At 39.2% G+C, this 72,089-nt stretch overlaps 1 pseudogene; it reads right to left on the bottom strand.

Moving 5' to 3' along the window:
- Positions 1-36,648: 36,648 nt before the first annotated feature.
- Positions 36,649-38,042, bottom strand: LOC121474571 (annotated as a pseudogene).
- Positions 38,043-72,089: the final 34,047 nt, after the last annotated feature.

Here is a 72,089-nt window from a genome sequence, read left to right as displayed (position 1 = left end):
GAGAGAGGGAACTACAGACCAATATCTCTGATGAAAGAGATGCAAAAATCTTCAACAAAATACTAGCAAACCAAATCAAACAATATATGACAAAAGCTCATTCACCACAATCAAGTGGGCTTTATTCCTGGGCTGGAACTATGGTTCAATATTCACAGTCAACATGATATAACACATTAATAAAAGAAAGGATAAGAACCATCTGATCATGCCAACAGATGCAGGAAAGGCATTTGACAAAGTACAACATTTATTTATGGCAAAAACCATCAGCAAAGTAGGTTTAGAGGGAGTATACCTTAACAATAATAAAGGTCATATATGAAAAATTCACAACTAACATAATCATACTCACTGGGGAAAAACCAAGAGCTTCCTTTCTAAGGTCAGAAACAAGACAAGGATGTCCATTTTCAACAATTTTATTCAACATAGTACTGGAAGTCCTAGTCATAGCAATCAGACAACAAAAAGAAATAAAAGGCATCCAAACTGGTAAGGAAGATGTCAAACTTTCACTATTTGCAGATGATATGATACCATATATAGAAAACCCAAAAGACTCCACCAAAAACTGCTATAACTGATTCAGTAAACTTGCAGATAGAAAATCAATGTATAGAAATCTGTTGCATTTCTATACATCAATAATGAAGCAGCAGAAAGAGAAGGAATGAAACTCATTTACAATTATACAAAAAATTAAAAGATACCTAGGAATAAACCCAACTATAGAGGTAAAAGACCTGTACTCCGAAAACTATAAAACACTGATGAAAGAAATTGAAGATGACACAAAGAAATAGAAGACATTCCATGCTCATGGACTAGAAGAACAAACTTTGTCAAAAATGTCTGTATTACTCAAACCAATTTACACATTTAATGCAATCCCTATCAAAATACCAACAGTATTTTTCACAGAAATAGGTCAAACAATCCTAAACTTTATATGGAATCACAAAAGACCCCGAATAGCCAAAGCAACCTTGAAAAAGAAAAACAAAGCTGGAGGCATCACAACTCTGGACTTCAAGCTCTATTACAAAGCTGTAGTCATCAAGACAGTATGGTACTGGCACAAAAACAGACACATAGACCAATAGAACAGAATAGAAAATCTGGAAATAAACCCACAATTATACGGTCAATTAATTTTCAACAAAGCAGGAAAGAATATCCACTGGAAAAAAGACAGTCTCTTCAACAAATGGTGCTGGGAAAACTGGACAGAAACATGCAAAAGAATGAAACTGGACCACTTTCTTATACCATACATAAAAATAAATTTGAAATGGATTAAAGACCTAAATGTGAGACCTGAAACCATTAAAATCCTAGGAGAGACAAGTAGTAATTTTTCTGACATCAACCATAGCAACTTCTTTTTAGATATGTCTCCTGAGGCAAGAGAAACAAAACAAAAAATAAACTATCGGGACTACATTAAATAAAAAGCTTCTGCACAGTGAAGGAAACAATCAACAAAACGTAAACATAAAAGCAACCTTCAGAATGGGAGATGATGTTTGCAAATGAAATATCAGATAATGGGTTACTATCCTAAATACATAAATAACTTATAAAATTCAACACCCAAAAAATAAATAATCCAATTTAAAAATGGGCAGAAGATATGAACAGACATTTCTCCTAAGAAGACATACAAATGGCAAACATACACATGAAAAGATGCTCATCATTACTCATCATCAAGGAAATGCAAATCAAAACTACAATGAGATATTACCTCACACCTGTCAGAATGGCTAAAATCAATAACATAAGAAACAACAGGTGTTGGCAAGGATGTGGATAAAAGGGAATCCTCATGCACTGTTGGTGGTAATGCTAACTGGAGCAACCACTGTGGAAAACAGTAAGAAGATTCCTCAAAAAGTTAAATATAGAGCAACTCTACGATCCAGCAATCACACTACTTGGTATTTATCCAAATACAAAAGCACAAATTCAAAGGAATATGTGCACCCAATGTTTATACTTTATAGCAGCATTATTCACAGCAGCCAAGATATAGAAGCAGCGCAAGTGTCCATCGATTTATGAATGAACAAAGAGGATGTCATATATGTATGCAAAATGAAATGTTACTCAAAACAAAAAATTTTAATGTTTTATTTTATAAAAAATAAAATGAAACATTATTCAACCATAAAAAAGAATGAAGTCTTGCCATTTGCAATGACATGGATGAACCTAGAGAATATAACGCTAAGTGAAATAAATCAGTGAAAGACAAACACTATATGATTTTACTCATTTGTGGAATTTAAGAAATAAAACAAACAAGCAAAGAGAAACAAGGAGAGAGAAAGACAAACCAGAAATAGACCCTGAATCATAGAGAATAAATTGATGGTTATCAGAGGGGAGTTGGTAGGGTATGGGTGAAATAGGTGAAAGGGATTAAGGAGCATACTTGCCATGATGAGCACCATGTGATTAAAATAAAAATTTTAAAAAGAGACTTCTTAAAAGAGTCAAGAAGAAAAGAACAATAAGTTATCTGAGTCCAGGAAAATATCCCAAGAAATACAGATATATGGCGTAGGGGAAAAAATTTAAATATTGAATTGGATAGTTTTAATTTTTGAACCAACTCAGCATGTAGCATCCAGCAGAATTAAGTGGCTTAGTCATATATGAGCTTTGGAGTCCAAAAGTTCTGAGTTCAAATTCTGATCTTTCCACTCTCAAGGCTGTGTGATCCACTGTATGATCCTGGACAAATTTCTCAGTCTCAGACACTTATTCCTCATCTGGAAAATGATGATAATAATACATACCTCTCATGGTTAATTCAAGTGAATTAAGTGAGAAAATATACCTATAGAGTTTAGGAATGTAAGAGGAGGAATATAATTAGACATCAGGAAGAGACTAGAACCAGTGTGTTACTTCAGGTCCTCTGAGAAGCAATTCCCAACATGAGATTAGCTGTACAAGAGTTTAATGGAGGAAACGGCCATAAGAGGAGTAGGGAAAGGAGCTAGATAAGACAGGAAGGGTCTTGGACCATAATGCATGCCTGGCACATGTAGAGAAGAGAAGGAAGGAAACACAATTGGGCAGGAAGAGGCTTGGACTACAGTGCAGTTCCAAGAATGTCTTGGGGAGGTCAAATCTTTGGACCAAAGTTTCCAGGCTGAGGAGTCTCAGATCTTGTAGGTCTGGGACTGTGTTTCAGTCCTGCTGTGCACAGTCATTGTCAGGGAGCAACCTGTGGGAGGGGGGCTTTGATGCTAACATAGTGGTATACCCAGAGGGGAAACAGTTGGAGCCATCAGCCAATTTTGCTCCCCACAGCAAGAGATCTGGGGAATGTATTTGCATGGCCACCAAAACCAGGAATCAAAGGCTTTGGAAAATCTGGGACCCCTCCTCTGAGTCCATTTCTGCTTTTTATAGGTTCTTTTTTCTCTCTCTTTCCAGAATCGCTGCTTCTGTTCTCTTGTGTGACACACAAGGCAAGAAACACCCTGAGTTCCCAGGCTCCCATCAACCAAGCCCAGCTAGCCAAAAATTAGCCACCTCTCCTTTTGTGTCTCAATTGCCAATTTCCTGGGAAGACAGGCCAATTGGCCACACTTGGGCCATTTCATCACTGGGCCAATCAGCTACATCTGGAGAGGGTAAGATCATATCATCATGGACATGGTGGAGCAGGTGGTAATTTCCAGAAACATGGGGATGAGGGTGGAGACCAGTACTAAACAGCTCAGTCATAAAATATTCAACAAAGGGTACCAGTATTCCTCATGGAGTCACTCTAAAATACTTTCCAGCATAAATAGAGCAACATTATAGAAGTGCTAACTAGCTTAAGCTCTGGCTCTGAGAGCAGTCAACTGCCTTAACATAGGACCTACATTCCCAACGTGGCCAACTAGCAGTATATCAGAAATGCCACACTCCAGAGGAGGCTACAGCCCATGCTTCAGCAGTCCAAATAGCAATCAATCCCCCATGTTTTGTTAATTAGCAAAGTGATGTCAGAAATAGGCTTTTATTATGAATACAGTGACTTAATTAGCATGATAAATGTTAGAAATGGGCTCTCATTGGCAAAAATTAAAAGTATTTAAAATATATGGATTGATAGGAAAACAAATTGAGGGTTGGTGAAGGGAAGGAGTTGGGAGGATGGGGTAACTGGGTAATGGACATTAATGAGGGCAGTGATGTGACGAGCACTGGGTATTATATAAGACTGATGAATCACTGAACTCTACCTCTGAAACTAATAATACACCATATGTTAATTAATTGATTTTAAATTTTTTAAAAAAATAAAATAAAATATATGGATGGCTGAACTGCTTTAGAGACATATCCTTCTATTGCTTGAATAGGTGCAAGAGTCTAGTTATGCTGTTGCCTGCATCCTTAGTGGTGCCTGGGTTGTGATCTCTAAATGTTCCTGTGTCCAGCCATAGATGCAGAGGTGCTATGGTCTGAATGTTTGTGTTTCAATAAAATTCATATGTTAAAATCCCAATGCCCAGTGTGATGGTATTAGGAGGTGGGGCTTTTGGGAAATGCTTAGCTCATGAGAATGGAGCCCTCAGGAATGGGATTAGTGTTCTTATAAAAGAGACCTCACAGAGTTCCCACACCCCTTCCACCACATGAAGACACAGCAAGAAGTCACCAGTCTGCAATCTGGAGGAGGACCTTACCAGACCCTGACCATTCTGGCACCCTGATCTTGGACTTTAGCCTCCAAAGCTCTAAGGTATGAATTTCTGTCATTTATAAGTCACCCAGTGTTTGGTATTTTGTTAGAGTAGCCTCAGTGGACTAAAACAAGGGGATTCTAGTTTTCTGAAAGATCCATGACTTTACTGACCTTACAGAACAGGAGGTTGACTGTTGTTTCATAAATAACTATACATGTGACAGCATTTGGTCTGTCTCACTTCCATCTTACAGGAAAGTCAGGTTGTGGGGAAATCATAGCCCTCACTCATCTCACACTTTTTTGGTGTCTGGCCTTACCACTCTGAAAAGAACCTTAGGATTGGAATGTGACTAGATTGACTTTGGTCAGGTTGCAAAAGTAATAAAAAAAAAAAGCTATTAAATTACTGATTCCTCTTTGAAGCTCCCAAAGCCCTGCTTCCCATCTGGAATTGAGTGTGGGTCCCCTGAGTGTAAGCACATTAGCTGTCATTCTCCTTGGGGATGTTAGGGTTGTTTGTTTTCTAAATACATGCTTATCATCCAAAGATTGTACTAGTTAAGAACAGGGGAACATATCTTAGCAGCTCACCCCTCATGCCCTGCTCATAATACATGTGCACCCAAAATTCCGGACTAAATGAGTGAATGGGTGAAAGGACAAGCAACATCATTCCACTCACCTGTGTGTAGTCTTGTCACCTCTACAGCACAGACTCTTTGCAGTTGTATATCCCTCTTGAGCTTAGAGTTGGTCTTGTTTTTCCCCTCCTTTGCTTTTCCAGAGACACCCCTTCTGACCTGTGGTTGAGCATCATACCCCCTTCATTAGCAGCAGAATCAACAGCTTTAGTTTGGGTGAACCAACTCTGGAGATCAGGGATCACCCTAGAGTGATTATACCTGCAGAGCTTAGAAATACTTGGACCCCTGGCATAAATTCTGAGCTAAATGATCTAGGGTGGGAACCCAGCACTGGTATTATTACAAAAGCTTCCTCAGCATAATATAGCTGGGACTGAGAACCCTTAGTCTAGCTCTCATGTCACCAGACTCCCACACCTAGTAATATTTGCATTCTTTGACCTCAGGCAGGGTCAAATACTTTTGAAAACCCAACTGATGGTGATTTGAGCAAGATCAGGGTCTTCTCCTAATAAGAACTCTAAAATTCTAGGATCCTATGACTCCAGCCCATGTGGCAGAGCTGAAAACATGCCTAGTGAGAACCTTCAGTTCTTGGTCTCATGAAGCTCATGCTCCGCCCTTTTAGCTGCATACTACCCCGCCCCCATGCCAGCTGTGGTGAAGACTTGCAGCAAGCGATGATGAGGTGCATCTGCTGTGATGTGCAGGGTGAGGTGGTACAGTGAGGAGAGATGCTAGAAACATTGCAGAAATACAGCAAGTCCATGCAGGCAGGGCAGGGGACTGATGAAATTCAGGCAAAACACATGGTTCAAGGCTGACTCCCAGCCTATTACAGTAGGTCACATAGGTATCTCATAAACAGTATGGGGATAAGCCAGTTCATGTCATCTCCTTCTGCTTTGGGCACGTGACCAGGTGGCATAGGCCAGATTAAGAAGGCAGGAAGTTATTGCCTTCTTTTAAAAAAAAAAAGATTAAAAAAAAAAAAGATTTTATTTTTTTATTCATGAGAGATACAGAGAGAAAAGAAGAGACACAAGCAGAGAGAGAAGCAGGCTCCCTATGGGGAGCCTGATACAGGACTCGATCCCAGGACCCCAGGATCACAGCCTAAGCCGAAGGCAGATGCTCAATCACTGAGCCACCCCAGGTGTCCCAAGTTTTTGCCTTCTTAGTCAACTCTGGGTAGTGCCACTTCCACAAATATATCTTCCTCCACCACACCCCACTCAGCCTTCAAGAAGTTATTATTTGTATTAATATTCAAGAACATTCTGAGAGGAAATAGTAAAGAATTTTTGCCATTTTCTTTAAACATACACACACAAAACCATCATTCTCCCTCTAGACAAGTCACTATGGAGAGGCCTCTATAAGCAGGTTATTGATTCTCCAAGGAAAACTTCTATACCTTTCTTCTGCCTCAACAGTATCTCAAACTGAAACAGGCCAGGATGAGCCTATGTGTGCTCAGTATCTCTCACATTCAACACACATGTGCATGCACATACATGCCTCAGAGATTTGGTATTTATCACTGTGAGGAATTGTTCTACAAAATGCAGAAGGTTTTTAATATTCCTGATCCACATCCCCTAAATGCCAGCAGTGGCCCCAGTTGCTGTAATAACCAAAAACACTCTATTTCCCAATGTCCCCCTGTAGGGCTGTACCACCCCAGAAAGAGAACCATAAGCTGGCTCTGTGTTAGGTATTTGCCTTGACTCTGTAGTCAGTGTTCTCAACCTTGGGAAGATTTCAAAATCCCTCATGGCTGGGTGCCACCTCCAGAGATTCTGATATAATTGGTTTAAACTGCCCCAGGTGATTCTAATGTTAGTGAGATCAGCCTTTCCAAGGCTGTATCTACAAGTCTGGGACTCTCTGTGATGGCGGTCTTGACCAGCATCTCCCCCTTGGGTATACAACCTGGCACAGCATGAGCCAGAGCACCTGCTGTGAGTCAGACTAACATTCCACTTCCTTCACCAGGTCCCCAGTACTGGATCTGACATCCACTTGGCTATTCTGCACCACGTCCCCTGTCTGCAGAGTGACAGGGTTAGTGAGGAGCTAACTGCTAAAGAAAGTAGCCCCTGGCTTGTTCTCTCCATGAGACACTGTACAAGGGGAAAGGAAAGATATGTATAAACTATTTGGCCCGGAGAAAGAGAGCAACAGAGATGTCTAGCTTGGGAGCAGGAGTCCTTCAGGCTACCCCAGGCCTTCTGGGAAGGATTGTCACTGATGATGTGCCGGTAAATATCTCTAGGTACACCTGCTTAATTATAGTGGCATTTAGCTATCCCCTACTGGGTTCTTTTAATGAATATCTCCTCCTTCATGGGTCCTGGGAGACTCCATTCCTCTGTTGTTCTCAATTATATGACTAGAGTTTCCTGAGAAGCTTGTTTTTAGTAAGGCAACAAAGATAAGTATCTTTCTCAGAAAAAAAAATTTGTTTTGTTTAAATATCACTACCTAAAGGTCTTTTTATTGTTGTTTTAAGAAGTAAAAAATCTTGGATTCTATAGAAGTGAGCCAATCTTTCAAGAAGACAGCTGAGAGAGCATACCTGTGGTTTGCTTCTGACTCAAAGTTCTCTGTTACTTGTAATATGTACCAGGGGAATGCCAGAAAATGGGAGCAGGGAGTGCTCTGCATTTTCAAAGTGCCATGATGTATACACTCCCATCATGGCTGACTTTAAGCTACCAACATTTTGGGAACTGGCTCTCATCTCCTTTCCTATCCTCTCAAACATATACATGATGGGAAACTCCTTACGATTAACCAATTTATATCTCGAAATCACATTACTTAAACATCAGAGATGTACCCTCTGAGTAGTGGTGGAGTATCTGACCACAGCTTAGGAAGAAAGACACTGAGCTTCTTTGAGAAGAGGTCCTGGGAAGACTGGAAATGGCATGCTAGTCAGCCATGGGCATAGATGTTAGGACAGGGATTCAGAGGGGGGCATGGAGAGGGAAATCAAGATGCCATCAACAGAGCAAGGCACCAAGCCCCAATAAGGTCCTCAGTTTAATTAGCCTTTTCTTCTGATTAGACATCTAGGAGGTGGCAAACAACATATTTCAAAATTATCCAGAGAAAGAAGCACAAAACTGTAGGTAGAAGGACTGGGGGTAGTACTCATTGAGTCACTGAGCAACATGGGATGACTATGGGGGGCATACCTGTTCAGCTTTATGGGTACAGGGACCATCTGCAAGGATTGGAGCAGCACAGGGAAGTTTGGCCTTCAGTACATAAAGATGAAGATGATGTTGTTAAATGCTGTTTCTAAAGGTTCACTGCATTGCTATTCACATAAGACTCTCTTTACAAAATGAGCCAGAGAGAAAAAAGAGATAAAACAAAGATTCATTCACTATTGCTTTAGGCAATCAGTGAAGGTTCTATAGTAGTATCAACAGGTGGATACATGCAAAATACCAAAAGGCCATATTTACTATGCACCAGACAGTGTTCTATGCATTTTCACATATCGACATTTAATCCTTAGACTGTTCTAAGAGGTAGGTGCCAATATTAATCCCATTTTACAAATAAGAAAAATGGAGCACAGGCTACCTAAGTAACCTGCCTGAGTTCACACACTAGTAAGTGGCAGAATGAGTTTGAAGCCTGATGGCAGTGTGGCTCAGAATATGGTCTCTACTACGGTCTCTCCTCTTAATATGATCTCTCCTCTTAATTACCTGACCTGGGGATTGGGCATTCTGGGCATGTGCATGTTATCTTGGTTTTCTTTTTGACTGTGAACTCCTCCAGGGTGTCTGCCGCATCAAAAGTGCCAGGAGAAGCCCATTCTGGACTCACTATAGGGTATTGCAGGGCAGAGGTACTACTAGATTGGGACTTCTGGACATTGACTTTGCTTTCTCCTCCCAGAGGAAGAAGGAATCTTGCCAACACCGTTTACATAAGAACCAGGAGAAGAAACATAGATCCATAGTCCAAATTCTTCACAATGAAACTAAAAGGGTAGAGAGGTGGCAAAAATAGAGGTTTCCAGATCAATCCAGACTTTGGCAGGCCATTTCCTTGCAGTCAGAGTGTTCCACTACAGCTTCAGAGGCCAAGGGGGTGCTCTGCTGAGAAATGCTGCTTCTGTTCCATTTGCATGACCCTCTCTCTTCTGGAGAAAATATAAAAGTATGACCTTAGCTAATTAATTAAGTTAGGGACTTTATCTAAACCTACATACCCACCAGAACATTGAAGTCTTAAGTATTTGTTGGTGAAGGAACAAATGGGTTCCCTCTGCTGCCTGGTACAACTGGGGAAAATCACTCCAGTCACTCACAGTGGAGAGAAGTTCTCCTCCTAGACCACAAATCCTCTTCCTCTAGAGCCCTAGGTCTCCTCGGCCTACTGCTGGGTACTGTTAAGACACTGGCTCCTTGAGACTTTATCCTGTGACTTTGTTCCCCTCTCTGTCCATGCTTCCATATGTAGGACAGAAATGCCACAGGGGTCTAGTGTTCAGCTGGGCCTCAAGGTTTCACATCTTTGAGGTTCTTCATTCAGAGTCCGGCAGTCACACACTCACCCCCAGCATGGGAGAGGAATGCAGCTCCTCCCCACCACTCATCCTGTCAGCACTTCATTTAGTAAGGTCAGATTCAACATAATTCAGACTCACAGCTGAGGATTCATTTTTTTTCATGTGTCACCTTTAAGCCCAAAACAATATTTGTTCCCTCATTTCTATAAAAGAGAAACTACTCTTTTTTTGTCCTGTTCTTGTTTTGATTTTCTGTCAAAAAAGAACTAACATGTAAATCTTTTATAATAATTCATGATCAAAAGGCTCAAAGAGCTCATGGACATTATTTTCTGAAGAAATAAGACACATTATTACATACGCAAAAGAATCCCTGACACACTATTACAGAAGAAGCCTTGGGATGTCCAAACATGAAATTATTACTGTAGTTTTTCTACTATTTGGCTGAACTATTTCCTGCCTCTATATCAAGGAATCCTATTAGCCTCTGGGTTCACTCCACTGTGGTTTCAAACTAATGCAATATTGCCCAGCTCAGAATTTGAAGCTGTTAGCATGCACAGATGGTCCTGAGCACAGCCCTGGCTGGAGGTGGTGTACAGAAAGAAAAGTTGTGTGCAACAGCTTACAAGATACCACAGAAACATTTTTTAAACCTGTCCAGTGACTAATGTTATAAGAAATGGCCCACAGAGCTATGCTCATTCTCAGGAAAACTTTTTAATTAAAGAAGAGATTTTCAATAGCTCCTATCTTGGGAAGGTCCACTGAGTTTAGGAATGGAAAGTTACTAGGCTAGCTCATAGAAGAGAGAAAAGATGCAAATGACTAAAAATTCAAAATGTGTCTTTATATAAAGGCAGGCCTTGGGATGTGATAGCAAGGGTCCTGACTCAGGATTTGGAGACCTAATGGTTCTCATTCTGCTTGTGTCTAACCGGTCAGCTGCTAGGTGTCTCTGAGGCTCAGTGTTCCCATCTAGTACATGGCATTAGACTAGCACAGTGCCTGGCACACCATAGATACTCAAGTAATGATTATGGAAGGAAGGAAGGAAGGAAGGAAGGAAGGAAGGAAGGAAGGAAGGAAGGAAGGAAGGAAAAGAGGGAGGGAGGAAGGAAGGAAGGGACTCACAAGCACTGGTGCAGACTCAAATTAAAATAAGAATAACCTCTCCTCACCATATTCACTTTTTAAAGCCCCATGATTTAATCTAAGTCCCCTCAAGAAGGGGTGAGGGCCCTGCCCTGGGAACAGTAGCTGCATGTGGCCTTTCAATAAGTTGGGGAGGAGGAAGTATCCCAGATCACAAACCATTTATGGGAAGAGTAAATTATAGGTGTAGAGTCCCTTTCTCCAGTTAGCATGACAGGGCTCAACACTTCTACCAAGCTCTGCTTTACTCCAGGCTATGCAGTATTGCCCACAGCCCCAAATTCAGGCTGCCCTGCTCCTGTCCGCTGCTCTCCCTCTTACTTGTGAATGAGATCAGAGCTATTTCTTGAAGAGCCCTTAGTTACCAGGAGAGCAATGACCTTGCTTTCTAATGCTCAAGGACGTCCCTATTTAGGAGGAATCACCAGACAGCCTCTCACATCCTGCCTCCAGAAGCATCCTTTCTCCAGGAACCAGCCCAGCAGAAAGAGGTAGTGGGTCTTAGCTTTTATGTCCTTGCCCTTCCGGTCTTGCATCCTTTTAGGCCCTGTGGTTCTTCTAAGATTGATTCATACATCTTCTTCCTCCTCTTAACATGAGGAGACAGGAACAAAAATTACAAATGTCTGAAGATTCACAGCATTTTCCTCCATTTCTCTTCTTTCCTTCAATTACAATAACGTCTGGTGTTGCCAGCCAGACATCCTCCTCTCTCTTCCTCTCATTGCCCGCTTTTTTGTACACACTGAGGTCCTGAGTAGGGGAGGAAGATGTGTAGAGGATTCACATTGCAAAGGGAAAGAGAAGAAAAGATTTAAATAGAAAAAGAAAAAAGAAAAATAGATCTAAAAGTGACTGGTAACATGGAAGGAAGAAAGAAGCGTCATGCAGGTTTAGGAAGTTTGGGCTTAAGAGTCAGGGAGTAGAAAAGGGAGTTTCAGGGGTTAGCCGTGTTGTTGTAGGATTACTTGAGAGTAGCTGAGAGAGAGAGAGAGAGAGAGGGAGAGAGGGGGAGCGCACTGCATTAACAATATACTTCCTCTGGAGAATGAGTAAAGGTTTGAATTACTGTCCATGACTTTATGACGGCTGCAGTGTATGTCTCTGAATATGATCCAGCACCAAGATGAGTCACGGACAGATCTGCTTATATTGAAGCCAATTACTTACTCCACAGTGGCCTTTTTCCTAGACTAGCTTCCTACACATTCCTTCCCTGCTCTTGACCTATACAAGTACTTGTTTATTGATTTATTTCTCCTTCCCCAAAATATGAACATAAGTCACCTATCCTTGACCCAGCCATACTAGAGTTTTGCAAAAGTCCTCATTACTTAGGAATATGGGTGTTCCTTTTTCCCACTTTTGGAAACCCCCTTTTCTCCCATCCAATCCCAAATTCCTACCCTAGTAACCATCCAGGGAAAGGGGTACTAGTAGTGGGGTGGGAGATGCTGAGGACCAGGGTGGGAAGGGAAGTAACTAAATTGTTTGGGGAGATTTTCTCATTGTCAACATCAATATCTATAAATGAATAGACTCAGAAGATTGTTTTGTCTTTAAAGTTGGGATAAGCAAGGGGAATGCCACTCTGTAAAAAAACTGGCCCAGAAGGCACAGGAAGAAAAGAGGCTTGGAAAACATGCAAGTATGTGTGTTCCACTTGCATGCTGCAAAGGCCTATTTTAGAGCATTCCCTATCTGTGAAGTTCTCAAACTCTCTTCCAATTCTTAGCCAGCAATGTCGATTAAGTGGATAACTTGAAGACAGGCAGTCCCACACAATTTCCATCAAAAGGCAATTTGCTGCTTTCATAACAGCAGGGATAGCTACTAGTAGTTAGAAAGGCAGAAGTGGCTCATCTATCTTTGGGGATAATTTATATAACTTGGATGACGTGTAATTTAACACCCAAAAGGATGGTGATTTAATACCCTAGATTTTTTTTTAATGCTGCTTCATTGCCATTAGGTGAGTTTCACTCCATACTTCTTTGTTTTCACTTGAAGGGAAATCTGTTTTTAAAAAACATCATTTTTTTCAATTCTGGACAGAGAATAAGAACTCCAAGGTCAAACATCTGATCTTGAACCCTAGAGTTAAGCCTTTGTGCTCTCAGTAAAAAGAAGAAAGACTTGTGAATGTGAAACAACAAAGGGGATTCACTATTCCTGGGAGATGAATGTGGGAAGCTGGATTTTCCTATGTTTGCCTACAATGTCCAGATATGGGATGCAAATAATTTCTTCCCTGCAACTCTGTGAGGAAAAAAACTGCCATGGCAGTCAGCTTCTCATGAAGATCATTACCCTTATAAAGCAGCCCATCAATTCCCATTTGTTCCAGGAAATGTTTGGTCACAGAAGACCCTCCACTCCAACACTAACCAATCCTTCCTCTTTTAAAATGTCCCCAAACTGCTTACTTGTCCCTTGCAGCCAACTAAGACTGTCAAATGTACCTAAAGACTAACTACAAAGTCTCTCCTGCTCTCAAAAATCCCACCTTAATGGAACACCTGCCAATCAGATGTTGCCTTGGTGTTTCCTCTTTTTACCCTATAAAACTTACTTTCCTGGGGTGCCTGAGTGGCTCAGATGGTTGAGGATTCAACTCTGGGTTTCAGCTCAGGTCATGATCTCATGGACTGCGGCGCTGAGCCCCACATCCGGGCTCTGTATTCAGGGAGTAGTCTGCTTGGGATTCTCTATCTCTCTCTCTACCCCCACTCCTCAAATAAATAAATCTTAAAAATAAAACTTATTTTCCTTCCTAACACCTTTGAACTCTTGCTGATGAAAGGACAGCAGATGGGTGCCCTTGCTGTAAGTTTATGAAAAAAATAGACTTGTTATTTTGTTGCCTGAGACTGTTTAGTGAGAAAATATTATTCCCAAGGACTGACAAGTAATAGAAAGTTCGCTGGGATTTTTTTGATTTGCCCAAAGTCACACAGGAAAGCTGTAATTTGGACCCTGGCCTGTTTGCCTCCAAGGTCATGCATTTTTCCTTAACCCTCCCTGCTCCCCACCTTGGTGGATACAACCTCTCCTTCTGCAAATAGGTTGCTCCAGAAAACTGAGAGAAGGGAGGTCCAGAAGGAGGTAGCTCTGGTGCCTGGGACCCAAACAAGCAAATGGCCCACCAAAACTCAATGAAAAACATGAGCTCACAGCATGTGTTCATCCTACTGGCAAACCATGGCCACCAGTGCCAAATACACAGGCCTGGTGTGCTTTCGCCGTGCATTAGACTGCAACATCGAGGCTGCACGTGATGCATTTTAACTTGATTTCACTTATGACACAATATTGAGGTAACAAGCAAGGGGTGATGGGACAGGGTTTGGTTTGTCCAGTGGAGTCTTGAAGGCCCTAGAGCTAAGCTAAGTTCTCACTCCTCCACAGATGATCCCCCAAACCATCTGTGCTTCTCATAGGAATCACCTAGGAATCTCGTAAAAATGCCATTTCTGGGTTTGAGATCCTGCAGGTCTGACAAAGTGTCCAAGTGAAGCCAATGTTGCTAGCCTGAAATATCAGGTCGCCCTTCTCAGTGCTAGCCACAGGGTCATGAGATAGGAGAGTCACCTGAGAGCTTTTAAACACTGAAGCCCAGGTCCCAGGCCCAAAGTTTCTGATTTAATTAGTTCTGAATTGGGACTTGGGCATAGCCAACAACATTCTAGAATCCCCTCAGCAGCCAGACATGAGAACTACTGAGCAAGAGCCTCAAGGTAATTAATTTATCAAGTCTCACTCGGTTATGAAACAATGCGATGGCTGCACCAAAAACAGTAAGCTACATTAGTGGCTACCTTTTTTCAGTTTAAGGCAGCCTTTCTTTTCAGAAACTCTATTCAGTTTAAATGTTAACATATTAGTGGCAATATTTTAAAATATGTTTCCTCATCATGAAGCTGGTTTCTCTCCACAGTCCCCACAGCCATTAAGAAGACTAAGGCATAGGTTTAATGTGCCAGGAGGATGGGGACAAGAACTGACCAAATTAGGGAAGTTGGTTGGCTGGGGAAAGTGAAGTATGGTGGCATGGGGCCGGGGGAGTGAGGAGAGACAGGAAGAGCAGGAGAGGCCCTCTGCCTGCAATAGAGAGCATTTCAGAGGAGAGTGAGCAAGAGATGGGGTAGGAATCCACCTGTGCCTGATCATGTCAACAGAAGAGACCAAGAGCTTAGGCCAGGGTGGACTTTCACAGCAGAACCAACAGGATGCCCACTAATTTAAGAGACAAAGGTCACCCCTACAGAGGTACAGAAACCCAGAGGACTACACAGAGACCCGTACCTGAGTCCAGCTTCTTCTATCTCTGAAAGCTTCCTTTTGTATCTAGACATCATCTGGGCTGAGAAAAGGCAGGAGAGAGAAATCCACAATTCTGATATAGATCATTTACTCACAGGAGATATTTTTGTGTCTCCTTCAAATGGCAAATTTAAGTTTCCTTGGCTGTTACCTCACCACCATCAGCAAGGAAAGGAGGAAAGGCAGGTTATTTTTTCCGTGGAACAATCATAGGAAATAAAAGATACTGTTCTTTTGAGCATGAGTCAGTTTTTCACAGTGAGTTGTTGACTTCATATATCTAAGTCATTCTAAATAAAGATAGCCCCTTGTTTGTTGCTGTTGTTGTTGTTGTTGTTGTTGTTTTCCTTAAAGTAGCCTAAGGGGAAGAGAACAGAGAGTGATCCATGTTTCCTCTGTGGGACTTAAAGGAAGCAGAAGAAAGATCTTTCTAGTGGGAAAAATACAGACAATAGTATTGCAGTATCTGCTGAGTACTGCACCCAAGTAAGGCTTACCCCATACCAAAATGCTCTTTTAAATCTAACTACTTAGAGAAAGTGGTTTCTCAACTATCTGTGAAATTGGTAAAAAGAGGATTATTATATCGCTTAATAACCAAATCAAGTGTCATAAAGTAGCTCTTTTCAGGCTTTTCATGGCTTCTCTAAGCCACTATTTGGTGTTTATCTCCTCTTGCCTCCCCTGTGTACTTGCCAACCACCCTTTAGGCCTCCAATCTACCCAAGATAGGATTCTTAAGGGGGATTTCTCAAAAGGACACAGGCTCTTTACTGTAGACATAAAGGCCATCAATCTAAGTAGTGGAAATATTCATTTAAAGTGTTTTTTTGTATTAAGCATGTCCTATTTTCTGTATGCTGATGCTTTGACATCTGGGGCCTTGCTGACCCTGGATAGACTGCCCCTCCCAGGGCTAGCCAATTCCTAAAAATAGGAAATAACTCACCTGTGAACATGCCTTCCATATGCAACCAACAAATCCAGAGCCCACATTTCCAACCACCTCCTCTGCTGGGTCCCCATGCCCAGGGCCACTATTCAATCCCTGCCCTGAACACCCCAGGGCCAAGTACCAGACAACTCCTATGCCCCAGAGCCCTCTGAAATTATTCAAACTACCCAATCTTAACCTCTTACTTGCCTTACCTGTTCCTTCCTGTAGAAACCTCCCTCTGCCTCCTAGTGACCCTCGTGCTTCCCCATGTGGCCCCAGGTGGTTTTCCATATCTCCTGTTTCCAGGGAACTGTGAATAAATTTCTTCCTTCATGACAATAATTTCTGTGTCTGTTTTACCACATCAAATTAGAACAAATCCTGGATACCCCTTACAACACTTGTCTTGTTAATGGTCCAGCCCCAGGCCAGACCAGGAAAGGCCACTTACTTCATTCCTTTTCCTTGAAGAATGAGAAGCCTCTTCACTTCCACCCCAACCCCAACCTCAACCCCATGGAGAATACAAAATGCAACCAGATAGCTGATGGCCCAGGAGAGAAAATAAGAAGAGTTAAGAAATTATGGGATTGAAGAGGGGAGACAAGAAATGCAGGCAAGAGAGGTAGTTGGCTGAGTGAATATAGAGAGGCAACTCAGAAAAGCAAGAATGTTTTTTACCCTATCCTTTTTCTTCCACATTCAGGTTTGATCCTGGAATAGGAAAAATCCCCCTGCCTCACCACCAGTCCCTGGACTACACACCATCAAAAGTACTTCCCTATCCTACCAAAGGTCAAAAGCAAAAGGGATTTGTCACTTTGCTATTATCACGATGTCTCTCCAAGTCCTATAATATTTCCTTACTAAATCCTCAGCTTGCTTACCACATGACTAAAGCTTAATCTGGTTACGTGGCATTTTCATGTGGCATTTTACTATTTATTTACAAAGCACTTTATTTCCATCACCCCACTGGATTCTCCCAACAATCCTGAAAGGTCAGCAGGAATTAATTTTCTGATAAAATCCCTCTCTATTCATCAATCCCTCAATTTAAAAGGCAACCTCAGCAAAATTTTATTATCAGAACACACCAAATACCAAATGGGATTCAAATCTTTTGAGCCATTTCCACCAATCCTCACAAGCTTTCCTCTAGATAGTCAAACAGGGCTCCCTTTAATAGGGGCTGAATCCTGACATGTAGCTTGAGACAAGGGAAATTATTCTAATACCATTTATGTCTCCAATACTTAGATCAATACCAGTGTAAAAAAGGTCCATATTCTACACACTCAGGGAAAAACTCAGATGCAAGAGGTTCAGGAAATAGATGTGGAAAAAATGTATTCAGAATTTCACTACAGCTGAAGCCATAATTAGGAGCCTTGTACTTGCTAGCTATTAAGTGCTAATCTTTATAATAGTGCAGATATTCAGGAAAACTAATAAATTTCTATTAACTCTATGCTTCTCCTTATGGCACATGAAAACGTGACTTTAAAAAATTACAAATTGGATAACTTACAGATATACCTTACTTTGTACAATAGATTTCTCTCTTTAAATGTGTGAGCTGACTGCACTTCTGTGAGTCAGACTGCATTGATATGAAAGGATATGGGGAAGGGGGAAAGGGTGGGTTTAATATTTAAAAGAAACCCCTGGGGCAGCCTGGGTGGCTCAGCGGTTTAGCGCCACCTTCAGCCCAGGGCGTGATCCTGGAGGCCTGGGATCAAGTCCCTCATGGCATGGTGCCTGCTTCTCCCTTGGCCTGTATTTCTGCCTCTCTCTCTCTCTCTCTCTCTCTCTCTCTCTGTGTGTGTGTGTGTGTGTGTGTGTGTGTGTCTCATGAATAAATAAAATCTTTTTTAAAAAAAGGAAAAAAAAAATAAAAGAACCCCATAGACATCTGTTATAACTGAAAGAATAATTACCTTACAAAAGCAGTTATCTTCTAATTTAAATACTGTGTAAAAGTGTGATTTTACAGGTCATATTTGCTAAAAGTGGGATATAGATAGAGTTAGTTTGCAAAACACTTCATGTAAATTCCCTTAATGAGACTTTTTATGTATGAAAACATGGCTTCAGATATAACTTCTGGTGGCTGCACCTAGTGTGGGGTCTGAATGTCCTTTTCTACCTCCAGTTTTGATGCAAACTAGCTGAAGGACTATAAGCAAATTACTTATATCTGGTCATAACTTGATTTCTCTTTTTTTCTTTTGAAAGATTTATTTGAGAGATAGAGAGAAAGAGGGAGAAAATGAGCAGGAGGGGCAGAGAAAGAGAGAGAGAGTCTCAAGCAGACTCCATGCAGAGGATGGAGCCCCATGTGGGGGTCAATCCCAGGACCCTGAGATCATGACCTGAACCGAAACCAAGAGTCCAACACTTAATTAACTGCACTGCCCAGGTGCCCTTGATTTGGTTTTCTGTAAAATAAGAAGTTTGGAATAAGTCATTTTTTATTCACTGATTTTTCTATACTCACTCATTGGTTTAACTTTTGAATTTAACATATATCAAGATGTTAATATACGTCAAGATGAATTGTCTAAGAACAATTTTTATATTTTTTTCCCTGTGGCTTTAAAGCTATTAAATTCAAGCCTGCTTAATGCTTCCATTAGATTGTGATTTTGCAAGATGTTTTATGTATCCAGCCTTGTTTACTCCTGTGAAGCAAGGAATATTATTTGGGGAAAAAAAGACTATATACCACTATCCAATGGATAATCATTACATTTATTATCTTGAATTTCTATTGAATTTCTCTCTATGTGTTTATTATCCCATAGTCAGCAAATTACCATATGTTCTCCTCTAGATAGCTACTATTATATCAGACATATGCTTGTAAGATTTACTTTTTGTCATTATTTATTTTTTAATCATAGTTATGCTCTGCCATAAATGAGAGAAGACAGATGCATCATTTCCCCAGCCCTGGCAGACAAAAAGGGATATATTCAGAATCAAACAAACACTATAGCACATACCCACTTTTTTTCTTTAAAACATACAGCACTAGAATCAGGGCTGTTGTGTATGGTTGTGCAGGTTGTATACTGCACAACTCTGATACACCATTAACATCATGTGAATGGTACCCTTGGCATTGTATACAACCTGCTGAGCCATATGCTGAGACCCTTGCTGAAATATATGCATGACTTAGACTAGTCAACATATTTCCAGGGGAAAATGCAATTTTAATAGTATATAAATACTATGGGGTTATTGTAGATAAGCTATAACCAGAGATAAGAAAAATCAGAGTCAACCACACAGTGTTCATAGCTGATATATTTCTCTTTACTACTAAATTCCTTCCATCTAAGGATATACTTGCTTTCTCCATTTTATCATCACCTTCAAAACTCCCTGCAGTATAGTTTCTGTTAATCCAACTTCCTGATCCAACTTCCTGTGCTCTCCCAGGTTCCCAGTGACGTGATACTGACTTAATTTCTCAGTCTTCATTTTCTTTGGATTATCTCCAGCATTTAATTTTGCTAGCCATCATTCTTTTTATATGACCTTTCTTGCTGAAATGGTTTCTTCCTTTAGGTTCAAAGATGGATGGTGAAGATCTTACCAAAGGGGCATCCTGTATGGATGAAACCTATGTTTTGTTAGAAAAGTTGGAACTACAACCGAGGCAAGAAAAATAAATTATCTGCATACCCATAAAGGAGGGGTATGAAAAATGAGCTTCCATCTTGGGAGAGGTATGGGTCATGAGGAAAGAAAAAAGGGATGTAGTGTTAGCACTACACCCTGACCTGGGATTCTAGTTTCTGCCCTGGTCCTATCAGGTGGCTTTATGTGCAACTTAGAGACTCTTGTCCCCAAAAGGAGAGCATTCAGGGATCCAGCTTCCAGGACTTGAGTATCCTATGAGTGAGTATGATTCTAGAAACTCACTTCTCAAGGAACTGCTGAAAGAAGATTTACCCCAAGACCAGCCACAGAAGGAGAAGACCAGCCTCCACCAATGTGGTCTCTGAATCTAATGACAGGACATCTTTACCTGCATAGATAGGGTCCCTCCTTTGTGTAGCCAAGGACCCCACTCAACCCCTGAGCTTCAGCCATAGAAGAAACATAGAACTTATCCCCTCAGTGTCTCTAAACCAGATGGGATACTCATCCACTGTAGCTCAAACCTCCACAACTTCTGTCTCCCGAGACATCAGGAACTGAAGCACATTAACCCTGGAGCCACTGTGGGAGTTGGGGCCCCACCCACCTTCTTCTATATAGAGAAAACTGGACATCCTCAGAGTTGAGGCTCTGAAACTGAGGATGTCCAGTCTAACTCAGTCCTACCTCATTTTCTGACTATGATAAGTGGAAGCTTATCTTAGAGAGTTATTTAGCTTATTTTTCAAAGTACTTTAAGTACAGTAAACATGCTCAGCCCTTGATCTTTTTCCTTACTTCCTTGTAGAAGCACTAGCTTTTGCAGGCTCAGGCTTTGTGTCTGCTATCCACTACCTGGAATAGTCCTCCTTTCTGTTTCCCTGTCACCTGAACAACTCCTACTTGGTTTTCTGGTCTCAAGTAAGGCATCACTTTCCTCTGGGATTTTTCCTTGACTCCCCAAGACTAAGTCGGATAACCCTGGCTGTTGTTCTTCCATGTCTCTAACTATCAATATCCTGACACTATACAAACTGCTATATAGTTGGATACACCAATATGGCCCTTAGACTGTAAGATCCTTGAGGGCAGGAAATGCCCTTAAGACATCACCTTCTTTGATATTACCAATGCCTAGCACAGAGCTGGGCACAGAGAAGGAACAAAATAAGTCTTCTGTTAAAAAAATGTAATGTGGATCCAATATTACTTAAAATATACTGAAGTAAGCTACAGCTGGGTTGAAAGACTTCAGCAATTAAGAATTGAAATAAAATTGAAGAAAGTATTTGGAATCTCTGTAGAGAAACTATTCTAAATACTGAAAATATTGAAGTTGTCATCAGAGAAAAAGATGGATATCTTTATAAATATAAAAATGAAAACAAAATATGGCAAAAATCTATTTAAATAAATAAGAATGCAAGAGAACAGGGGAAATATGATAAACATAACTAAAGCTCAACATTCAACATATATAAATAATATGATACAAATATATATAAGACCATATTCTACAATTGGAAAAGGGAGATATATGCTAAAGCATACAAACTAAAAAATTCACTGCTCAGTAACAAGTCAAGAAATGGAGATTTTAAAAGTCTGCAGGTGACGTTATATATCTATTAAGATAAATACAAATAATAAACCCCAATATTTATAATCCTGTGTGATTTACAATTATTACTGTTGACATTATAAGTTGCTGCAGTCTGGAAAGCAACCTGGCAAGATGAGAAAAAGAACTAGAATATGTTTATATGCGAAACTTCACAATTTTACTTTGAGGGGTATATCTTAAGGAATTATTCTAAAAGTAAGCCAAAGATTAGCTATATAAAAAAGTTCATAGCTAGGCTATCTAGAGATTCTGAAAACTGGAAACAATCCAGGTGCCAATTGATGGAATTATGGTATATAACTGCAATGGGCATCACTCAGGGTAGCATTATATGGACTGTGTCCTGATATGGGAACCTGACACAAAGTAAGAAAAAGATAAAAAGGCAAAATCTAAAACATGTACCCAGTGGTTGCTGCCACATTACGGACAGAAGGGAATTCAGAGATATTATATCCTGTTTAGCTTTTAATCTTCCCCAGCTTCCTTTATTGGTAAAATTGCTTCTACCTACCCCCTCCCCCCACCTCAGGTATATAAGTGAGGAAAAAAAGAAGGATCTGAAAAAGAAAGATATGTCTGTATAGGCATTTTAATTGGTATGCAATGTACATAAATCTGATTGCTGGCTATTATGAGTACAATCATTATTATTTAATGTACCAAGGCTAGAATTGTTTTGTTAAGTAAAAGCCAACTAGTTGGGGAGGGGGGATGGGTATTTAGTGGTTGCAACAACACATCCTCCATCACACATCCTCTCCCAGCCATGTAGCACACACATTCCTTCTCCCCATCTCTCTTTACTCCCTGGCCAGTGCAGACCACACCCCTCCTCTCACTAGGAATTTCTGCTTCTGGTTTATAGTTGAACAAGATTAGCTCAAAATTTGTAGGGATTATTATGCTTTGACCTCCTTGGAGTAGTGATCTCTCCTTTGAGTCTAACAAGACAACACCAAGAACAATTTGAGGTTACAAGGAGAATGACAGAGACTCACTAAAGAGACAGAGAGGTATGAGGAAAGATTGCTGCACAAGAAGCCATGTTCCAGGCTTGAGAACCAACTCAGCACTACCAGTTCCTTACCTCAAACAAGTTCCTCAGTCTCTCTGACTTCAACTTCTTCAAGTTTCATTTGGTAGAGTTGAACTACATGATTTCTCAGACCCTTTTCCTCAATGTTATTCTTCTTAGGGAGGTGGGGAGTGTGGTCTGTTATGCAGTTGACCCATAGTCAAGGAAGCATAATTTCTCTAAACTTTATTTCTCCACTTTGCCTTTCTCTCAGTTCGTGAGGTGATTCTTTTATTCACTGTCTCAATTTCTTCCTAAAGCTGTTAATATGACATTTCTCTTTGACTATCATATTTTCACTTTTCTTAGAATCCTCTGAAGCATTTTTTAAAAATAAATCTTATTTTAAGAACAATTTTAGATTTATAGACTCTGAAGCACTTTGAGATATATAAAAACAGAAAAGAGGGTTTTTTTAAAACTCATAAAAGACACAAAATACTCATAATTTTTGTTAAAATAATTACTTTATAAATACTAAAATATTCTTATATTTTCTTTTGTTAGAAAAATAATGAGATAAAGCAGCTATTAATTAGGAATATATCATCTTGACTCCTAGCTAGTCTCTGGGCATAGTTAAGTAGCTAAACTGTTTCTTCTTCCTCTTCTTTTTTTTAATAGCATTTCTCCCTTTTATGAGACAGAAAAATGGCATAAAGCTAGCTATTTGGAATTTTCATCATTTATAAATTTACTGTCAAATATTTAAATAGCAATAAACATATTAAAATGTAAGTGATGAAATTAGTTTTTCAAAAATGTTAACTTTTGTGAAAGAGCCGATTATTCACTTATCATTTCTCTATTAGATGTCCCTATAGTATCTTATTGCAATATAGAAGTTTCTAGAGCTAGACACTTTGCATAGTTTACATTTCTTAGAACTATTAGAGAGTGATTTCTTAAAGAAATAGCTTAAGACTTACAGACTCACTTGAGACATCAAGGCAACCTTGAGAAGACTGATAAGGTGGAGATTTATCCATGAACCACAGAAAGATCAAATGGTATAAAGGTTTAAGTTCATCTGATTGTGGGTTGTGGACTTCAATGACAGATGGAATTGATCCCTTAGTTATCACAGTATTTGCTTCCCAGCAATAAGGTTAAATGCCTGAGAACTCCCTTAGCAAGAGAATTCACATTTGAAAAATTTGTAACAAAATAGAAATGGGGCAATAGGTTGGAAGTGACCCAGTGAGGTTTTTATGAATAGTCCTTCTATTCTTGAAATAAGGAATCAAAATAGGTAAAGCACAGAAGATTTTCAGAGCAGTAAGACTACGCCACATGAGTGAATATATGTCACTATATGTCTGTCCAAACCCACAGAATGTACAACACGAAGAAAGAACACTAATGTAAATTATAGACTTTGGGTGATAAACTATGGACAATGTAAGTTCATCAATTGTAAAAAAAAAAAAAAAAAAGTACCACTCTAGTGGTAGAAGGGAGGGTGATGTTGTATGAGGGAGGCTATGCATGTGTGGATGCAGAGGTCATATGGGAAATCTTTGTATCTTCCACTCAATTTTGCTGTGAACTTAAAATTAAAATAGAGTCTATTTTTTAAATCCACTGAAACCAAAAAATACGGATAATACTATAGAAACCTTAAATTAGTAATAGCAAGTACTGTATTATTAATTTCCATGTACTATTCCTCACTAAAAACTTTTCTGCTTACTTTTCTTGGAGCTTCAGTGGGATGCTTATAAATTCATTTTCTTTTGTTGTAGAAATTTGCACAATAATGGAAATTATGACTCAGATTTCCTATATCCTGCTTCTGGGAAATTGTCCCATTCCCAAAGGCCCAGAATAACCTGGCCATTTTATAAGATGTTTTGGAATAGCTATTTGTTAGATATCTCTCAATTCCCTCCTCAACAATATAGAATTAGCTCTACCCATAAGTAACCTGTTGTCAGAACAACTACTGACATTCTCCTCCCCCTTCTCTGACATGCCCTTCAGCTCCTCTCTCCTCTAATGTCCCCCTTTGCAGTTTTGAAGTCTACCTGCATCATCCTTGAGTTCTTCCAAGGCCTTATTAAACAAATATCTCCTTCTCCACCATCTACTGTTACAGCTTTCTATGACCATTCCCTAGTTTACTCATTTTCTAAGTATCCCTAACAAGAACATATTGGCTTCCTGCCTATCTTCCAACATTCTTGCTTTTCCTGGCTGTGTTCCTGACTTTCTAAATAATATAGTCCAAAGCCATTATGCAGGCCAAGCAATGCAGGCATCTGTGTTGAGGGTAAGGTGCTGTCAGGGCCAACATCAGGTGCTAGAGCCTCAATAGGATGGCAAGGGCTCCTACCCAGGTTGGTGGGTAATGATGTAGCCTGATGTGCAATACTGGAGCCTGAGTGGGAAAAGGAGAGAGCCTATGTGGTAGGAGGAGGGCTGTGGCAGCCCAAAGTTGGGTGGTAGAAACTGAGAAGTACAGCATCTGCTTGAGGCAAGAGTGGGAAAAGTGATGGTTATAGGAGATTGATTACATACAGGGAGAGTTAATGTAATTACTGAATATGTTAAAGATAATTGGAACCAAGTTTCCTTTTGGATAGGGAAATTACAAATATGGTGTTGAAATTGAAAGTATGAGCTCATTTATTAGTTCATGAGTATTGAACTCATAGGTCTCAGTATAGAGATTGATTGATAGATAAATAAATAAACAAATAAATAAATAAGCAAGCAAGCAAGCATTCATGTGTAACAATGAGCAAACCTAGTCATCAGATCTTGGTTTTTAAACACCATTGTCCTTAAAATGTATCAATGCTCCTTAGAGAAATGTTGGATTTCAGGGTTGAGGCAGGGCAAGTACAAGATTGGCCTAAAATATCATATTAGGCTGGAAAGTAAGGATAAGCTCAAAAAATAATGGGTACATGTCAGATGGAAACAGGATTCAGCTTTAGGGTCACTCACTAGCCAAATCTGGGACCATTTCAAAATAAATAATGATATTAGTAGATTATAATCCACTGAATACAACAGAAACCAGTGATATAAATAAATGGAGAGGAAAAAAGCTGTCCTCACAATATGCCAACTGATAAACATAGAAATAATGATAGAATTAGAAAATCCCCATATGACAATTATCAGAATAATAATGGAGCAAAGAAACATCAATGGATGCTTAAAATAGTGGATAACATTTTGAGAAATAGAATATTTCATAATCTCAAAGTACCCCCTCACAAAATTCTTACTAATTACAAAGAGGAAAAACAGTAACTTAATAGTGGGAGAAGCCTGGCAAACAACATCAAGTGATCAAAGATAACATCACTAGTAACGGGTCAAATCAAAATCATGTACCACCTGATGGGATGCAATGAGAACACAGCATCATTTCTGTGATATTCCTGCCCACACACAACATTCCCTACCAAATGGGTAATCTGAATCTGATCAGGAGGAAATACCAGACAAACCTAATTTGAGGGGCATTCTACGAAATAACTATTTCGTAATCTTCCAAAGTGTCAAGTCATGTTAGTGAAAGAAAGACTAGGAACTGAAGGAGGTTAAAGAGACATGACAGTAAATATAAGACAAGATCTCAGACTGAATTCTTAGGTATGAAGAATGTCATTGGGATAACTGGTAAAATCTGAAGAGGGTTTAATGATTACATACTAATGAATAAATGTTAATTTCCTGATTTTGATGGTTCTGCTATGTCTATGTGAGGGAATATTCTAATATATAGCAAATACAGGTTAGACTATTCCAGGATAATGGTACTAGGTCTGCACCTTACAAGTAATTCAGAGGGGAAAAAAATGTTCTTTGTACTATTCTTGCAAGATTTTTTTAAGTTCAAATAACTTCAAAATAAAAAGGCAAAATACGAAATAGAATGTGCTGGTTGGGAATCATTGGCTGAAAGCAAAGAAATTGATGGTAACCAACTTGAAAATTCAGAAATGTATTTACTGACAGGAGACTGGATAGCCATAAGGAGGACTTGAATGAAAAATGAGCCTCAGAGAGGACAAGCAGCAGGCAGCACCGAGAAGTCTCGTTCAACCCTATTATGAGGCTGGAGCCCTTTCAAGCCTCCTCTTAGAACCTCCACCTGAGAAGGCTTGAACTTCTACACCTGTGGGCCTCCTCAAGTTTAAGTTTGGCAGAATCAGTAGTTCCATTGTTCCACTTGCATCTCTAGGTTTCTGCTTTCTCTTGGTTTACCATTTTGTCAGCTCTTCATGCTTTCAAGATTTGTTTTCAGTGGGAAGGTTTGTCCAAACAATCTAGGTGACCATATTCCATAAAGATAAATCTTTGCTTTATTCTCTTCATAGCCCTTACCACTTCCTAAAAAGTCTGTGTATTTCTTTACTTTCTGTCTTTATGCACCAGCCTGAAAACTGAGATGACAGGGCCCATCTGCCTTGCTCATTACTACATCCTCTCCCAAGGAAAAAGCAAGCATGGCCACAAAGAACCTCTGCTACCAGAGGTCTGACAAATCTTCCAGAAGACTGACCTAGGCACATACTCCTCAAATTACCCTGAGACCCATAAACGCACATCCATTCCTCTACATATCACGCTTAAAACCATTTTTGATATCTGGCTCCCCTGGGTTCATTGTCCCCAGCTGCTCCCTTTCAGGTGTACCTTACCTCTTCCTTCTCCACTCAACACATGCTGGGAATGGCTCTTCTTTATTTGGAAAATTGCTGCTTATCTTTTAATAACCTGTTCAAATGTTACCTGCTCTATGAATCTTTCCCCTTATCTCTAGACAGGGCACCATAGCCTCTTTAACCAACTCTACTATAAAGACCCTTACCATATTATACTGAAATACTTTGGTAATTTCTCTGGTATTCTCACTGAAATGTTCATGTTCATCACTGTATCCCCAATACTTAGCACAGTGCCTGGAACATATTAGGAGACCTATAAATGTTGACAACATCCTAGGGCATCAGAGCAGATTAGTGCTCTCTGGTCAAACTTCTTTCAACTACTTGTAACTGAGTCTCAAGTTACCCAGGAACTAAATAAACATTCATATAAAATATTAATAATTAAAATATCCTCTTAGGCCTTAGGATATTTTAATTCATTCATTTTACATTGGCATCCAAAGATCTACCTTGTGAACAAACATCCCTGGGAAAATTCTAGGGCAAATTTTGAGAAACACTGTTCTGGACTATTTGTGACTTTCAGCTTATCCTCATTCACTTTGGTCTTGGCTGGTCCCCTCTCTAGTTAATCAGCCTCTATAAAACAAGGCAGACATCCCACACAGTTCTGCTTTGCTGCTTTGGCATTTTGATGCAGATTGTCACTTTCTTAGTTGGATTTCCACAGAGACTTGAGGACTCAATTGTTTTGTTGAACTCTAGTTTTATGTGATTTTATGTCCTGCAAAACTCATAGTTATTTTGACTTTTAGTTCTCATACTTCATGGTTTCTAATCTGAATTCCAAATCAGCTATCTGGGACTCCTAGCTCTATCCCCACCCACATAATTTTTCATTGAAAAAAAACCACTAGACCTCCTGGATCTTGAAGGCCACTCTCTGCCCAGAGCTCCTAAAGGCATCTACCTAAGTTTTCCTCACATCTACAGTTCCTCCTAAAAAGCTATGAAAGGAAGCAAGATGAATGCATGCTTTGAAGCAAAATGTCAGTTCTTTTGCAGTTATAAAATTGGTTTTTTTGTTTCACTTGATGCTGACTTAAGGGGCTGAAATATCTGAGTTCTCAAGCTTCATTAACCACTATCCCATTAAATGTCATGTCAAGTGAAGATCAATCTTGAGGCTCTTCTTCTATTTCCTGAGCTGTGGTACATTTTATCTTCATCCCCCTTGATGAACCCCATTAAATTTGTTTCCTTATCTGGTTCCCCCAGGAACATGAGTAAGATAGATCTGGCCTGTTTATCCAATATAAAGATGGTCCCAGCAGAATGACACTCCTAAGAGTTATTTTTAGGCCCCAGTGAATGCCAGTAAGTGATGTGATCTGATCTACATGATCATGTCCAAGCTGTATAACATTAAAGAAACCCTACTTATTATCATGTGTTGTTTTAAGAGTTTTCAACTTGCAAAAAAACTGTATTGTTCCCAGGACAATGTCCTGGAATGTCCACAGGAGCCAGGAGGATAATATAAATGTGTGAATCTAGAATATGTAAGAAAATAAAGTTTGGTGAGTATTGTGGGAAAATGAGAATAGATTTCACCAAAAGGTAATTGAACTGAGAAATAAAATTGCTAGAAGTCGGAGATCCCTGGGTGGCTCAGTGGTTTAGCACCTGACTTTGGCCCAGGGCCTGGTCCTGGAGTCCCGGGATCGAGTCCCACATTGGGCTCCCTGCATGGAGCCTGCTTCTCCTTCTGCCTGTGTCTCTGTCTCTCATGAACAAATAAATAAAATCTTTTAAAAAATTGCTAGAAGTCCCTAAAACATAAAATCTGTTAACCCACCACCCTGCCACATTCATCTATATTCTAGCTACTATATTTGATTTACCCATAGTTTTTAACTAGATACTTTAGTTAGGTTCTAGGTTAAGCTCTTGTAACAAAGAAACCTGAAAATTCAGTGGGTTAAATAACACAGAATTTTATTTCTCCAAGAGACCAATCAAACTAGATGGACAATCTGGGCCTATGGCAGCTCTGCTCCATGAGTACTCTCAGATATCCAAGATAATAAAGCAATTCAGCCATCCTATACACATGCTTCCATCTGTGTGTCAAAGTGTCTGTTCCAGATACCACCATTTCCCAAGAGGCAAGAGGGGAAGTAGATTCATTTTAAGAACATGTCCCAACATTGTCCATATCACTTCCACTCAATTACACTGTCTCTCCTGGGGCTCCCATGAGCACTGCTAAAACCCATGGAGGGAGTTATAATAAATAAGACAGAAGAGAATAAGAGATGCTGGGAGTCAGTAACAGTTTCTGTCATGCTAGGTTTTCAGATAAACCCAAGAAAGTTTCTATAAACCTAAATTTTTCTCCGATCTTTAAAAATTGTGTTTACTGGTAAATCAATTCTGTACAAATCAGGTTTTAATATTTGGCATTTAACTCTGCACCAACACTCTATATTACTAAAAAGAATTGCTCACAAATTCACATGAGTAGTACAGTTGTAGAAAAGCAAGAATAACATAGAGAAGTCTGGATAGTAATGAGCCTTAAGGGCATCATTTAATAGGTGTAATGTAAGCAATCAACTACAATTATTACTAGAACATGACATACTATGACAAAAACAGCAAAGGGGAAGAAAGGTAAAGACTAGTCCAATTCAGGGTAAATGCAAAGGGCAAAATGTCTTATTCTTTATTACTCAAGCATCTACTTATTGTTGCTATTATTAACCCATCTTATTCCAAAAAAGAAATGATGAAAATGCAATAAGGATACATAAACACAGAAGGTAACAAATTAGACCTAAGTAAGAAACTTTTAAAAACAAACAAAGGTATGGGTATAAAATGGGTCTAAAAAGGAGCTGGCACTGCTTTGATAGTGAGTTTTAGCAGGTGGCAGCTTAGGTTACCAAAAAGACTGATTGTCTGGCTGCAAAATTCACAGCATTCCTAAGGTTCTTTCCTTTCAGTTTCTGTTCCCTTGACTTAGTTCTCTGCATATGTCTTGCATTTTCATGGTACAACATGACTATGCTGTTGCCTCTGCCTGCATACCATCTCCTCCACCTTCTCTTTACCACCGTCTCCCCTGTCCCAGGCCAAACAATTGCTGCCTTTGGAGGTCTTCCCAGATTTTCCAACAGAGTTACTCATTCTCTTTCTTATTCCCATAGTCACTTACATTATAGCAGTCATAATCTAAACTTCTGCTGAATTCCAATTTATTTTGTGTTAATATCCCCTTCAACAAGGTGTATACTCGTTAAAGCCAACACCTATGGTTTCTTTACTCATCTTAATTTTTCCCTTTTCCTAGGAAAATGCCCTACAGACATAGTAGGTGCTCAATCAATGCTGCTGAATCTATAAGTAAAAGTTTGTGTTTCTAGCTGTCCACTCTATTGAAAACTGCTCTTCTTTGTCCATTCTTCCCTACCATCCTTGAGCTCCCCATATTGCACAAGGAGCCATGCATAAGGACATTTACTGCATCATATTATTTATAAATACGTAAACCTAACAATCACCTTATTTCTCTATCAGTGAGTATAGACATAAACTACTTAATTCATATACCAGAACCCTATATAGCAATTAAAATAAATAAATCAATGTACATTTATTGGTCAATAAGAATAAATCTCAAAAAAAGCATTAAATGAAAAAATCAAGTTCATAAACAATACATAAAGTGTGATAACATTGACATAAATTACATGGATTATTTTTCACTAAAAAGACAGGTAATTTTTTTCAAAGAAAAATAAATTTAAAAAAATAATGACTCTTCCCTCAACCCCAATTTCCCCCCAGCTTCTGTGCTTTTTTTTTCTTTTTGAAGATTTTCCTTTTAAGTAATCTCTACACCCAGTGTGGGGCTTGAAATTATAATCTCAAGATTGAGAGTCATGTGCTCTACCAACTGAGCCAGGCAGGTGTCCCTGTACTGTCTTTATATGGCTTATTCTGGTGCAAAGCTCAGGAACTGGGAACAAAATTCCATAATCAAGGAAGACAAGAGCCCAGAAAGCTCTGTCCTATACAGTTCTTAAGTTTCTATCACATGGGGAAGTTCAAACTCTGCATCTAGACATCCCTGAAAAATCTCTAAGTAATTATTTTACCACATATTAGTGATGAAACAAAGAAAAACTGAGAAGGATGCTGATAGGTTTTAGCTCCAAGAAACTACTAAGAGTACTCAGGGACAATGGAATTTTAATGTGTGGATTTAAAACCCTTGTTAGTTAACTATGGATTCATCCATTGGTGAGTGGAAAAGAATCCACATTGCAGAAAGGAAAACTAAGAAAATCTCTACTCCTAAGAGAGAGGACTCAATGCTTCCTCCCCGTTAGAGGAGAACATTACACTCAACCCACTTCACCCAATTTCCAGAGTCTAGAGGAAAATGAAGTTGAGAAGAATATAAGAATATTAAATGGGAAATCAGGAGATCTGGGCTTCTAATTATTCTCCATTTGCCTCCACTCCCAGATCCATTCTCTGCCCAGCTCCAATTTCTGAGAGGCTAGGTAGGCTATCTGGACTATTTCATTAAGGTGTCTACTTGGGTTTGCCCAGTGGGAGGCATTTACAGGGGATAAGAATAAGAGAAAAGAGAGAGGTTAAGGAGTTTCTCCCTCCTTCCTCCCAGCATTGGTGCCACAATTCTGGCGGTGGCTGTGTCCCTGCACAACTAAAGGTCAAGTAACATATTCCCCAGATTCATCAGATACTGGGATGCTGAAGGGGATCTCAGTTCGAGACTCAGCTCTGCCCCTAACAAGTTGAAAGAACATGAATAAATTACTTCTTCATGGGCCCCAGCACACCATTATGTGAGGGGAAAAACAGAGGACACTGAAAATCTCATCCCCCTGGAAGATTCTGCAATCCACTTGAGCCTGAAACAGGATGGAATCCTATCTCAAATGATTTTTTGCAGCATATGCTCCTTTTAAGGGAAAGCTACAGATGTTTACCTTCCCATTTTTTATCCCTTCTAAAGGAAATGCTTCTGTAGAATGAGCTTGCGCCAACAGCTGATTGGCCCAAATATTTTCCTTAATTTCACTTCCTTCCCCTGCTCTGAGCTTTTGCAGAGAGATGCAGGGTGCTCAGCCCTACTTAGACAATATTCACTGAGCTTCATCATCCAGGGAGAGGCCAGCATGGCTCTGACAGGGACAGTTCATAGCATCAGAGCCATCAACAAGCTTTTGGAGGTGCCAAACCAATTCCAAGTCCTTCTCCTTTCCGGACTCTCTTTGCACTCCAGTTCTATTTCCCTCTTTCCCAAACACCTCCTGCTTCCTCTTTCATCTATTTATTGCATCCTGTCCTTTGTGTGTCACTTCTCAAGACTATTAGAGAGACAAGAAATACAAAGTTCTTGGCCCTTATAGCTTCAATGGTTTATTCAAAGAGCCCATTGGCAAAAAGGCTGGTCAGCAACTTCTGAGCCTAATGCCAAGAAACCTCTGGCCTGCAAGCATTGGTACCTCTACTAAAATAAGATAACTCACAAAGCTGTCCACCTGGAACGGATGAGCAGCTGGCATAAAGGAGATCTGGGGTGCTTCCAGCTAGGCACAAGGTAGAGATTGCCTGCCAGTACCGCTGATATGATCCAAATGTTTGCTTAATTTCTATTTGAGCACTCATTCCAGGGCTGGCAGGAAACTTAATTTCAGTCTGTTTTGGCATCCTTCATCCCTGTGTCCAAAGAGAAGGCTGTTTCTGAGGCACCAAGGCACTAGGAGACCTTCTGGTCATCAAGTCATATTTCACAGCATGGCTTCTTCAGATCTGAGTGAGCCCCCTTGCTTCTTCTATAGGCTGTTCCTGAGACCTTGGATCTTTTTATAGGTCTCCCTGGATACGCACAGGCATCCCTTTCTCAGCACACCTCCAAGAAGACAAGGCCAGGTTCCTCCTTCAGGATCCATAGACTCCTCTACTCTCATTCACTGTAAACAGGAATGACAGTCTTCAAAGGGGAGGAAATCCTTCTCGCTCCATAGTCCTGATCAAGATACATTATCCATGCCCTGAATCTTCTCATCTCTTTGGGGCTTAGGCTTTTAAAAGCAAAAGCCAGGATTTCTGCTTTCTGCCCTGCCACCCACTTCCCTTGAGTTCAATGAACACAGGACTAGCTCCCTGCTTGAAAAGGGGGAGGGAAGAAGAAAGGGCAGAGAGAAAAATAAGAAAATAGATTACTCAAAGCTTCAGAGTAACACCTGATTTATGTTTTTACTTCAGAATAACAGCTTATCTGTACTTTCTTCAGTTCACATTTAAGCTAATCTCAACCTCCAACCTCACCTCTACCATTACATAGCTTTTTTTTTTTAATGAAATGATTTATTTTTTTTTAATTTTTATTTATTTATGATAGTCACAGAGAGATAGAGAGAGAGGCAGAGACACAGGCAGAGGGAGAAGCAGGCTCCATGCACCGGGAGCCCGACGTGGGATTCGATCCCGGGTCTCCAGGATCGCGCCCTGGGCCAAAGGCAGGCGCCAAACCGCTGCGCCACCCAGGGATCCCCCATTACATAGCTTTAACAATAGATATAAACACTTTCTTTATTTACATGGGTACCAACACAGGCCATACATTTATTGAACATTGTGGGCATTTTCACCTTGCACCCCATTCTAAACTGACAATCCACTGGGTCCTAGACACCATTGTGGGGCCTCTTCAAAGCCTCCTAGTCCTCTCCTATACTGGTGCTGAGGAAATAATCCAGATAGCCTGGGGGTGCCACTGGAGGGCAGACAGGGAAGGAGTCCTAAACAGAGCTCTAATCAAAAGCACAGGCTTTTCTGCACGCAAGTTTTGAGTGCAAACTCCCCCTTTGCCAACTATGAATAGTGTGGTTTTAGGCCTCAGTTCCCTCTAATGTAAAATGTATATAACAATAGTACCTACTTGAAAGGACTACTGCCATGAGACATGAGAATGTGCACAAAGCATCATCCTTAGCATTTGTGGGCCCAATAGGTGATCTTTGCCTTCATTATTATTAAGACTTTGTATTACATGTGCCCCAAACTCTTCTGGAGTTCTTCTGGCCCCTTCCTGCCCATGGGAATCTAAAAAAGACAGATTGATTATGAAAAAGACAAAGCAGGCAACATGGTGCCCATGATGCAATCCCAGGAACCAGGACCCTCACTCTTGGTCTCCCAATGTCACATGTTGGGGGACAGTTCACTAGGCATTGCACTGGATGCTACTGATGCATGGGCAGCTTCACTAGCATGGTAGAAGCACTCTTAATCCCAACATAGAGGGTTGCAGAAGGCTCTTGGAAAACGTGATGCCTAAGATCAATCTGGAAAAATGAGTTGAAAGTTGCTGGGTGCATTAGAGGGATGAGAATGAGGAAGATTCAGTGTTACATTAGATCATGTGAAGTAGAAAGTAAAAATGGAGAAGTTACCAGAAGTCAAGTCATAAAGAGCCTTATAGATCATACTGAGAACTTTGGACTTTATTCTGAAGCTACTAAGAAGTTACCAAAGTATGTTAAGAAGTAAAATAGATTTTTATTTTAAAAATGAATGCTGATGTTAGGGTGAGAAATGAGCAAGAAGCAGAAAGAAAGACTGGTAATAGGAAAACAGGTAGGAGGTAATTGTAATAATCGGAGTGAGAGATGATGATTCTCCAAACTAAGTCAGTGGGGATGGCAAAGAGAGGATACAAAATAATAATTTTAATTGATAATATTTGAGTGTTTCCTATGTGCCAGACACTGACTAAGACCTACATGGGTTAGGCCATTTTAAAGCTCACAAAAGCTCTTTGTGTCAGGTACATTTATTATCCCTAATCTTCAGATGAGGAAAATGAGGCAGGGTCCCACAGATAGCAAACCTACAGAAACAGGAGTCTAACTTGGGCAGTCTCACTCCAAAGTTCTACTCATTGACCTGTGCTCCCAGGAGATTTTTGGAACTACCAAATTGGTTGTGGGGCTTTGATAGGGGGAGAAGTCAGGGATTACCTCTAGACTTGGATAATGGAGAAAAAGGAATTGCAGAGGATGATGGACTTGTTTTGGAGAAGCTGACTTTCACACACTCCCTGAACATCTAAGGAGAGATGGTAAGTAGGTAGTTGGCACGTTGGCAACTGGAGGGAGACGGTATCTTACATTTAAGTCTTCAGCACCTGAACTCTCAGGTGCTTAATAAGTGAGCATTTGATTACTGGAAATTTGGAAGTCATCAACAGAAGCTATAAGAGTAGATGTGATTACTCAGGTTACGAATATATGTAAGAGGAGAAGTGGATCAATGATGGATTCTGAGAAAGAACTAACATATAAGGAGTAGACAGAGGAAGATCAGCCACAAGGGTATCCATTCAACACATTTTAAGACCTCCATCTATAAAATATGGAAGGCAATACTTTTCCCGTTGTTATAACATGGTGGTGAGGTAGGAAGAGTGACAGGATTAGGAAGCAGAAAACTATCAACACTGATTATAATTATCAACAGTTATAATGTGCATATAATCTGTTAGAAAATACCCATCAAGACTTCTTTTTTTTTTCACTGTTTTTTTTTTTAATTAACTTTTATTGGTGTTTAATTTACCAACATACAGAAAAACACCCAGTGCTCATCAAGACTTCTAAATAACAGGATGATTTGGACAATGATGAGCATGGATGAACGGAGAAGGATATGGTCTTGCTGGTCTATATAAACCCATATCAGGCTCTGCCTATCAGACAAGGCGTGACTTCAATCTCACCTCTGTCAGATATTTTTCCTGCCCATTTCACTTGCTGATGGGGGCTTATACAGACACAACATCCCTGCAAATGTGGTCTAGCTGAGTTCATTTCAAAGAAAGCAAGACTACTTCAATTCCATATTTACCTGTGAAAATCCCAAACCAATGATTACTGGGATATCAGAATTTAGGGGGGAAATAAGGATTAATTAAATATTTCTTTAAAAAAGGAGGGTTTGTATTATTTTTAATACTGTTTACTATTCATTCACTGACAAAAAGGTGAAATAGTACTGGATTTCTCCTATAGACACATTATACTTAATGGTGTTCCCACCAACACATGACATCTCTGGACATTTGATTTTATTATTCCTAAGTAGGTAATGCCTCTTACCATCATTTGTTTTGCTTTGAGTATTTTGTTTTGTTTTGTTTCCAGAAAGGCTGACTTACTGGGAGGTATTCTGACATCATCTTTTAGCTTGGCTAGCAGTCTTGGGACCAGGACGGGAGTCCTCCTGTGACTGATCCAAGTCTCTGCACACCAGGGCTCATTTTCCTATGCTCCTGTGGATGGAAACTGAGGTCCTAACGGAGTAGGACTTGATGGTCCCAGGCCTTCTGCCACTCAATAAGCTCAAGGCCTTGCTGCCCATGGCTCCTCTGAAGACCAGCCTGGCCAGCCTCCTGCCACCTCCACCAGTGGAGTTTACCACAGAGATGTTCAGAGCTCCCACTTCATCTCCTGCCAACTGGCTCTCTTCACCCTCCAGCAGCTTGGGGTAGGTGGGGATCTCAATGTCAAGGGCCATTTTGACGTCTGTGAGCTCCTGGTACTTGCACAGTTGCCATGCTATGTCCTGCTTGGCTTGCAGCAGGATGGCCTCCAGCTCCTCCTACTTGACACATGCATGAATCTTTGAATGCCAGGTTCCCATGTTCTTCAGCCTCAGCAGTGGCAGCTTCCAACTTGACACACTGGCTCTTCATGCTGTTGCTCTCAGCCTACAGCCTCTGAATGGCACAGTTCATCTCTGCAAGCTCAGTAGGGTACTCTGAAGGTCTTCCTCATGCTCCCCAGCCTGGACCTGGAGGTTCTCAAACCTGATCTGATACCAGGCCTCAGCCTCATCTTGGCTGTGGTTAGCCACCTCTTTGGGCCTTGATCTCAGCGATGATACCATGTGGGTCCAGGGTGTGGCTGTTGTCCATGGACAGCATGATGGACATGTCCAAGATCTGGGACTGCAGCTTTACCAGCTCTATCTCACAGAAGGTCTTGAGGAAGTTGATCTCATTAGTCAGGGCATCTACCTTGGCATCCACATCCAGCTTGTTCATGCAGACAGCATCCATGTCCTTTTTCAGCACCAGGAACTCATTCTCAGCAGCCAAGTGATAGTTAATTTCATCCTGGTACTTGTTCTTGAAGTTTTCCAAAATGTCCTAATGTTCCACAGCTCCACCTCCAGGCAGCTCCCATCTAGTTGCAGCAATTCAAGCTGCCACCACAGGCCAGCAATGTGGGTCTCAAAGAAGCTAGGGGGGCAGTTGCTTTTGGCCAATTTCTGTTCCTGCAGCAGGGCCTGCTTGGTCTCTAGCAGGTATGGTTCTAGAAACCATACCTTATCAATGAAGGAGGGAGTTGTTGTTGAGGGTCTTCATCTGCTTGCACACCTCCTGGTGCACCTGCTGGGGAGAGGCTGATATCCTCTCGAAGTGAAGCCAGCCAGCTCTGATTGACGGTGACCTCGTGGATGCCAGCACCCACTGCACCCAACTAGGCAGAGCACAGGGCCATGTTCAGCCAGGAGGCACCCAGGCTGTAGAGGCTGCTACTGCTGAAGCCACTGCGGTGCTCAGAGCTCAGACACACCTGGGCGCCCCACTCCAGAAAGGCAGTGGAGCCTGAGCTGAAGGCCTGGGAGCTTAAGTGGATGCACATACCTGCTAGACCAGGTTGGACCTCGCAGAGAGTGTAAGGGGGCCAAACTCCCTTAACATCATTTGTAATAGGTAAGCCTAATACAGAATTGCCAGATGTATCAAATAAAATACAAGATGCCCAGTTGAATTTGAAATTTAGATAAATAATAAATAATTTTCAGTACAGGTATGTCCCAAACATTACATGACTTAAAATACACATATAACTAGACATCTTGTATTTTATTTATACCTAGTCTAATAGCAATGATCTTGTATTTTTTTTTTTTTTGTAGGATTCACAACATGAATCTGTCTTAGAGATCTGAAGGCCTCTGGTGCTATACATAGGAGAGTTCTATCCTTGGCTGGTTAGGGACGAGCTCTGCTCAGGTAGGTGGAGGCCAGGTGGCTGGTTTATACATAAGATGCAGCCTGGCTCCCTGGTTCTCCATGCTTACTTTTCTTCTGAGATCCCAAATCTACCAGCAAAGAAATAGCTTGGCCAACTTGAACATGAACTCTGAGGGCAATAATAATACCTTTTTTTTTACATTTGTATTTCATGCTGAACTCTCCTCTTCTAATTTTAGCTTTATTTGCCTTTATTTTCTCTTTAGTTTCAATGTTGTCTTTGAGAATTCCCTGAACTGGTGAAAAGCTTTTTAACTGTGGACCCAGCAGGGTGGCCACAATGAAACTAAAGGAGAAACTGGTCCTGTTCTCAGTCCACAAACCAAACATTGCTTCTCACTAAACCCGGGGAAGGAAGGCAACCATCTTTCAAACATTGTAATCATGGTTTGTGTATTGTATACATGAACTGTGTATTGTTCTAAGACATTTACAGTATCCATGTGTCTGTCCACCCATTTGTGAGTTCTGCCAACAATTACTACTGATCATCTTATTTTGCTAATGAGGAAAAGCCAAGCCCCACATCATGGAAAGGTACTGGAACCAGGTCTCAGATTCCCATTTAGCGACAAGCAAAGACATGGTAATTATGGTTGTTTTGAAACAGTCAAGGCTTTCTGCACCAGGCTGTGCATCTTCACTGAACATAAAAAGACTGGTGTTTGCCCCCTGTGTTGGGTGGCATTATCAGGGTGCTCTTTAGTTCTTAGTGCTTTTTATAGAGAAAACTTTAAAATACTCTTTTTTTCCCCCTCTACTCTCTATACTTCATATGGTTCCTTCTATTCCTTGTTCTTTGGATTTTACTATATCTGTAAAGTCAAATCACATTCTTATGATTTTTTCCAGGATGGTCTCAAGGACTCAGTTCTCAATGGCTAGTAAAACAATTCATCTTACACCTTACACTTTGACCATGTATCAACACTAAATCTATGGTGGGTGTTTCATGTCATATAAGCATTTGTATAATGTATATAGGACAGAAAACTCATATGTGCAAGGTACCGAACAAAGACAGTTAACACTTTATAAACATAATTAAAAATACATTATTGTACTAAAAATATTGAAAAGGTAGTAAATGCTCATTGAAGTTTAAGCTCAGTTTTATAAGCTCAGACAACCGCTAAATTGATAACCTTGATACAGATGAAAGAGGGAAACATGTTTTCTCTTCTCCCTGGAGAAGAAAATGCATTATCTTCTCTTCACGGCTTTCAGGCACCTGACAGCTGAACTTGGCCTTGGGCCAGTGAGTGACTCACTCAGTTACTGTCACGGTAATGAAAGGGTCTTTTGCTCCATCAGTTGCAAGTTTTTGCAAGACGTTAGATAGAAGCACAGTTTAGAAATGTCAGTAAACACTATGCCTCTCAGTAAGGCAGCCCAGAGTCCTGGGACTCTGTGGTGGCTCACACTTGGTCTCCTCAAAAGTCATTTGAAGACACAGTGTGAAGAGCTCCAGGCTCCAAGATTTCCAAGCCAGGGTGAGAAGAGCTACCCAGGGAATGGCTTTGGCTCCACTGGAATATTCATCCAAGCAGGAGAGGATATGGAGAGACAGCACAAGGGAACTCCGTGGCATAAATCTTCATTTAGGCAATGACTTTAATTAATTATGCAGTTTCAGTCAAATCATTCAGCCTTTCTGAGCCTCTCTACTTCCTCCTCAGGTGGTAACAAAGATTCTAAAACACCACCTCTCAGCTTTCTGAGCTATACGTAACATAATCAAAGGATGTTCGGGAAAACATAAAATGACAGCCTCAGACTATTCAGCCTTCATTTTCCCTCCCATTATGTCCCAAAGACTACATCAAATCCAAAGCAGATATTTGTTCCAGAAGACTTTTCTTCCCCCCAAATTTCTGGGAACAGATTAAGTTCAAGTGAAAGAGGAGGTGAAGCATTTAGGATATATATTGATATGATACATAGATATGGTGTTTTGTTTTGCCTTCTTTTCTTCTTTTTATTTTGGTTTCTTATTGATATGACCTTAAATTAGGTGATTTTTTTTCACCTTCCTTGGTCTCTATTTCAATATTTGTAATATAAGGAATCTCCATTTGAATGCCTGATGGGCTTCTCAAGGCTAACTATCCTGAACCAAGTTCTCCAAACCAGCCACTATCAATGGCATCAGTAAGTCCATGCCTTCATGGCTCATCTAGACCCTTGAGGTCACTCTTGACTCTGCTGTCCTATACCTCACACACAATTCATTAACAAATCCTATTGGCTCTCACCATAACCCATGCCAATCTCCTCACTGCGCCTTGAAGACCTATGAAATGTGCCCCATTTCAAGGTCTATCTTACTTCCTCCTTCTCTCCACTTGAAACACTGTTCACATGTCACGTAATCAGTGAGGTCTTTCCTTTGATCTTGTGTAGAAAGTGTTGATATTGTACTAAAATTATATAAGATGTAACATGTAGCCTATAACCTATTTATAAAATGTACAAGACTTGAACTGATATTTCTTCAAAAAAGATACATAAAAGGGGGAACATGTACATGAAAAATCTGCTCAATATCACTAGCCATTAGGGTTATCAAATCAAAATCATAATGAGATAGTATTTCACAGTCACTAGGATTGCTATAACCTAAAAAATAGACAATAACAAATGTTTGCAAGGATGTAAAAAAAACTAGAAGTTTCATAAATTGCTTGTGGGAATGCATAAGTGGTACATCCTCTGGAAAATGGCTTGTTTGGGAAAACATTTCCTCAAAATGCTAAACATAGAGGTACCATATGACCAATCAACTTTAATCCTAAGTATTTGCCAAAGAATCGTGAAAACATATATCCACACTTTCAAAAACTTTCAAACCAACACTGTTCATGATTACAAAAAAATTGGAAACCCAAGCATGTATCAACAGATGAATGGGTAAACAAATGTGGTACATCCATACAGTGGAATGTTATCCAACTTTAAAAAGGAATGAAGTACTGATGCATGCTACAACATCAATGAACCTTGAAAACATTTAGCCAAGTGCAAGAAACCAGCCACGAAAGGCCATATTGTATAATTCCATTTACAGAAAACATTCAGAATAGGAAAATTGCATTCAAACAGAAGGATTAGTGAAGGCCCTAGGCTGGGAGAGGAATAAGAGACAGAAAGTAATCGCTAGTGAGTAAGGATTTTCTTTTTGATTGGGACAAAAAATGTTCTAAAATTAAATAGTAGTGATGGTTGCACAACTCTGTGAATAACCTAAAAACTACTGAATTGTACACTGTGAAAGGGCAAATTTTATAATATGTGAATTATATCTCAACGAAACTTGCTAAAAAAATAGTGATGATATGAAATGCTTGAAAGGATGCAGAGAAACTGGATCTCTCACACATTACCAGTGAGAATGTAAAATACTACAGTTATCCTGGGAGAGACTGACAGTTTCTTTAAAAATTAAATATACCCTTAAATTTGGGGAAAAATATTAAATATACCCTTATCATACCTTTCAGCAATCACACATGTAGGATTTATTTCACAGAATGAAAACTTATATCCACACACAAATCCATACAATAATTGTTCCTAGTAGTTTTATTTCTATTAACCAGAAATTGGAAAGAGCCAAAATGTCTGACAAAGGATGCGTAATTGAACAAACCAATACATAGCATGAAATACTACTCAGCAATAAAAAGGAATGAATTTTTGATACAACAACTTCAGTGGATCTTAATGACATTATGCTAAGTGAAAAAATGCCCATTTCAAAAATTCATATACCATATAATTCCAATTACAGAACATTCTTTAAATGACAAAATTATAGACATAGAGAACAAACTAGTAGTTGCCAGTGGTTAGTGATGAAGGGGAGTAGGAGAAAGGTGTGACTGTAAAGGTACTCTCTGGGTAGCACCAGGGAGAGTTTTGTGGTGTTGAGATCATTCAATATCTTGAGTAAGTTGGTGGTTACATGAATCTACATCTGTGATAAACTGATATAGAACTACACACACACACACACACACACACACACACAATACCAATCAATGTCAATTTTTTAATTATAATATTGTACTAAAGTTATATAAAATATAGTCACTGGGAGAAAGTAGGTAAGGGTACATGGTATCCAACTTCCTCTGAATCTATAATTATTTCAAAATAAAAGTTTAAAGAATAACTAAACACAAAACATTGTTTTAGAGATTTTTTTAAAAGTCCCTTTATAAAGGGGCACCTGGATGGCTTAGTTGGTTAAGTATCTGCCTTTGACTGAGGTCATGATCGCAAGGTCCTGGGATCAAGTCCTGCTGAGCAGGGAGCCTGTTTCTCGCTCTCCCTCTGCCACTTCCCTGCTTGTGCTCTCTCTCTCTCTCTCTGTCAAATAAATAAATAAAATCTTTTTTAAAAAGTCCCTTTATGGGATCCCTGGGTGGCGCAGCGGTTTGGCGCCTGCCTTTGGCCCAGGGCACGATCCTGGAGACCTGGGATCGAATCCCACATCAGGCTCCCGGTGCATGGAGCCTGCTTCTCCCTCTGCCTGTGTCTCTGCGTCTCTCTCTCTCTCTCTCTCTCTCTCTCTCTCTGTGACTATCATAAATAAATAAAAATTAAAAAAAAAAAAAAGACTTCCCTTTAAAAAAAAAAAAAAAAGTCCCTTTATAAATGTTACAGGAAAAGAAACTGAGAATCACTGGAGCAGATAGGGATGGGGAGATAGGGTAACTGGGTGATGGACATTAAGGAAGACATGTGATATAATAAGCACTGGATATTATATAAGACTGATGAATCACTGACCTCTATCTCTGAAACCAATAATACATATGTTAATTAACTGAATTTAAAAATAAATAAATGTTCTAGGAAAGGAAAAACTGATTAATTGGACTACAGCAAATGAAAATCTTTGGCTCTGCAAAAGACCTTGCTAAGAGAACAAAAAGACTAGCTACAGACTAGAAAAAAATTGCAAACAACATATCCAAGAAAGAATTAATATCTATAATACATAAAGAACTCTCAAACCTCAAAAGTAAAAAAACCCAATTAGAAAGTAAACAAAAAATATGCATAAAAATTTCATCAAAGAGGATATATATATATGATGAAGACATATAAAGATGTCCAATATCATTAGGGAAATGCAAATTAAAACTACAATGACATATCACTATGCATATATCAGAATGATTAAAACAAAAAATAGTAATAATATCAAATGCTGGCAAGATAGTGAAGAAACTGCATTACTCATACATTGCTGACGGGAATGTAAAATGATACAGCCACTCTGGAAAATAGTTTAGCAATTTCCTTTCAAAACTAAAAATGAACTGGGGTGCCTGAGTGGCCAGTCCATTAAGTGTCTAACTCTTGGTTTCAGCTCAGGTCATGATATGAGGGTTGTGAGACTGGGCCCTGCATTGAGCTCCCTGCTGGGCTTGGAGCCTGCTTAAGAGTCTCTTTCTCTCTCCCTCTCTGTCTTCCCCACCCCCCGACTCATGCATGTGTTCAATCACTCTCTCTGTCTCTCTTTCAGAAAAAAAAAGCTAAAATGAACTTAAAACACAACTTAGAAATTGCACTCTTGAGAATGCATCCTAGCAGAATCAAAACCTATCTTCACAAAGAAACCTGTACAGCTTTCTTCATAATATCTAAAACCTGCCAACTACCCAAATGCCCCTCTACAGGTAAATGGTTAAATAAACTGTGGTACATATATACCATAGAATACTACTCAGCAATTAAAAGTAATAACTATTGATATAGCAACTTAGATAAAAGTCAAGGAAATTATGAGTGAAAAAATCTAAAAAGGATACATACCATATGACTACATTTACACATTCATGAAATAACATAATTATAGCAATGGAAAACATGAGTGGTTGCCAGGGGTTAGGGATTCAGAGAAGAGATGTGAGAGTAACTATAAAGGAATAACACAAGAGAGTCTTACAGTGATGAGACAATCAAGAATCTTGATTCTACTGCTGGTTACCTGGAGACACACATGTGATAAGATTGTACAGATATATGCACCCACACATATGCATGCATGAACAAATGATACTTATATAATTGCTGAAATCAGAAGAAGTTCTATAGATTATACCAATGTCAATTTTCTGGTATTGATATTACAGCTACACAGTATATTAACACAAGGGGAGGCTAGTTGAAAGGTACACAGAACCTCCCTGTACATTTCTTTGTATCTTTTGGTGAACATATAATGATTTAAAAATAAAAAGCTTTTAAAAATAAATAAAATAAGATAAATACAAAGTTTTTTAAAAGGAAAGAAAAACAACTCCTCTCCCCAACACCCATATGTGTCTCCTACTCTTCCTTCTCATGAAAAAAAAAAAAAGAAGAGTAACTTCTTCAAATTTTAAATAGCAAACAATAGAAGCCTATTTCTCTTTGCTTACAGACTCCTATTTAAATTATGTATTAAATGAAAACATTCTACTAATATGGTAATAGGGGGAAAATTAGGTCTATAAAATCATGTGGCCCAAATTAAAATGTCTAAAATGTATATAATCAAAGAAAGAGAAGCACAACATAAAACTGTTAGGCAAATTAAAGTTTTTAATAGTTTTTTTAAAAGAGATATTACATGGCAATCAACTGCTTTATTGGTTCTAACGCTGCCTACAATTAAATATTTACATACTAGTTCTCAGTTTAATTTGAACCAATTGTGCATAATTCAAATATGCTTTCTCTGGATTTCAAAACTCTCTAAATGTAAAGATCATTTTCCCCCATTAGATACAAACAGTAAGTTTAGATTTTAGGAAATTTTCCTCCTTCCCTTAGATGAAAGGAGTTACATATCTGCTTGGATTCAACTCCAAATTGGATAATTCAGGAAACATGGATGACCTATAGAATGCACTATGGATAAAGTCTGGTAGAAAACTCAGAAGGAAAGATATGCTGAGAGTACAAGGAACTCTCCAAGAATAGGTATTTGACTCTAAAAAGAGAGCTAGTGAGAGAAGAACAGGAAAAGTCCAAGCTGCAAAGTAAACTGGGATGATGTAATAGGAATAAAGATCTTTTAGGCTCTGAGTGAATTATAAACGTAAATATAAAATTTCCTAAAAGGGCTATAAAAATGAATTATGAAAGGAAGACTGTCTGGAAGTGTCGCTGTTTGCAAATATCCCCTGGGTATTTTAATTTTCCTTACATGAACATTAGTACAAATCTTCCTAAGTTAGTAGTCTGTGCTCTCATTTATTCAGCACAATTAATTTTACCTCATCTTCTCAAGCTGTCATTTCCTGATGAGTTTTTCCTACTCTTTGTTTTCTATTCCCCTTCCTTAAACTAGGGGTTTCAAATCACTGTAATCCCTGTGTGGTAAGAGAGCCCTTTCACAGTAGATCCTTAAAGAAAAGCAAATCCTACCTCAATCATGGCATCTTTATACCCCACCTGGGTTGAGCCCCAATGGAAGGTCAAAGCTCTAGACACCATACTTTCAGCTTACAGCCTCTCCCAGGACAGAGCAGGCTCCAGGAATATGGAATTGAAGTCAGCTTCCACATTTTCAATGTCAAAGACTAAGATTGAGAGCCACCTTTCTTCTGTAGGATCCTACCTCTCTCCATAAGAAATTTCACATAAGAAAATCAAGGCCCCTTCCCCTGCTCCCATCTTTTCAGTGGGAACCACCCTCAGTAAGCTGTCCCTACTTTTACTGTGACAAGGAAAAAATACAGGTTAATTTATGATAGCCTCCTCAACCCCCGTTTAATTTCTCTCAATGCACGTATGAAGATCTTCGTGTAAAAGATGTTCAAAGCATTATTTGCCCCCTTAACTCTTGCTAAGTGACATCAACTTTTAGTATTTGGACTTAGTATCTGAGTAGTGAATATACGATATCCAAAAAAAGGACTATGAATTCAGGAATTTCTAAATTAATTTGTATTTTCCTCATCATGGCAACAAAAATACTTATAAAATATTGTTTAATTCATGTGTGAAACCTATTATTTACTTAGTTCACAGCCAATATGTTATATAGTTATGTGCTGATGGATCCCTTTTAATAATTCTTCATCCCATTTTCAGTTTGGAAAACACTGTTCTAGGGAATGTTCTTAAAGCAATGAGTAGAAAAATATTTCCTATGGCAGAGACACATTAGGCTGGAATTTTCAAAGCATGGCCATGGATAACGCATATGAAATTTAAAATACGAGGAAAATAAAACACAATGTACAAGTGATTTGGAAGCTTCACTGAGATATCCTGGGGTATCATTCATGAGCACCAACTAAATTGCACTGCCAGACTGGTCTGCCACATGTGAGACCCTTATGTCAAGGCAAGTCTTTTCCAGCTCCCGGAGAGAATCTTGTGTCACGATACTGCTTTCAATCTCACTCACTGTTTCTCTTTTTCTGTTTCTTTTTTGATGTTTTGTTTCTGGGTGAGTTTGCACTGGCTGCCATTTTTTTGACTTTCATTGGAAGCCTGGCTTTGATTATATGGTCTAACAATCTGGTCTCTTGTGAGTTGAAGATGACAGAGAAACTGGTTTCTGTTCAATGGAAGATGAAAAGAAATCTTGTCTCTTCATATTTATTTGTTTGTCTTGAGGATTCTGACACTGCCTGTGCTTTGTCTTGTATATACACTGTCATGAGTTAAAGTCACTTAAGACGAAAAATAGTATTATTCCCCTAGAATGAAGAGTAGCCTATGAATTGAGGAACAGCTGACCTGTTTGAGATCTCTTGTGTATTCCTGGTCATCTTGTTACCCAGCTGCAACCTACCAGTGAGTTTTGCAGACTCAAGCTATAGTTGTAAAATGGAAGCTGCTAGTCCTCTCGCTATGTGTGTATAAATGAATAATGTCTTTTCCCTATTTCACAAAAGTAAGTAATTAGCCTTTTAAAATGGTTTATAAATAATTGTAGTTCTTTCTGTATCTGTATCCAGTAATGGGACTTGTGTTCATCTTCTCTCTCAAAAATTTAGAAAATTAATTGGACATATAAAAGTCTATAATGTGTACACACTTTGGGGTACACAATTCAATCAGACCTATTCCCATGGGAAAGAAAATGCACACAAGGATATAAATTAATGAAACTGGTTTTGTGTAGCTTTGAAAACAGACAGTTCTGACCTCTAAAAGGGCTTTGTGTAGTTTGTACAATTTTGGAAACAGCTGTGTGAATATGCCCGAATGTGAGTTGGAATGGGCAAAGCAGGATCACTGCTGGCTTGTCTGGTGCTTTATAACCTCTAGAGAAAGTAGAAGGGTTCTGAGTAAAATAGCCTCCCTTACCCATGGGGGATGCATTCCAAGACTCCCATTGGTTATCTGAAACCTCAGATAGTACTGAACTTTACACATACTACTTTTTTTCCTATATGTGCATACCTAAAATGAAGTTTAATTTATGAATTAGGCATACTAAGAGAGTAAAATAATAATAAAATAGAGCAATTATAACAATATATTGTAATAAAAGTTATGTAAATGACTTCTCTCAGAATATTTTATTGTATCGTACTCACCCTTCTTCCAGTGATGATGTGAGATGACAAAATGCCTACGTGATGAGATGAAGTGAGGGGAACAACGCAGGCTCTGTGACCTAGTGTTAGGTTTCTGAAAATAAGTCAGAAGAAAGATCATCTGCTTCCTGACTGAGATTAACCTCAGGTAACAGAAACCACAGAAAGTGGAAGGGCACCACTGGACATGACTTTTTCTCTTCTTACTCAAAAGAAAATAATTACATGGAACTACCTAAATGAACCAAGTCAAAATACAAAGAAAAATAAACCTCAGAGTTCAGCACTTAGCTTCATTCACAGTCTGATGAACAAGTACTACAGGAAATAGCTTACAATAAAAGAAAGAAAAATCCAGCTATCAACTCTAGTTTTCCCAGGAGTTATAAGTTGTACAAGTAGAAAGTATTTCCTGAGCAAACATACTGGTATATCTTGTCTACCTCTAGTAGAAATTAGTAACTTAGGTTATAAATTCTTTAAAATTTATCAGCCCTCCTATTTTGATTGGCTTATAAAGACTAATAAGCATACATACATTTAAAGTAAAAGAAATCAAGATTTTCCAGAAAATAAACAATTTCTTGAACTTCTAATGCTCTAAATGAGCTAGTCCTTTGAGAAAGCTTCAGATATTCACTGAAACAGTATCTCAGAGAAGAAGAAAAAAAAGTGGTAGGGGAGAGCAGGGAGTTTAACTTTAAATTAAATTATTGCCTTTGGTTGCTAAGTTCCAAGATAAGATGCAAATAAATACAAGTTGATAGGGAAAAATAATTCTAACTACAGCATTTTAAGCAAAAGTTAAAGAGTTTTTAAATATGTAGACAAGTATAAAATAAAGTTCAGGCAATATTGCTAATCAAGGTGAATCTTGACAAAGTAAACTTTTCCCAGCATGAAAAATGTTAACATAATATTCTACTTTATACAAAGCTTGGTTTTATTTTCCCATGAAAATCTAACCATTTTAAGCTATCCAAATTCTCTAAAATAATTTTATGGGTCAAGTAAATCTCATTTCCACAAAATGCTTAGAATCACAGAAAATAAAAATCATAAATTCCAAATTAAATTAGAATAAACCATGTCTTGGGATCCCTGGGTGGCGCAGCGGTTTAGCACCTGCCTTTGGCCCAGGGCGCGATCCTGGAGACCCGGGATCGAATCCCACGTCGGGCTCCCGGTGCATGGAGCCTGCTTCTCCCTCTGCCTGTGTCTCTGCCTCTCTCTCTCTCTGTGTGACTATCATAAATAAAAAAATAAAAAAATAAAATTAAAATTAAAAAAAAGAATAAACCATGTCTTTATTTAAAAGGATTAATTCTTACGACTATGTACCAAAAATTTAAAAGTCACCTCTCTGAAAAAAAATAAAAATAAAAAAATAAAAATAAAAAATAAATAAAAGTCACCTCTCTGGTAAACTCATAATACCAACAGGAACTCTGTTTTATTGTAGTGTATAAACATAAATAAATAATTTCCAAAATCCTCAGTTAATTATGAGAACTTTGACTAACATTACATTGAGAAGTTTTTGGTCATCTAAACAATCCTTTAAAATTTAAATTCACAGAAATAAAGGCAATGCAAAAACACCAAGCATAGCTTATATACATGCCTCTTTGTATACATGAGAAGCTACAGGTAGTTAGTAAGGGAAATGGTTATGCAGATACTTTGGGGGCATATTAGCATATATGTTTCTTTTTCCTACCTCAAGAAGGGTGAAATGGATGTAGGTGGCCACAGGCCAACGCATACTGTGCGTGCATATGAGGCACAGCAGTCCAAACTGGAGCTCTGTCAACGTGAAAGGAGCTTGTGTTGAACTGTTCTCAGCGACCTGTATCCCAGAAGTCTCCGTACCTGTGAAGGGAAGTCAATTACTTCAGTTAAAGGTTGAAACCAATTAAGAAAAAGAATGAGACTATACGAGGTAAAATCATTACAAAGGAATGTAAAAATAGTTATAAAATAATGGATGTGATTTTCCTGTTAGCTTATATAGCAAAAAGATGAATTTTGTCGTACATTTTGATCATGTAAGAATATGAAAAGAAATAGTAAAAAAAAAATTTTAAGGCTATATAATGAATTGTAGAAATGAATTGTTATTTTTCTTGGTCTTCTATCTGCAAGTGTGAAATAAGTGCCTAAGAAGTATTAAAGTGTTTAATAAAATTGGCTTAACTTTGAGGAACTAATTTATAAGATAGAATTCAGGGATAGGCAACCTGTTTCTATAAAGGGCCACGAGGTAGTAAATACTTTCAGTTTTGTGAACCATGGGTGTCTACCACAACTATTCAATCCTTCTGTTGTAGCCCCAAAAGCAGTCACAGACAACAAATAAATGAGTAGACGTAGCCAGATTTGACCTTTGGACTCGACCTTGTGGAGCTCAGAGACAGATAAAAGGCTGTGAATTCTTTAAAGAAAAAATCCTACATGAGTGGCATATAAAAAGAGTAAAACTAGAATTTAGTTTTCTTCCTATGATAATAACAAATTGATCTTTGAGTAACAGTTTGCTCTTGATGAGAAACAGTAAAAATCATTCTGTAGGTTCTCTATACACCGCAGCCTCTTAACTCTCTGTACTTCCATTATTTGTTCTTGAATTAATTTGAAGAAAAGTCTACTTTTGAAAAAGCTACAATTTCTAATGATTATAGTTACATGCAGCTATGGTTATTTTCTTTCTTGTGAGAAGCTAATCATTTCTTGCCTTTCGGCATCTATGACTTAGGCTCATACTCTATGTCCTCTGACAAATACTTTGGATATTGCCTTTCCCTATATAGGCCTATATTCAAAATAATTCATCCTTGATAAACTAATCTTTGGGATTTTCCAGGCTGGATAATATAAAAGATTTGCCCCTTACACACAAACACACACACACACACACACACACACACACACACACACACACACAATCTTAGAAGAATTACTACAAATAATTGGATATGTTGGAAAGTCCCCACATTTTTACTTACCCCACACACATTTATTAGAGCCCAGAATAATGGTGGGGTGCCTGGGTGGCTCAGTCAGTTAAGCATCTGCCTTCAGCTCAGGTCAGGATCCCAGGATCCTGGGATCAAGCCCCTCATGGAGCCCTGCGTGGAGGTCCACATCACACCCCCTGCTCAGTGGGGATTATCCTTCTCCCTCTCCCTCTGCTGCCCCCCCTTGCTAGTTCTCTCTCTCTCTCTCTTTCACTCTATCTCAAATAAATAAATAAAATCATAAAAAAAGCAAAGCCTACAATAATGAATAAGCTACAATATCAAATGGGAAGTTCAACCTCCCTAAGTTACACAAGTAATATACAAGTAAAATGTTATTAACATGAATATGTTTTGGAATTGAGTATCTTTCAGATTGGATAGAAATATCTTAATGGTTATGTACAAAGACTAGCACAATAACTCCCAACAAATGAAAATTTTAAATTAAAATGGTTTCTAGGCTTAAATATCCTTGCTAATCAGAAAAAAATGATAATACATTACAGTATGACTTAGAAAGTCCTGAAAATTTGTCAATGTCCACAATATACTTTTAGTCTAGAGGTAAGCATTGAGCAACTCCTTATAATTCCATAATACATCATACATCATGAGAGGAGTCCATCATCTTTTATGAGATTATCTATCATAATAAATTAATTCAAGTCATTTGATCTTATGATTGACAGATATTTTTTGGTTTTCCCCCAAAGTTGCCTAAAGGTTCCTGCTATAAAATTTAGATCAGAAATCTGAGTTTTCTGGAAAAAGTATCAAAAAAGCCTCAGTAAACTCTGTGTTCTCTTAACCAGTTCGTTAAAGTAATAGACTAATGAGTGTAGGCTTGCCAAGGTAAACTGACACTGTCATCACTAGCAGACACATCTGTCAGTCTGTACCAACAGTCTAAGTCAGTAATTCCAGGACTCTTAATCCAGAAGCAGACAAATTCATGAAAGTAGGCTGCTAACTAACCGAAGATCAGCAAAACAAGAATTGCCTCAGAACAAATGAAACTGACACAAGTGTGATTAATTGTGTAATTTTAACATGAGAAAATCTCTTCTTCTTGATCTATTTCTATATCTCAATTTAATAGGCTATACGTGTGTGTATGTGTATGTGTATATATATATATATATAAAACTAGAATAAAATATGTGTGTCTGTGCATATATACATATATATGTATGTGCGTATATATATATATATAAAACTAAAATAAAATCCTCTTCAAATGGTATCTTGTTTCAATCAAACTCAAAATTCAGAAAAAAATCTATGAAAGATCTTAAAATTATAATGTAATAAATAATCAGAAAAACCTAAGATCTATGGCTCTGGAAAAAGGAACATAAATTGACCTTTTTAATAAAATAACTCAAAATAAGGATAACCATGATTAAATATTATACGAAATACTTTACTAAATCTTTTTACTTTTTGAAATTATTTTATTTACATAGATTTGGTAAGAATAAGTCCTCCTTTCTACCAGAATATAATTGAAAAAAATTTATAACCTTTACCATGCTAGAAATGTCACTTAGAAAAATAAATTTCAGGAGCCTTCTGGGTGGCTCAGTGGTTGAACATCTCCCTTTGGCTCAGGTCATGATCCTGGGGTCTTGGGATCGAGTCCCACATCGGGTTCCGTGCAGGGAGCCTGCTTCTCCCTCTGCCTCTCTCTCAGTGTCTCTCATGAATAAATAAATAAAATCTTTTTTAAAAAAGAAATTTCATTTAATTGAGTATAATAATAAATCTGTGTTAAGGAGTAGAAGTTATACATAATATGTGAAAATGATGTCTATAAATTTTCTATTAAAAATTGAGTTGCTACCTGCTTCGTGGCTCACAATATCCTAACTTATTGGTGGTACAGAATATAATGTCCTGGCTGGCCAGGAACAGTGAGAAAGGGTAGGAAGCCTGTTATAGGAACTACAGACAAAAATCTGAGAGAAGAGAATTGGACAGTTCTTTGTACCTGGTTTCAATAGACAAACTAATAAGGGAATAAACATATTTCTCACACATAAAAAGGATAAATGTTCAACCCTGAAGACTTTTTAAAACTTTCAGACAGAAACTAACTCCAAAGCCTTAGTATCCTATGGCTCTAGTTTTATCAACCACATCAAAAGGAGGTATTTGTGCATTAATCAGCATTCCTTGTTATACTTATAAAACCAGCCAAATAAAACAACAAATTAATTATGTGAATCATAGAAATTCTAAACAAACATGTGAGATCACACCAACACCTTTGAGGAAGAAGGACTCAGAGAATCTATGCAAGCAAAACTGCTACCTTGTTCTGCCTCTTTTATGAGTTACTGCCAACCATGCCCTCACTATTAAGCACTTTGCACCTGAGAACAATAACAAGAAAACAACCAGGATTGGTTGCCTAACTCTGATTCTCAAAATAAATAAGACCTTGAGCCATTAGGCCACTACTCCTTAAAAACAACAATAAAAAACTCTATTCCTGACTTCAGAAGTCTTCTTATGCCCAGTTATAAGATTACCTTTCAGTATATGATAATCAAGTGAGAAAACTATTGTTTTCCACCATCAACATACTATAGTAGCCTTGCTAACTCTAATTTCTTTTCTTTAAATAACTATTACATATTTTATTTGGAGCAGTCTTTAAAAGCTTGGACTCCCTTGCAAACTCTCTTTGCAAGTAAGCTCCTTTTCTGTTCTAAATACTTTTGCCTCTGTGGCTTCTTTCCACGTTTAAAACCCCTGCTCTTCTACATGGAGCCCCTGCAAAGTAGCTTTGACAAAGTCCTTGTGAACTTGCTTTAGATTCCCTGACCCTGGCACAGTTTCAACTAGTGGGCAGCCTACGGGATGCCTACCCCAAGGTCCTAGAAAGCCTTGAATGGCTCGAAGGCTCTGTTGTTTGCATCTGGCAGTAACCCACAGCCATCTCTCTGGCACCACCAAGTTATCATCCCTTTTCAGCCACACAAGCTTCTTTCAACATGCTCAGCTTCCAGTTTAAATATGACCCTGAGAGGGAGGAAAGAAAAGGCAGGCTCAGAGGAGGTCTTTGGATATTAAATCAGCCCAAGCATAGAAAATCCACAGTGGATAATTCTTCTATTTCCTTTTCATTATGAACCTGTCTATATGAGCAGAGTCACCCTACCTCTCAGCTGTTATCTGGCTCTTCAAAAAGTTAATGCAGCTCCCAATTAGATCTTTTTCCTCCTGTTAATCTTGGTTCTGAAACCAGACTGCTGCTCTTCCTCTGCTGTCATCCCAGTAAGCCAAGTCTCAATTAGCCAGCCTAGTGGTGATTACCATCTTGTCGCTTCACTGTTCAGACATTCTTTAATTTCCTGGAGCATGCCAGCCCCCTTCCTCCTGTCTTCCCTCCCTCCAAAGCACTCTTGCTAAAACTGCAGCCCACAATGTCTCAAACTGTAATATTCTTCAGGGGGTGGAGGTCTGACAGGAAGGATGCTTTCTCCACTTGGTCCAGACGCATTTGCATGTAAGGAATCTTAGAAGATGAATGTTTTCAGGGCACCTGGGTGACTCAATGGTTGAGCATCTCCCTTCGGCTCCGGTTGTGATCCCAGGGTCCTGGGACTGAGTCCCATATTGGGCTCCCTTCAGGGAGCCTGCTTCTCCCTCTGCCTATGTTTCTGCCTCTCTCTTTGTGTCTCTCATGAATAAATAAATAAATATTGAAGAAGAACAAGGAGGAGGAGGAGGAGGAGAAGAAGAAGAGAGTTTTCTCGTGGTGCTACCATGAATCTCTAACTGTCCCAATGAGACTCTCTCCTGACCCTGTGAGTCTGAGGAGTTTAAATGGAACTAGTCCCCAAAGCAGACATTAGCTTTAAAAATAAAATTTTAAAGAGAAGGAGGAAGATTCAGGCTCTCACTTCCAATCATAAAACATGGCTGGCTGAACCCATGTATCAGTAAATCTTACCTCTGAAGTTAGCTCAAAACTTGTTAGAATTCTATTTTAGCTATGCCAGTAACTGAGTAGAACCTTGAGTAGAGCCAAATCACATTTTGACTGCAGTATTTTTGTTTATACGATTAGGTGTCATCTGTTTAACTTAAAGCTAAAAATACAAACTTATTTTCTTTAGACTATTCTAAAAACAAACTAAAATGGGTACATGGGGAAAAGAGACAAAGAAAATGAGAGAAGAGCAGACAAGAGATGTCCACAAAATTTAGAACCTAGAATGTAGATCAAGGAAATAATAGAGAAGATAAATCCCAAGTAAGGATTGCATTGAAGCAGGATAAAAGTGAGAATCAGTCATCTCGTACTGCAGACCCTCAGAAGACTCACAAACTAGAGACAAGTAGCCACAGAAGGTGTGAACAAGGTAGGAAGCTGGAAAAGGAGAGGGGGGGTTGGGAAGCATTGAAAGTCATCAGCAGGGGACACCTGGTTGGCTCAGTAGGTGGAGCAATCTGAATCTTGATTTGATTCAGAGTTATGCATTCAAGTTTGAGCCCCCTGTTGGATGTAGAGACTACTCAAAATAAGAACATATTTTCTTTATAAAGTAAGTCATCAGCAGGTTGAACCCCAGCTACCTCCCTGTCCCCAGCCAGACTATCTACCTTCTACCTCCTGTCTTCCATTGTAGGATACTGGAGCTTCATTCTGATGAGGGAATTGAATTAGAACTCCTCCATGTGTGTATCTCTTCTTTGGTGAAATTTCTGTTCATGTCTTCTGCCCATTTCATGATTGGATTGTTTGTTTCTTGGCTGTTGAGTTTAATAAGTTATTTATAGATCTTGGATACTAGCCCTTTATCTGATAGGTCATTTGCAAATATCTTCTCCCATTCTGTAGGTTGTCTTTTATTTTTGTTGACTGTTTCTTTTGTTGTGCAGAAGCTTTTTAATTTGATTAAGTCCCAATAGTTCATTTTTGCTTTTGTTTCCCTTGTCTTCATAAATATATCTTGCAAGAAGTTGCTGTGGCCAAGTTCAGAAATGGTGTTGCCTGTGTTCTCCTCTAGGATTTTGATGGAATCTTGTCTCACATTTAGATCTTTCATCCATTTTGAGTTTATCTTTGTGTATGGTGTAAGGGAATAGTCTAGTTTCATCCTTCTGCACATGGCTGTCCAATTTTCTCATCACCATTTGTTGAAGAGACTGTCCTTTTTCCAGTGGATAGTCTTTCCTGCTTTGTTCTCAAAGAGTTAAAAGTAGAGCTACCCTACGACCCAGCAATTGCACTACTGGGGATTTACTCCAAAGATACAGATGCAGTGAAACACTGGGACACCTGCACCCCAATGTTTATAGCAGCAATATCCACAATAGCTAAACTGTGGAAGGAGCCTCAATGTCCTTCGATAGATGAATGGATAAAGATGTGGTATATGTGTACAATGGAATATTACTCAGCCATTAGAAATGACAAATACCCACCATTTGCTTCGATGTGGATGGAACTGGAGGGTATTATGCTGAGTGATGTAAGTCAATTGGAGAAGGACAATCATTATATGGTTTCACTCATATGGGGAATATAAATAATAGTGAAAGGGATTATAGAGGAAAGGAGAGAAAATAAGTCGGAAAAATCAGAGAGGTTGACAAAACATGAGAGACTCCTAACTCTGGGAAATGAACACAGGGTAGTGGAAGGGGAGGTGGGTGGAGGGATGGGGTGACTGGGTGACAGGCACTGAGGGGGGCACTTGACGGGATGAGCACTGGGTGTTATACTGTATGTTGGTAAATCGAACTCCGCAAAAAAGTATACAAAAAATAAATAAAATAAAATAAATAAAAATAAATAAATAGAATGCCTCTAAACCCCAGTGCACCAGGTAAGGCAAAAACATCTACTGAAACATGAGGCTAAATAGATAAATGGAAGCCTACCTCCTGAACCAAAAGACCACAAATCTTCTACTTAGCTTCAATACTGCCCAGCTAATGAGAGGGCAGCCAAGCAGAAGGACATTGGTAGATTCTTCTCTAAAGAAATCAAATGGTCCCAGAAAATTGCCTATAGGGGAGGAAAAAACTTCTACTCTCTTAGATTCAGTAGCTGGATTTGTGAAATTAAGTGACAAGAAGACATATTAACAAGAAAAGAAACAGAATTTATTAACAAGTGTATCATGCATACATGTGAGAGAATTCACTGATGATCAAAAGAGGTGGTTGGAACTTGAGGTTGATAGCATCTCAACAAACAACAATAAATTTTTGGAGAAGTGACATAGGAAAAGAGGTTTAGGCTTTTACAGATGGCAGACTGTGGAAAAATGCCATAAATGGGGGAAAACCTGGGTGACTCAGTCTGTTAAGTGACTTAACTCTTGATTTCTGCTCAGGTCATGATCTCAGGGTCATGAGACTGAGCCCCACCTCGTGCCACACATGGGCCCATGCCTGGCACAGAGTCTGCTTGGGGTCCTCTCCTTCTGTCCCTCCCCCTGCACATGTGTTCTCCCTCTCTCAAATACATAAAATCAAATAAGTCTTTTTTAACGGGGGAAACTAATGGAAGATAAGAGTTATTTAATTATTTCTTATGTAGATGCTTCTGCATGCCCATCTCTGGGTTAATAAGAATCTAGAGTTCTCTCCTGGTGATTAAGACTTCTTCCCTTCCTGATATAGGAAAAGAAGACACCTCTACAAATTTATGTCCAGCTCTTAGGGAAATAGGTGGAGAATAAAGAGCTTTCCTTGTATTTGCTTCTTCCTAATTGCCTTCAGCCCAAAATAATCTTCATGCCAAAGTGTCATATTTTGGAATTGCCTATTCTGATAGCCTATATAAACAATAAAAATGATCCATAAGTACTGAGTATTAGGTTTCCCAAAGAGATGGCCAGTCATTCCACATGAACTCTATCAAATGACAAGTACACATAAACACAGCTTTCAGCTAACCTTTTAGGACCTTGCTCCTAAAACATCAAAAATATCTTCAGATACTTGAGGAGAGCCTAACATGAAAGATCAAGAACCAAATATACAATGAGAAGAAAGAAATTCAAAGGAAAGAAAGGTACTATAGGCAATAACCAAAAAAATATATAAATAACAGACCAACAGAAACTATAATTAGTATCCAGAGCAGTCAGAGAAGATATTGGATCCTTAAAATAAGATCACTCTGTGGAAGGAAGAGAAAAAGGCAGGAAGAAAGTAGGAAAAGAAAGGAGAGAGGAACAGAGGGTAAAAAATATACAAGAATAAGGAAAAACTCTGTTAAAAAAAATCCCCCCAAATTTTAAAAACCATAAAGCATGTTTGGAAGATAGAGTTGAGAAAAATCTCTCATAAAGTGGCAGCAAATGACAAAAGAAAAGGAAAATTAGGGGGGGAAAGAGACTAGAAAAGTAGCAAACTATTCCCATGACCAAGTCTGATTCACAGTTCCAGAAAGAAAAAATAGAGAAAACAATTATTATTAAATAAATAATACAAGAAAATAACTAAAGAACATAAATTTCCAGTTTAAAAGGTCCCATTGAGTGCCCAGCACACTTGAAAAGAGATCCCCTTTTCACATCACTGTGAAATTTCAGAAACTAGTTATAAAAGATTCTCCAAACAGAAACTGAATGTTTGAAGGCAATCAAGCAACACTTTCAAGTCTTACAGAGTGATGTCTATGATTCTACACCTATTAAAACCATTAGTCAATTTGTTGGAGGAAATAAAATCCTTTATGACTCATAAAGACTCATAAAGACTAACAGTATCTTTTAAAGGTTACCTTAATACACTCTTTCTCAGGAAGCAATTTTATCAGTTAGGAATTATATAGTTATGATTGTATAGAACCAATTGCTGCCAGCTTAAACATATAAAGGTTTCTTTGTCTCTCTAGCAAAAATAAATACAGAGATAGAGAGTCAAGCTAACATGTGACTTCAAGAAATCACCAGAGACATACTATATTTTACCATTCTGATTGATATTATTAGTACATTCATCCTCATGGTCACTAGATAGCTATCAAAGCACCAACCATCACATCCATACTCCAGGCAGAGGAAAGAAGAAGGCACAGAGAGGAAAAGAGCTGTTTCAGAAATCCTACCCATTTCTATATCATTGAGCACATCTATCTATAAAGGAGCCCAGGACACATAGCTTTGTCACTTGCTGAATCTAATAATATGATTCCATTAAACAGTAAGAAGAGGATAATGGATACTGGTTAGGCAACTGGTAGTGTAATGAAAAATAAGCTGCACTAAATGAGAGGGCAAACCAAGAAAAAAAGAGATATGATATTTGAGACACAGATGAGCTAACAAAGTGGGGAGCCAATGGAAAGCCCTGTGAAGCAGTCTGAGACACCAACTAGCCTCAGTGGAGGCCTCAAGAAGAGAGGTGTGTACAAGTGACTGGCATGCCTGAAGTATTTTACCAGGTATAGAACTTTTAAAGGTTTTAAAATTCTGTTGAATAATGTGATAGTAAGCTAAGTAAAGGGGGGGAAAGGTTATACAAAGAAAGCAATGCAGAGGCACCTGGGTGGCTCAGTCAGTTAAGTGTCTGCCTTCAGCTCAAGTCATGATCCTGAGGTCCTGGGATGGAGCCCTGCATCAGGCTCCCTGCTCAGTGGGGAGCCTGCTTCTCCCCCTCCCTCTCCCTCATGCTCTCTCTCTTTCTCAAATAAATAAATAAAATCATTAACCAAAAGAAGGAAATTAATCATAGCATACACCTTGGTTCATCAGTGAACAATACATTTTCATAATAAGGAGAACATTCAATGTATTTAGAGTATGATTATATTCATGGAATGGAAAGAGACAGTAGAAACATGGATAGTAAAAGAGCTCAAATTCTTCTTTAAAACAGAAATTCATTAGTGCCATTGATCATTCACTTCTGGATCCCCCTGCTGAGGTTGTATTTGCCTCGATACCACATCCTTGCTCCCTGCTAACCCTTGGAAGACTTAGGGAGAAGGGTCAGAACACCGTGCCTAGTTATTTTTTTCTATTTAAACTTTATCTTCCTCTCCTAAGTCTCCAATTCTTCTTTAAAACAGCTCAAATTCTTCTTTAAAACAGAAATTCATTAAAAGCGATAAATTAAGGGGCACCTAGATGGCTCAGTCAGTTAGGAATCTGCTCAGGTCATGGTCTCAGGGTCATGGGATCAAGCCCTGTGTTGGGCTCTGTACTCGGCAGGGAGTCTGCTTGAGATTCTTTCTCCCTCTCCCTCTACCCCTGCTCCCATTCTCTCTTTCTCTCTGCCCCCCCCCCAAAAACAAATACTTTTAAAAATTTTAAATAATTTTTAAACATTTAATGACTAAGGGAAATGTTCCAGGGAAAATCAAGTTGCAAACAATATGTGTAGTAAAATCCCAATTTGGGAGGCTTGAGTGGAAGAAGTACATGCAGATAGTAACAGCATGACACAGAAAGTACATGCTCTTTGTTAATATATAGGAATATAAATGTACAAAATAAAGTCAGGAAAAAAGCACCCCAATGGCTATTAGAACCTACCACAGAGACTAGCATGTAGTTGATAGTAAATGGGGACTTAAAAGTTTGGTGCTTATAATTTTTATGAGAATATATTTATGAATTTTAAAGCAACAGACTTTTGGGATGCCTGGGTGGCCTCAGTGATTGAGTGTCTCCCTTCAGCTGAGGGCATGATCCTGGGGTCCTGGGATGGAGTCCTACATCGGATTCCCTGCAGGGAGCCTGTTTCTCCCTCTGCCTATGTCTCTGTCTCTCTCTCTCTGTGTCTCTCATGAATAAATAAATGAAATCTTCAAAAACAAATAAAGTAGCAGACTTTTAAAAAGAAAGTAGGGTGAAATGCCTAAAGCATCTCTTCAGATTCATGCTTTCTTTGCAATTCTACGACCTTCTCCAACCCAGGTGGCACCCAAATAATCCACCTTCCCTTAACCTAATCCCTGTCTTTAGAGTTGAAATTTCAGGCAACAACTTTCCCCAAAGATATGTGACCAGGGGACAAATAATTTTTAAAGGAGGAACAATTCTCCTAATCCTCCTCCTCTAATCCATGTTCTACTTCAACCTATACAAAGAGAGGAAGTTCCACCAACATTTTCTCTGGAAAGGAGCCACCCTAGTCCTGTACTCTTCCTTCTCTTCTTTACTTCCTTCCTTCCTCTCTTTCTTTCTTTCCCCCCTCCATTCCCCTGTCTCTCCCTCTCTATCTCCCAGAACTGCAAGAACCCAGTAGAGCTCTCTCTCCTCCCGTAGTTACCATACCCTTGAGGTTCTCTACTAGAATAAGCCCCATTCCAGCTTTCTTCTCTAACACTGGGCTTGTCACCTCAAGCCAGGTAGGAAGCAGGAACTTCATTCCTTCAATGAAGCTGCACTAGAGTGATGGCATGAATTCTTACTTTGATAGGCAAATGCACCCAATATCATAGTTCAGGTTGTGTTTGTCCATTCTGTTTTCTCTTAATCTGCAGCAACAGTGACCTTTGGAGTCAATTCATCCACATGCTTCTGTCACTGTCTAATCCTACTCTCCCACCCCATTCCCTACCTCCTGGGTTAACTCAAATGTCCTGGAGAACTTCTGTAGCCACAATCAGGGAAGGGCTGTGTGTCTACTATTTCAGTCTTGGTTGTTGCCATGTAAATAGCCTTAGCTCCTGGGCTGTTCTTGACATCGCTGGTGAGATTCTGCTTTTACCTCCGTGACCTGGTGTAGTCAGTCTTCAAGGTGGTCACCTGGTAGCCCTTGGCCCTACCAGAATATTCCCCATTTCCCGATCCTTTATTGTAGTCCCCCAAAACAAATATGCTGGTTCTCTCCTTTGGCTAACCTCCATCTCCCAGTAGAGATAGAGGAAATCATTGGGTCTCTCTTCATGATATAAAAGGGGCCGGGAGTCTTCACATGTCAACATGCACTAAATCTCCACTTCTCTATGCCATCATCCATGTGTGATGGATGCCAGTTGTGAAGCGCCTCATGGGCAGCAGGATGCCATTGATTGTTCACTTCTGGATCCGCCCTGCTGAGGTTGTATTTGCCTTGAGACCACATCCTTGCTCCCTGCTAACCCTTGGAAGACTTAGGGAGAAGGGTCAGAACACAGTGCCTAGTTATTTTTTTCTATTTAAACTTTCTCTTCCTCTCCTTAGTCTCCATTTCCTCTAGTCCCCAGAGTATATGTATTACCTGCTCTATCTGTCCATGCTGGTGAGTAAATCCATACCATACCACATCAGAGAAAGAGGCTTTGTCTTTTAACTTAAAAGCTAAAGAATAAAGTGTCTTTGGGATCCCTGGGTGGTGCAGCGGTTTGGCGCCTGCCTTTGGCCCAGGGCGCGATCCTGGAGACCAGGGATCGAATCCCATGTCGGGCTCCCGGTGCATGGAGCCTGCTTCTCCCTCTGCCTATGTCTCTGCCTCTCTCTCTCTCTGTGACTATCATAAATAAAAAAAAAAAAAAAGAATAAAGTGTCTTTGCCCTGAGCTAAACTATTTCTGCTGTCAATATTTTCCAACCAAGCCCACCAGGAATATATTTGTAGTTAAACAAGTTCATTGCTTGTTGCAGGGCAGGGGGAATGGCACACTTTGGGAAATTGTGGCACATCTTATTAAAAGTGGGTTATAAAGAACTTATAGGATTTTGGCTTGTGTTACGTGATTTGGTGGAGGGTTAAAGAAAGCAGAGTTTTGCTCTGAATAGGATGCTGCAGAAAGCAGGGGTGAGGTCATTCTAACCTTTGGGTATCTTAATAAATCTAATCTAGAAAGAGAGAAGACTGGATCAAGGCTAAAGCCATAAATAGTAAAGAACAACAGTCATTCACATTATCCAGAAGAGGAGATGGTTCATATTTTGTGGTTTAGGCAACACAATTCTATTTTAAGGGGAGTCAAGCATGGTTGTAAAGTGGATTTGGATTTGTCTTGCTCCATCACAACCACAGAGTGGCCTTGCCTAGTGTTGACCTTCTGCAGCATTATTCATGTTCAGCAGAACACCAGGGCCTATTCAGTAGTGCCCGACTGGCTTCCAGATAATAGGGGCTGCTTTTCTCTTTCACATTGTTAGCTACAAAAGTTCACATCTGTACCATGTCAAGCAGGAAATGGCACATCAATTATGAATTTGAAGGGGCCTGCCACTGGGCGTAAAGCTGATGATCCAGTTTGCCCTTAATTTAGTTTCATGTGTCTGATCTCAACTGATCAAAACTCAGAGAAGAGGCTTGTGATTTGCAGTGCCAGCACCCAACATATAGAGGAAACCTTGAGAGCTTCAAGGGCCAACACTGGAGGGACCTAGCCCAATGCTGGGGCCACAGCAGTCAGCTGGAATGCACATGAACCTTTGGTCCCTGTTGGACCAGCAGCAGACATGGCTCTGGATACCACAGGCTCAGTCCAGAAGGTATATACCTGGGAGGGAGTCTCACTATATCAGGGAAGGCTCACCTTCAAAAAGGTGAAGCTTTAATATGCAGACTTTTTAGTGATAGGTGTATGGAATAATTTTTGCAACTAGGGCATGCTTTCTTTCCTTTAAATGTGTCTTAGCCAGAACTCCTGTAAAATGCAAAGAGCACCTATGTTCCCCATGAGTCACTGAACATTAACATGTGAATCTGATCTTTAAACCCATAGCACCAGACATCAGAGGAGGCACCACCAGCTGCCTCAAATTATGTCCTTCTATTTCAGGTCCTGAAGTTCTACTACAAGAAGTGGCAGATTTTATCCATGAACAAATACAAAGGAACTAGGTGACTAGCACGAGAGAGGTGCAGTGGTTTATCACAGGAGATAAGTCATTTTCTTAGAATAAAAATCAGGAAAAAATTCTATGAAATTTATTTCAAACCCAGAGTCTTAAAAGGGAATTAAAACGACTTTAGCAGGAACATGCTGCTTCCATATATTAGATTTACTCAATGACTGAAGGGAAAACTGGATTGGCTTAAGAAACAAGTTTTAGTCCTTCAGTCAGAACACTAGCTGCGGGAAAGGAAAAGGAAAAAGGAAAAAAAATTATATATATATATATATATATATATATATATATATATATATATGAAATAAAAAGACATACTGATTAACCTGTGGAGAGAAAAGGCTTGCCATAGGAGAAAAAGTCAGAGATGACAAAGTCCAGAGATCTCAAAACAGATGTGAAAGGCAAAAAAGGCCTTACTGCTTAAAAAGCTGCAATCAGGGATGAGTAGGACATTTTAGTTATCGTAGGTCAGATAGAGTGATGGAGTCAGGGTGAGTTCACAGAGAAAAATAGGAAGACCATAGACGGCAAAGGAATGAAGGTCTCGGGACACCAGGGTTCAGGAAATTTCACAGGGCCACCCTCCTTAAGGCTCAGGTGACAGAGTAATAAATAAAAACAATGGGGAAACTACCCTTAGATGATTCAGACACTCACAGGAGACATATAGAACATTTGCACTGACTTGAGAGAGGAAGACTAGGAAAATCAGTATGAAATATTTTAGGAATTAGTAAGTGAATGTATACTATATGTTGGCAAATTGAACTCCAATAAAAAAATATACAAAAAAAGACCTGAAGGTAGACACAGCCTGCACCGTGAGAGAAAAATGCCTGAGACACGCAGGGGATTAGGTGTACAGAAGGAAAAATGATAGGATAAAGTACAGCCTTGCAGGATACTCGCAGGTTGAGTCCTGGACTGAGTTACAGGCTGGGCATATTGTGGAATAAATTGCCTGATTTAGGGAGGGAAGGTATGAGGATTTGTTCAAACAATGGAGAATTCCATGGGGCCCCTATGAGGCAGAAACTGAGCCAGCTTGAAAGGAAGGAAGCACTTGTTGGCAGAAAAAAAGTTTGAGCTCATATATATGTGTTTCTGCAATATGATGAGCTTGGGGCTGGTGCCATGACAATCTTGTTAATCCTACTGACTGCATAGGATTAAGTCAACTTTGAAGAGGATGGGACATGCTAGTGTGTGCCCAGAGTGTCAGGGCTGCAGAGGGAAGCCAGGCTTTGCAGAAGGAGGCCCTCCTTACTATAGAGAGGGAAAACAGGAAAGTGGGAATTGGGCATTCACCTTTTAACTTCAATTAACAAGCCAAAAATTTTAGTTTTGAGTCTTTTGGGGCTTTAAAAATGAAAGAGAAAGCATATTCAAATTTGAGATACAGGCATACTGCTGGCACTGTGTTACTTGAGTTAAGTTTAGGTTGGCTGGCTTTTAAGTGCATGTAATCATCTCTGGTGAGCTGTATTGAACTGCATGGCTGGACATAAGCGGATTTAGGATATGGAAAAGGGAATGAATCCTTGTCCTAGGGCACAGTGTGGCCTTGGAGCTGCTTTAAGTAAAATCCTGTCCTAACCCATGTCAGAGGGCATTAAGCATTGGAACTATGCATTTGGCAATTAGTGGATTAAGGGGTTAGACTTTTCTCACCCCCAGCTAAATTTAGCCTGTGTCCTTTTTTGGACTGGCCACCAACTAAGAATAGAGTTTTACCGTTTTAAAGGGCTGAGAGACAAAGGAGAATATGCAATATACACCATGTGTGACCTCAAAAGCCTAAAATATTACTATTTGGCCCTTCACTGAAAAAAATATTTCCTGATCTGAGAGAAAACACTCCCTTCTCTACACATTCCCACCTTAACTCACCAACCCTACCCCTTTCTTTGAGAAGTGTTGGGTGAGATCTTCAACCTCTTTCCCATTCCTCCTCCTGAGAAATGAGTGGCTAATGAGTGGTGAGAAGCATTATAAGTTGGGCCCTGTCCCACATAATGAGAGCTGGCATGGCTCTTTATCTTCCATTGTTTTGGGCCCAGCTTTGCCTGGTAAGTGGTTTATGAGACCATGTGATAGACAAAGTTCTACTTTACCAAGTTAGCTTTCTCACTGGCAAGTCCTTCAGTTCAAACTTTTGGGGAGATAAGAATTGGGAACCACAATTTGGTCTTGGGTCGAAGCTACATTCTCCAAGCAAATCTTACCCATAAGCCCCAGCAGGGAGCTGTGTACCCTCCTGGCCCATTAATAAAAGTGACTTCAGGATTCTTAGCAGGTGAGTCATGGCTGCCTTCCCATGACTAGAACTTCACTGAGGCACACTCCATCATCCAGTGTTTTTATTCATGTGTATGAGTCCTGAAAGCCTTTCTATAAATTGGAAGGAAAAACAGGAAAATCCCTTAGGGAGACTTTATCTTTTTCTTAGAGATTCACATCTTACTATAAAGAATATAGTGATTATGTAATTAAGTTTCTAGAATTAGACATACTCGGACTCTAGCTTAGTCATTTACTGTCTGTACTAACCTTTAACTTGTGACTCAGTTATCTCATCTGTTAAGTGGGGGTTAGTAACAGTACTATAATAGCATGCTTTTGAAGGCAATTTACAGAAAGTTCAACTCAAAATGGGCTAAACAGTAAAATAATTGCTCACATACCTGATAGTTCAGAGGCTAGGCAGACTTCAGGTTGGTTGATCTAGCAGTGTCATCAAGGACCGTATTTTTTTTTTTTTCTGCCCCACCATCAACAGTGTCAGCTCCCCTTACAGCAATAGGAAGTAGGTTGTCCTATCCTCCTTTTGAGTGCTTTGACTTTTCAGGGATAGAACAAAGTAAACTGAAGGTGGGGCTCTGAGTGGGGAAAGGGGTGAACTGTAGCAGTCTCTGTGCCTTGTCCACTTCCCCTCACCTGTATGTCAGGCCATAGTGGCTTGACTTCCAACCTCCAGCCAGCACATGCATTTCTTTACCTGAGAGCTTTACTTGACTTCCAGAGCCAGGTCAGGACAGAAGAGTCCATCTACCTAGATCCATCAAGAGGGATAACAAGGAAGCATTCTACTCTAGTCTACAGTTCTCCAGGCAGTTTTCGCAGTAGTCACCCACTGTGCTAGCTAGTGCTAGCTGTGCTAGTCCCAGTGGCTTGGCAGTTTAGCATTGCCTTCAGCTCCAGATCCCTGGAGACCTAGGATGGAGTCCTGTGTCAGGCTCCCCGCAGGGAGCCTGCTTCTCCCTCTGCCTGTGTCTCTGCCTCTCTCTCTCTCTCTCTTTGTCTCTCATGAATAAATAAATAAAATCTTTAAAAAAAAAGTGACAAGGCAAAAATGCACTTGTTTGGGCTGCCTTCCTTTCTCTGTCTTACTTTTCTATTCTGTTTGCTGGCATTTCCTGTGCCTTCCAATCCCTGTATCTGGGTCTGATTTTTCCAAAAATCTATCTAAGACAGACACCTTGAGATTTGATGGGAAACCAACTCATTACTTTAAAAACGTGCAAAGGAAAAAGAAACAAGTACTTACCCTGCCTATCCTATATAACCTTAAATATTTGACAAGGGGAAGTCTTTTTATAGAAGATCTCCAACTGATAAATAAAGAAGAAATGATTGAATTAAATATCATCATTTGAAAACTACTAAAGAATTACTGAATCTAGGCAATGATCATCAGTGACTTCTAACCTCAAACCACAGACAACTGGACATCCTGATAGACCTATTGAAAGTATACAACATTATTTGGGATGTACTTTGTCTCTCAAAATTCAGTGCTGAATCTAATCAAGACTCTAGGGATCCCTGGGTGGCGCAGTGGTTTGGCGCCTGCCTTTGGCCCAGGGCGCGATCCTGGAGACCCAGGATCGAATCCCACATCAGGCTCCCGGTGCATGGAGCCTGCTTCTCCCTCCGCCTGTGTCTCTGCCTCTCTCTCTCTCTCTGTGACTATCATAAATAAATAAAAATTTTAAAAAAATTAAAAAAAAAAAGACTCTAGATCTACCAGTTTTCAGGAAATGCAAGGGATAAGGAACATATTATACCTTACTCGAGGGAGACAATCAGCAAATTCCAAACTATGAGAACTCTACACAACAAAATAACCAATTTCTCCTACAAAATAATAATAATAATTGCAAAAAAAAAGATGAAAAGGAGATAGAGAGGAGAATCAATAGGCTGAAGAGACATATTAACCAGCTGCAATAATAAACTTTTGGATTATCCACGAGAGAGAAGTAGGGAGGAGTGGGAAGAAAAGCAGAGGAGAGGAGAATAAAGGGAAAGAGATGAGATCTTTGTCCTATTTTCAAGTGACTTGTCCTTTAAAGAACAAACTGTTTATTCGAAAAGATTTCCCTACTAATTGACTAGTTGTCACAGCAGAACTGCTTCTTGGCATCAGAGAATGAAAAAAGAGATGAGAAGCCTAAGTGGAGTTGGAGAGAGCTTTGAAAATGAGAATGAAAACTTAATGAGCATTTGGTACGCTATTTTTTAAAGTGTATTTAAATCCAACCTAGAAACCCTGGAGTTTATGAGATCTTGGAGGGGGAAAGGAAGGGCTTCTAAGCCATTTATTATTAAAACATTCTTGTCTTTGCCCTTTCCTCTGCTTTTCTTCCTATTTCCTTCTTACAAAGAAAAGGCAATTTCTCCCTTTTCCTTTAAGGTAAACATCCATTCATCTCTGAGAAAAATGGCACCTGTGCCCCAACGAACCTCATGGAGTTTAGACTCAAGTATCTTTTCGACATCAGATAGGGCTTGATGTAAAGGGTTTCAGTGTGCTTATTTGAAGGGCAGCTTTTCTGAATTGCAGGCTTGCTTTTGAAGGCAAAAAAGGAGAGTATATTTGTTAGCATAAATACTTGCTTCAGCATTTCCCTCATTTACTCTACCTGAGCAGGTGCACAGTGCTTTAATTATAACCATCAAGAAAGGAAAGCTTGCAATTTCCATCACTTAAAAAGAAAGATGAAATAGAGGGGGAGTCAAGAGGAGGGATGAAGAGTGTGAGAAACAGACACATATACTGACAGACAAAGATTGCGGGGAAAAGTGGGATGAGGGACAGAGAGAAAGAGGAAAAGAATGAACACATGGTTTATATTTCTCTCTGTTATTATTTTATGAATAACAGATAATTCTTGTTGAGTTGAAAAAGATGGTTTCAAAAGTTTCATCTTAATGACAAATACTCACCATTTACTTCGACGTGGATGGAACTGGAGGGTATTATGCTGAGTGAAGTAAGTCAATCAGAGAAGGACAAACATTATATGGTCTCATTCATTTGGAGAATATAAAAAGTAGTGAAAGGGAATAAAGGGGAAAGGAGAGAAAATGAGTGGGAAATGTCAGTGAGGGAGACAGAACATGAGAGACTCCTAACTCTGGGAAACGAAAAAGGGGTAGTGGAAAGGGAAGTGGGCGGGGGGATAGGGTGACTGGGTGACAGGCACTGAGGGGGGCACTTGACGGGATGAGCACTGGGTGATATGCTATATGTTGGCAAATTGAACTCCAATAAAAAATTTTTAAAAATAAAATTTTCATCTTACATATAGGATGGCAGGCTAAAGACCTTTCAGAATGTTCAAAAAATAAAAGAAGAATAGTCAAGATAAAAAATTAAATTACTAATTATTTACACTCATCCCTTGTCACCTTGTGAGAGAGGTGGCAGTTTTGGCAGCAGTCACCCACTGTGCTAGCTAGTGGACTCTTTTATAAAAGGACTCTTTTTCTTTTTTTCCTTTTTTTTTTTTTAATTGAGCACATAGAGGAATACATTTTAGAGAAAGCCCAGGAAAGGATAAGTTGCTTTACTAAGAAAAAAGATTGTTAGAAAGATCTAGAGAGGAAGATCCAAAAAGAGATACCTGGAAGAGCACAGATGTGGAGAAGGTGGGAGATAAAAGCGCAGAGGGAATGTATACACACACACACACACACATATATAAACAATTATAAATACATATATATTCACATACACATATATGTATAGAGAGAGAGAGAAGGAAACTGAGACCTCAATGCAGACCTAGTTGAGAGTAAATGTCAAGGACAGGTGCTTTTGGTCCTAAGAATAAAGTGTAAAAACTCTAGGACGGGGACCATAAAGACCTCAAACATAACCTCCAGCTAGGAAGATGTGCTAGAACTTTCTCTTGTCTCACTATGCATTGACTAGAGTATATTTTATCAGAATGAGGGAGGCAGGGAGCCATCCAGAGAGAAATCTGATCTCTTAGTGAGAAAGTAATTATAATTCTCTATAAATGCTCACCCAAACCCTTGAGGCAGTTGAACAACCACTGGTTGAGTTATCATGAGTTGTTAGTTTATCTTACCAATTACCAACATCAAAATTACAAAATCACAATTAAGCCAGTGAGTCACCAGTGGGTTAGACAGACGCCATTATACATTCAGCTCCAATCTAAATGCACTTCCTATAACTTGATAGAGAAGGGTCTCTACTTGACTTATCAAACACTTGAGCAATCAGAACTATATTAACTATCTGATACTATGAGACATTTTGATTTTTAAAAAAATCAATGTATGGAAAAGCAACTCTTTATGTCATTTATAACAGAAAGTCATTGATTGCATCATTTAACCACAGTGTTATTTATGTGGCTGTCAGGAGAAGTAAACTTTATTATTTATAGTCAAACTGCTTGATTCAACATGCCAGAGCCTTACCTGATGCCTAGCATGCCCATTAAAATGTCCTTAATACTCTTTGCTGTAATTTACAGTACTGAGTCAAAAGAGATTGAGGGTATCTTTTAAGTCCTAAAGACTGATGCCAAATCAAATAATCTACTTGGAAATACAGTCACAAATGTTTCTCCCACCATTAAGAAGGAATAATGCCACAACTAACAGAACTCAGAGAAAGCACAAATACAACAAATTGCTACCAAAGTGAAATATATCAGAAATAAATAAAATCCTGTAGAAAATTCTCTCTGGAGGACATGGAACTAAACAGTTTGTATTTATTTATTTATTTATTTATTTTACTTGTATCATATCTACTTCCAAAAACTACATCAAGGAATTTATAATAATCATACATATAAAAAATGTGTTGAAAAAGATAATATATCAAAGATATAAGCTATTGCTAAACAACTCTGTTGAGCATTACATATGGTACTAGCAGCAAAGGCAAAAGGAGAATAAGACAGCTTACAAATGACTCATTTCCTAACCCAAAAAGGCATTAAATAAATATGTAAGTAAATCTTTACATAAGTAAGTTCCTCAGGAGGGGAAAACATCTTCCTGCATAAACTCTAAAAGATATTTGCCTTATACGTCCTCATACAAAGGCCATAACGCAACATAATACCTTCAACATCCTTCTTAATGGATCTGATGTCTGGGGGGACTTTTTCTATAAGAATGATTACTTCTACTAGAGCACAAAGTAAAGTACTGAAATACTTGTAACCCTCAAACTCCAGTTTGGAAAATTATATTGATCACCCCTTTTGCAATAATGTGAAATGCTCACAGCTTTCAAAAAAGAACTTATTTCAGTCCTACCATCCAGATTTCCCTATCTCTTCACAGAAAAATCTCAGTAAGTAGTTACATAGCTCATAAATTGGAGAGTAGAGTATGAGAGAAACAGCAGCAACACCAGGCATCTAGGTATAGAAAATGCTAAAGTCCACCCCCATAAAGTAAAAAATGAGCTAAACCTACTTAAAGGAGCTTCCTAAAATTCTAGAAAATCAGTATTATCCAAATAGTCAAATCAAAGTATTAGAACTACTTTGGGGTGGGGGAGGGAAAGGAAAGCCAGTGTTCAGTATCTTTGGTCCTAGAGGTTCATTTGATAGAGCATGAATGTCTTTCATCTTTACCACCTCTCTATTCAGACACTGTTTAATTAGGTTAATAGAAACATTTAAGGTTTTGATAGTCTTTTAATTCACCTGGACAAACAGGAACAGTTGGAATTCAATTTTGGAAAAAATGACACAGCATTTGAAAAAGCTTTCCCTTTTATTCTCCCTGAACACATTTTTGGCATCTTATTAACATTTTCCAAATTGAATGAATCTGTCTCTTTGTGTTAGCAGATAACTTAAGAATAGGGAGAGGCCAACAGTCATTAGCAATTTATCGTCCTTACTGATAAATTGGAACCTGGGCTGCCTAGAACATTAAGTTATAGGGGCAGCAGAGACATCTGAAGAGTCAATGATGCAGAGCAAATGATGTCACGGCACACTCTGCTTCCCCCGAGCGAATCAGCC

This window comes from Vulpes lagopus, chromosome 13 (assembly GCF_018345385.1).
Source record: "Vulpes lagopus strain Blue_001 chromosome 13, ASM1834538v1, whole genome shotgun sequence".
Classification (NCBI taxonomy): domain Eukaryota; kingdom Metazoa; phylum Chordata; class Mammalia; order Carnivora; family Canidae; genus Vulpes; species Vulpes lagopus.
This window is presented reverse-complemented; position numbering and strand designations above follow the sequence as displayed.